Source organism: Peromyscus maniculatus, chromosome X, assembly GCF_049852395.1.
Source record: "Peromyscus maniculatus bairdii isolate BWxNUB_F1_BW_parent chromosome X, HU_Pman_BW_mat_3.1, whole genome shotgun sequence".
Classification (NCBI taxonomy): domain Eukaryota; kingdom Metazoa; phylum Chordata; class Mammalia; order Rodentia; family Cricetidae; genus Peromyscus; species Peromyscus maniculatus.
The window spans coordinates 65,813,289-65,885,377 of record NC_134875.1 but is presented as its reverse complement, the minus strand read 5'-3'; the positions used below and the strand labels follow the sequence as shown (position 1 = coordinate 65,885,377).

General features: G+C 35.4%; 1 pseudogene; it reads left to right on the top strand.

Annotated features, from left to right (window-relative positions):
* Positions 1 to 21,682: 21,682 nt before the first annotated feature.
* Positions 21,683 to 23,927, top strand: LOC102906121 (synaptobrevin homolog YKT6 pseudogene; annotated as a pseudogene).
* The last annotated feature ends 48,162 nt before the right edge of the window (positions 23,928 to 72,089 follow it).

The following is a 72,089-nucleotide window of genomic DNA, read 5'->3' as shown; positions in this document are numbered from 1 at the left end:
ATATCAATAAATAAGAAGGAAGGGAAGTATATATTCACAAACAGTAAACTATTGGTTTACAGTGTGTAGAGATAACAAACCATCTTATTAAATAAGAAACACAGAACCAATGCAATGAAGAAAGCCAAGCAGTCAGAGCTAAGAGGTAAAACCTTACCCTTCCTCCTGCGGTGGTCCTACCTCTCCGAAAGAGAGCTACTTCCTGTGTTGAAGTCTTTATATAGACTTTCTGTTCTGCCTTCTCATGACCGCCTTGTCACTGCCTGTCTGTACAGACCTCCAGGTCTTCTATGGTTGGTATTGAGATTAAAGGCCTGTGTCTCCAATGCTGGCTGTATCCCTGAACACACAGAAATATACCTAGCTCTGCCTACCAAGTGCTGGGATTAAAGGCATGTACCACTACTGCCCAGCTTTCCTCTGACTTGCTAATAGCTCTAACCCCCGGGCAACTTTATTTATTATATACAAATAACATTTTAGTACAAATAAAATATCACCATAACAGTATCTATGGAATAATATATAAATGACCCTGGATTGCAAAACTAAAAATTTTAATTAGGATGAAGGTTTTATACATACAAATATAGTCCATTGTTTGTCTTCTTCCTCTGGTCTAGTGCTATTTTTTGATTTTTTTTTTAATTTTTTGAGCTGTTTTCCTATCTATATATTACAGGATATAAATGAGTCATACAATTGTTATTGAAATGATAATTATTAGTTAGCAAAATTTTTAGGAGTTATAGAGTTGAACTAAATGCTATTTTACATTTCTTGCAGACTGAAAAATTGGCTGTTTTGCTAGAATATATTTCAGGCATTTCAGTGGAATGTTTTAGGCACTGAAAACTTGTAAAATGGATGACCATAACTGTTTTCCTTCTGTTTCAATTCTTTAGTGGAATTGATAACACCACAGAAATAATTAGTGCTGATAAATTTTCTACTTATTTATTGTTGACCTACAGAAATATCAGCTAATGAAATGTTTGGAAAACGAATATTTAACATATCTCTTTTGTTTTTCTCAGAATTTTTAGTATTCGTTTTTATCATTTGTATCATCACTATGACCCTAGAAGCATGAGAGAAAGCCATCTTTTTCAATTTGGTTCTCAGATGCAGTAAAGAAAATTAAATTAAAAATGTACTGTGACACTAAGGCAAAGGCAAAGCAAAGTAGGCAAATTCAGAGATCAAGTCCACTCCAAAGTTCACACACATAGTGAACCTTGAAAGTAAAAAAATACATGAAGGAAGTCAGAGGTTAATTATTATATGGCAAGCAATTGTTATAACAATGCAGTAAAATCACTTAACAATAATACAATATTATAAAGAAATAAAATATTGATGAACATATTCTTATTAGTACTTACCTCTTATAAAAGCTTAGAAAAATGTAAAACAATTCAGGCATGTTCAGTTTGTTCGTTTGTTAGAGTGAAGAGAGCTGTGTGTTGCTATATTCCTATATTCCATATTATATAAAAACCTTGAATACTTCTCTGGCCTTAAAGGTGATGGGGTGACTACTTTATTTTACCTTAATGGTACTGTATATATGTTGTAATATTTTGTGTGAAGAAATATGATGACTTACAAAGTATTAAATCTCTACTCTACTTTTATGTGTAGCTGAAGTTTCCCTGTATCCCACCTGGTCCATAGGTGCACAGACCCAAACAAACACACAGAGGCTTATATTAATTATGAACTGTATGGCCTAATGGCTCAGGCTTCCCACTACGTACCTCTTTTAATTAACCCATTTGTAGCTGGAGTTTTCTCTCTGCACCCCGCCAAGCCCTGGCAGTCTGACAGCCCACTTATAAAATAAACACACAGATGCTTATATTATTGAAACTGTTTGGCCTAATGGCTCAGGCTTCTTACTATTTTTATATCTTAAATCAACCCATTTTAATTAATCTATAAGTTACTACATGATTTGTGGCTTACTGGTATCTTTACATGTTACTCATCATGGCAGCAGCCAGCACTGTCTCTCTGCCTCAGCCTTCCACTTCCCAGAATTCTCCTCTCTCCTTGTTCTGCCTATACTTCCTGCCTGACTATTGGCCAATCAGTGTTTTATTTATTAACCAATAAGAGCAACACATTTAACATATAGAACATCCCACAGCACCCATTTCTATAAATCTATACTTGCCACGTGGCTTGTGGCTTACCGGTACTTTACGTCTTACTTTTTCTGGTGGCAGCTAGCAGTGTCTCTCTACTCTTTCTCCTTCCTCTCTCTCTAGTTAGAATGTCCTGACTAACCTTATTCTGCCTCACCATTGGCCAAACAGCTTTATTTATCAACCAATCAAAGCAACATATATTCACAACATAGAGAATGATATCACCCATCATTTATGTATCCTCAATTTTATTATCCAATACATTGTATAGTCAAACACATCTTATACTCATAGTCTAATACACAACATCATTTGGCAACTCTTGAATTATTATTTGAGTTACTAAGGTTTATGATTTACAAATATCATTGGTTGACTCGATCATGTTTCTTCCTGTTAAGCATTTATATTTTCATTGGAAATTATTAGTACTTTGCTATTAGGATCTGTATACCACCACAAGCAAGTATTTTTAGGTATTTAAAATCTTTACTTTAATAAGAGTATTTATTTTAATAAAATAAAGTATTTACTTCAATAAAAATTACTTAAATAAAGTAAATAAGGTATTTGCTGTAATTAAACCTGGACTCCTATTAGAACTTAGCAGTGCCATATGTCTTAGTTAGATTTCTGTTGGTGTGACAAACCACCTTGAAAAAACAAGTTGTGGAGCAAGGGGTTTATTTGTCTTATATGTCTTCTATATCACAGTGCATCATTGAAGGAAAACAACTCAAGGCAGGAACCTGGAGGCAGTAACTGAAGCAGAAGTCATAGAGAAATGCTGTTTAAGAGTTTGTTCCTTTTGGCTTTTTCAGTTTGCTTTCTTTTATACGCCAATACTATCTGCACAATGAGCTGACTCCTCCATCATTAATCACTAATCAAGAAAATACCACATAGACTTGCCTACAGACCAATCTGGTCTGGTGAAGGCATTTTTTTTCAACTGATATTTCCAGATAACCTGAGCTGTATCAATCCTATAAAAATCTAGCCAGCATAAATCACCCTTGGTCAAATTGACATACAAATGGGTCACTACTCACCTGTAACCAAAAATATCATGTTAATGTGTCATTGCAGTATAAAAAGTAAAGAAATTGAAAGTCCCACAATCTTTTAAAAAGATCTCAAATTTAAAATCTAAATCATCTATAATATTCAATCTATTAACTGTGGGTGCCTATAAAATTAAAAATAAAACAAATCAAGTTAAATACTTCCAACTACAAGAGGGAAGAATCAGAATACAAATACAATCAAAGCAAAGCAAAACCAAAATGCAACAGTATAAATATTAGTAACCCAGTGCTTGATGTCTTGAACCCATTAGTATTCTTCTGTTCTCCAAAACTCCAGGGCATCTCCACCTCACCAACTATGCAGGAGAAAACATGTAGGTTATCTCCTGGTTCAAGCTTGCTCTGCTCTACATTTGATGCTGTCCCTGGTGGTCATCCCATTGCACTCTTATCTCTATCTCCAAATATGCTAGGGTTTCCAATGCAACTGAAACTACTTCTTTTCCAATGGCTTTTTTGTTCTCCCTTCAGAGACTTCAGCTCTGCCACATAGTACCCAGCCTTAGCTGCTATGAATGACCTTTTAATGCCTTCAAGACCAGCAATACCCAAGTTACTCTTAGACATTACCAAATTAAGCTGCCAGAATGAGATACAGAGTCCAAGAAAATACTCCCAGGATATTCCACCTCTCTTCTTAGTCACTGCTAATTTCTTAGCTCCAGCTTTGTTCATCCCAGTAAAACAAAATTTCTGCTTAGTGGTTCTGGAATGTTGTAATCACAGCTAATTCTTCAGTTCCAGCTGACCAGAAACACTGAGTCTTAATACAAAATAGTACATGGAAGATTGACTCAGTCTTTTCTCCCCTCTGAAACATTACAAGGCAGGCTTCCAACAGTTGCACTGCCCTCAGAATTATCCTCTAAGTTACCACAATGGCTCATTAAGCTGTGTACACTCAATACCTCTTGTAGGTTAGAGGTGCAAAGTCCTTCCATAGTCCTCAAAACAACATGTTCAGTTCTGTTACAGGCATGAACTCAAAGGAACTGAAGCAGAAGTCATGGAAGAATGTTGCTTACTGGCTTTCCCCTCCAGACTTCTGATTAGTTTGCTTTCTTTTACATCCCAGGACCACTTGCCCAGTGAAGGACCACCTTCAGTGCCCTGAACCCTCCCATATCCACCATTAATCAAGAAAATACCCCCACACATTTAGCTACAGGCCAGTCTGATAGAAGCATTTTCTCAAATGAAGTTACCTCTTCCCAAATATACCTAGTTTATTTAATACCATCTCCATGAGAAAAATTGTTAAAGTAACATTGGTGAGATTCTGCCATTTTCTTACAGAACTTTATCTTTGAAGAAGGTTAAACACAGAACTTTGTGCCAATTTTTATCTAGTAATAAAAATTTAAAGTTGACATTTACATAAAATTAGCTATACACACTTATGAATTCTGAATTCCATTGACTTCTGGGCATCCTTAAATTCTTAAAGTTTTATTAACTGACTTTATAATTTCCTAATGTCTAGTTATTTGAAAATGTAATTTTTTCCACAAAATTTTCAAATGAGAAATGCTCATGGATATTTTCTTATGATATTTTTAGGAAAATAAGTGGAAGTTAAGATCAATATAGGAGTTATTTATAATAATATTTGTATTTACTTCATGAATCAGGCAACAATTTTGTTCATCTCTACCACTCTATACTCTAATTATGTGGCTGGATATGCCTAAATTGTTAGGTACTGTGGATGATGTTATACTAGTTCCTTCAGCTTAGTTAAAAGAAAATTTCTATCTTTATTCCACTAGATGGAACATAATTGTCCACCCAGGGTAGCTAGCTAAATTATCCACAGTCACTTTTACATTGTATATGTCCATCAAGCCTATACTCTGTTCATTCAGATATGAACTGTTAAACTGCCAATTGATAAATATGTGTGCATGTATTGATTAATAATCATTTGATGATTAAAATTATTTTCCCAATTATTTATACTATAGACAAAAGATGTATAATATTAGATTTTTTAGTATTATTATTTAATTGAAATTTAAAAAGCATAAGCAAATCTTTAAAATTGAGTGTCATCTTTGCTATACAAGAGCAACATTCTTGTTATTAAGAAATATGTAGCCAGGCGGTCGTAACACACACCTTTAATCCTGGAAGCAGAGCCAGATGGACATCTGTGAGTTCAAGGCCGGCCTGGTCTACAGAGCAAGATCCAGGGCAGGCACCAAAACTACATGGAGAAACTCTCTCTCGAAAAAACAAACAAAAAAAGATATATGTAGTTCTTAAAAGTATTGGAGTTCAGAAATATATATGCTGGAGGATAAGAGAATGAATAATGTATCAACTTTTTCACCATCTTAGGCACCAATTTTGCTGTTTTAAAAGATACTAAATATTTTCCTAGTCATAATAATCCTAAAATATGAATCACGTATATGAAATTTTAAAGTATACCCTTCTTGGAGATGTTATTTTCCAGAATACCTTACCTTGGTATATAATGAAGATCTAACATAGAATATGTGATTAATGATGAGATATTATTATCAGAGAATATAGGGAAGATACTAACAAATGTGGTCCATAAAATGTAGGTATAATTTTATACTTTTGTTCCACAATATGTAGCAGAGCCTATAGTTAATATTTGCTATAAAATGCTGAGGAAATATTTTCTCCATTGTAGTCCTGAACTGTAAATATTATGTCAAGAAGATTAGAATAAGTAGTTAGTTAGAAGGTTAAGAATTGATATAAAAAGTACAGTATCTAATGTCAAGCATATTTAATGTCATGTCCTCATGAATTTAAACCATGATTCAACACTTCATATACTTGTAGTAAAACCAGTGAATCTCACCTGATTATTGATCTGGCTGCTTGATGCCAAATTATATTTATCTATACTCCAGGTAATCGAAGGACTTTCATTTAGTGAAAGTGAACAGAATTGGTAAGAGCATAGGTTGAAATATAGTGGATATCAACAACTCTAGGAAAAGATGGAGCTTCATTTTTCTTCATATATAAAATCAAAAGTAGAATTAAAGTACTTTATTTGTCTGCTCAGTTGCTGTATATCAAATAGAAAATTTACTAACATTCGGACTTCTTTGTCATTCAGAAGGAAGACAACATAATTATTTTCTTTCTACTAACACATAGGTCTTAAAATATATAATCAATTTTGCAATGATGTCTCATTCTGTTTTCCTTATTTTTATTTCATCTTCTTCTAAGCTGTTCGATCTTCAATCCATTTGCCAGTGGCTATTTTTTTCCCTTCAAAAAGATTTTTTTTTACCTCTGTAATCTTACTGTATTTGAGAGAGAAGAAGGGAAAAGCTGTAGCAATTTAAATTGCTATTTCCTAGAATAAATAACACTCTTCTCAAATGTATTTGCCAGATATTAAAAAAACACATCAGACAATTGTAGGTTCATGTTCTAACCTTGGAAGATGGAGCCTTCTGATAAGTATATTGTTAACCCAAATTGTCTGTATCCAATGGAATTTAATTCACCCTAACAGTTTATTTGCCAGGGTTATCTCTAACTGTAACAATTTTCTTCTGAAAACTGATTTTCTGGCAATTTTATGCTCAGTTCATAAAATAGTTATGTTACTTCTTATCACACATGGTCATTATAAAGCTGCTTATGAACCATTTTAGGAGGAAATAAGTTATGAAATTATCAATAATAAGAAATGTTCTTCATAAATTCAGAATAGGACTACTTTTTGGTTAACAAGTAATACTGTTTTGAGCCCAGAAGTTCTAAAATATATTGGAGAATGGAACGGACAAAGGCTACTAATCAATTCTGAAGAAAAGTACTCTACAGTTCTCCTGGATAGAATTATCACTGCTAGAAGTATAACATTCTTATGGAGATGAAAGGGTAAGTCGTCCGATTGGATCTACACTTACTAAAAGAATACTTCAGCAAGAATATGCATATGGCATTAGCTTAACAGGGTTTTTTTTTTTATACACTAAATTGTTGTTCAAATCCTATGTGCTGTACCTGAATCTATCATAGTATTATATCAATAGACTGCATACAATACCAGGCTTATAGAGAATATACAAAACTACAAATCATTAAAAATATACACAAATTAGTCAGAAGACAGTATACTAAAGAAAACATGAAGAGTCAATATACACATCACAAATTTTAAGTCATTATCCACTGGAAAATGAAAATGGAAACTACTATGAGATACAACTGAACATGCACCAGAATGACTAAAATTAACGATTAATAAAGGTGTTACTAAATTGTAAATGATAATGAAGAACAGGACTCTCATACTAAAGATTGAAGTAAAACTGATACAAAGCTTGAAAACTAGGAATTTGAGATTGCTTAAGAAGTTAAATATATATGTTCCCTAAAACACAATTCTACATTTTATTTTTCCAAAGAAAGGTGATATCAATACACAATAAAATTTGATAGTTAAATAAGACTGTTCATTACAGCTAATACTAGAAAAAACTAATAAACAGGACAATGGTTAAACAAAATGTTTTTTATTACAAAGGAACTTCTGTTGAGTGTTAATCTCAGTGAAAAGGAGGTTGTGAAAGGAGACCATCTTGAGCTACATAGTGAGTCCTACTTTATCCAGGGAGACATAGTTAGATTATTTATCCAAAAATAATAATAACAATAACAATGAAGAAACATCTGACTAGATATACTTGTCTATGCTTGTAATCCCATTACTCAGATTCAGAGACAGGAGGACAAAGAGTTGAAGGCCAGTCTGAGGTACTTAATGAGGACTTCACCTCACTTGAAAAATGATACCCTCTAAAATAGTCTGCTAACACTACTGTGAGTGACTGAAAATATTTTATTCATATATAGATATTAGACACAAAGCGGGCATATAGTAAAGTTTTATTTATCTAATATTTAGAAATAATTGCACATTAATTTATAGTGACAGATTTGTACAAGAGGAATAGGGCTGGAGGAAAAATTTAGAGTGATGGAAATATTTACATCTTGGATCTGATGTTGGATATATGGTTATAAAATCATTAGTCATTAATCAGTATGGTGACTATTATTAACAACAATGACTTATGCTTAAAAAGCTTAATAGTTATTGTGAAGTTATATCCTAAAATAATGTTGTGCTATAATCCAATATTTTTTTGTTTTATTTTGTTTTGTTTTTGTTTTTAGAGACAGGGTTTCTCTGGGTATCCTTAGCTGGCCTAGAACTTGCTCTGTAGATCACACTGGCCTCAAACTCACAGAGACCTGCCTGTCTCTACCTCTTATTTCTAGAATTAAAGATTAAACGTTTGCACTATCACTGGCCAGTTACAATCCAATTCTTAATTAGCTTGCTCTAACATGATAACAGTATGCTGTAAATGATAAGCACCCAACAAATTTATGAAATAAAATATTTTAAAAATTTAAAAATAAAAGTAACCTGAGTTAAACAAACACTGAAGATTAGCTTTCATGGTAATGGAAGGCACCATGCAAGCTTCCCAAGGAGGAAGGTAACCAATAGTCCTACCTACCTATGATGCCTATGAACTAAAATGACTAAAAGCATTGCAGAATAACTCTATATATTCAGTAGTTGTGCACATATGTTGGCAGTAACCAATAGCTCTCTTATTGAACTAAAGACATGCATAGCAAGAGGAAAAGCCTGCCTGGTACTGGAAACCTACCTGATTACATGGTGCTAATAAAATCATGGTTATTAGAGGAGAATCTACAACCATTGATTTACTAAGCCAGCATAATTCCTATCAATTTGTAAACATTTGTCCTAATACCCACAGATAAGTATGGTCTTCACTCTTCATCAAGGAAACTTCTCGTTTCAACAGATAGAGACCACTACAGAAAAACCTCAACCAATCAAAATGCAGAGCTTTGTATTATGTGAAATCCATGAGAGTCTGTTTAAGGGATTAACAAGGATTTATTAAGGTAATAAAGGAGAAGATACACTCACAAATACAGAACCAAGTGAACAGCCACAGTCCATTCTGCCCAGGAGTGAATGGATCCAGCTGCTGTCTGCTAAAGGCTACTTGGCAAAGCCTGGACATAGTACAAATTATTCATTCATTCATCAGATGGTAGACATTAAAATAATTTCAACCTTTCTGCTATTGTGAATTCTGTTGACATGAATACTATACATGAACATTTATTTGAACACGAGCTTTCAAATATTTAGTATATATACTTACAAGTAATATTACTACAAGATAAATCTGTTTGACTTTTAACCTGTTAGACTGATGACTTAAGTAACTTCAACATTTTAATTTCCATCAGTGTCTGAAGGTTTAAATTCATTACATTATGAATAAAACTTGCTCTCTTTTTTATTATACTACTATAGGTTGGAGTGAAGTAGCATTTCCACCTGGTTTAGATCTATATTTCCTACACGCATAATGATGCTAGAAATCTTTTCATGTGCTTATTTGTATAACATATTTAATTATTTATTTAGAATCACTTAGTTCTATTTTTTTGCAATTTTAGCAAGCCACTTGTCTTTTGATGTTTGATTGTGAGCCTAGCCTTTACTGGCTAAGCCATTTTTCCAGCCTCCCCTCTCCTACTTGTCTTTTGGTGGTTGGCTTTAATTAGAGTTTGGATGACAGTGGTTAAGAACAAATAAGTTTAACCTGCTTCAAGTAGTATGCAAACAGCATCCTTAGAGTGAGTGAGTGGGTGGAGGAAGAGAGATTCTGATAAGAATTGAAGGCACTTCAATTTGAACTAGGAGAAAGCTAAGGAAATCTAATACAGTGCTTGTACTGTTGAAGTGTATTTTATGTACTTTCCAAGGCTGTTGTAACAGATTTGGACTTCTCCTGCCTTTTCATTTTATTTGGGCTCTCAATATGTTTAACAATGTTATCATGTCATTTTTCCTGGGTAAACTTGAACAAATGTCCATTCACACCAGCGGAGGCATCTATAGTAGACCCAAGAAACTATTCCACATTTTGTTAATGAATCTGTAATTTTACTGGGGCTTCTCATAAAATATAGGTTGGTGGTTATTTGCAATGAGTTAACTACTCAAAAGCAGCTGGGTCATTGAGGTGTCCAATCTCAACATGAGTAATGAATCATAAAATCTGCACTGTGAACCTCCAAGCGCTATTTGCAGACAGATCTACCAAAGAGGGTTCCTAACATTGTTTACTACTTCTGTAATATTGAGGAGGGGTCTTGTGAATCTTTCAATTTTTCTGAGCTTTGTAAGTCTTTATGTATGTAAGTGTTTTTCCTATATGTATGTCTGTGCACAGTGTGTGTGTCTGTTGCCCACAGAGGGCAGATATGATTGTCTAATAAAATTCAGTCTCATGTGATGTTTTTCTGTCTCTCACTGCTCTACTAACTGAGATAAAGAGCCTACTTGCTAGCTGTTATCACAGATCCAATGAAAGTTTTATAAAAATTTATAAAGACTGTGATTTGTCAATTTAAGAGCTCAAGAAAACTCAATATGGCCAGGCTGTGGTGGCGCACGCCTTTAATCCCAGCACTTGGGAGGCAGAGACAAGCAGATTTCTGTGAGTTCGAGGCCAGCCTTGGCTACCAAGTGAGTTCCAGGAAAAGGCACAAAGCTACACAGAGAAACCCTGTCTCGAAAAACCAAAAAAAAATAAAAAAAAATAAAAAATAAAAAGGAAAAGAATGACCATGTTGTACATCATATTAATTGGAATATATTTCCCAAAAGATACATACTGTATGATTCACCTTATAAAATGTATGTAGTAGTATAGTCATCTTCATGGAAACAAAAAGTAAAAAAGACTGAGCCTGAAGAGGAGGGAGAATGAAGTTACTTAATGGGTAAAAGTTGCCAGTTTTGCAAGAAAGAAAGTTTCTGAGATTTATGGATAAATAGTGAATATACTTATATTTGCTAAACAGCTAAAATTAAAGTGCTTAGTATTTTATGTTTTATCACGATTCAAAAAAGAGTTATGTTTCAGAATGACAAAATTTATTATACATAAAAATCTCAGAGGACTAGTAAGACCTCCAGAAACTAAGAAATGACTGTTAGCAAGTGTGAAAATTCCATGATTGCTGTTAAAAACAAGTCATTTGTTTCCTTAAATACCAGTAAGAAGCAATCTGTATTTGAAATTAAAAGCATGATAGTTCCTTATTAGCACAGAATTTGTTCTTACATTTTATCACTTTAAGCAGTTTCCTCTCTTCTTTAGTTTTGCTCTACTAAACGTGTTATTTACTCTAGCTTTTATTAATATTTTTTTCTTCTATATACTATGCAGTTTGTATATGACAAGCTTAAATATAGTTTTTCAGTCATTTATTCTGATTAATGTTCTCTAAGCCTCATGGTTTTTAGTTTTCTGATTCAGTTTCTTTTAATAGTCATCAATAGCAATCTCAGATATTACTGCTTTTGTTACTTGTTAGCTTTTTTTCCTTTTCTTTTTATGTCTATGTGATGTATGTTGTATATTTGCAATTGTTCCAAAGCTTTAGATATTTTATTCTGTCTTTTTCAATCTTTTCCACTTCTTATTTAAGTTTTAGAAGTTTCTATAGCCAGACCAGAAGTTCACAGATTCTTCAACTGTTTCATTTGATTGATGAGCTCATAAAAGGCTTTCTTCTTTACATGGCATTTATGCCTTTGATTTCCAGAAGCTCTATCCTGTCTTCCTTATAACTTCCACTATTGAAAATATTTGCCATAGTGGTCTTGAATTCCCATTCTAATAATTCTGACATCACTTCCATATTTGACTTTGGTCTCAATCATATTCTGTTTCTTAAGTCTGTGATATTTCTTTTTAAATACATTGTGTGTTCATGTGTGTGTGTATGTGTCGTTATAATTCAGACATGATGTGCTTGATTAGAAGAACTGATATATATGAGCTTTAAGTGTGAGATTTTATGTGTAACCATGCTGTGTTCATTATGCAGTGATCATGTCTGAAGGTATCACAGGCTAAATGTTCTTTGGTGTCCTTGTTTGTCATTGGTTTTTTGAGGTTTCTTTAAATAATATTTAATTATCATACAAAATGGATGGTCCTTCCAGTTCTTCCCTCAGCTTAAAATCATGGGAAAGAACTCTTGAAAAGAATTAAGACTTGCTTAAGGTCACTGTGTGAGTACAGCGTATCTGCCTTTTAGGGTTTCTCTCTCTCTCTGTTCTCTGTCTCTGTCTCTGTCTCTCTCTCTCTCTCTCTCTCTCTCTCTCTCCAGTTATATATTCCACTGTCAACCATTTATGTATGATGATTCTTCAGTTCCTTGATTGAGTCTCCAAGAATATCAAAACCCAAACAGTTATTGAAGACCCATTGTAACAAGCCAGTAACTTTTCATTTGGATTGCATTTTCTTCCTATAGTACTAGTTCCACAACCTACCTGTTGTTTCAGTTTTAGAGTGCTTTGTTGGCCCTGTGACCTAGTTCTACCATATGTCTAAGAACAGCCCCCGATTTTCAGTTTGTTCAGCTTTTTCTTGTTGTATACTCAAAAAAATGACATGCAAGTTCCCCTCATAGTGAATAATTAAAGAGATACAGGTGGAATTTTCAAAAATTTACAGCATAAATCTTGTCATATTGATATTTGGTTTAAAATTTGCTAAAGTAGAATAAGGTAGAAAAGACCAATTATTAGATACTGATTTATTCAGTGATTTTCTTAAAGTACTGCTTGTACTGCCTATTTGCCAAAATGACTTTACTTGCTACCTGGAACAGAATGACCTGCAAAATAGCTAAATTAATGCATTGTTGCCCTTAACAAACTGCTGACTGCTTCCCTAAAATCTTGCTTGCTCATTCAGCCCACCTTGTGGTTTTACAATATAAAATAAGACTACAAAGTAGACTCAATACTGAAGCTTTTCAGTAGCTATCATGGCTTTAGTCCTTCAGTGACATCTCCTCTCTCAGATTGCTTATTCCATAAAGATTCCCACGACAGTACAAGTAGCTCCTTGTTGCTCATGAGCTATTACTTGGCTTTTTTCTTTCTTTCTTTTTTTACAGACAATATATTTTGATCATATTTTTCCCTTACCCAAACTCCTCCTAGGTCATCCTCATCTCCCTACCTACTAATTTCATATTCTCTCTCTCTCTCTCTCTCTCTCTCTCTCTCTCTCTCTCTCTCTCTCTCTCTCTCTCTCTCTCTTTCTCTTAAACAAAACAAAAAGATAAAAAAATTCCAAAAGAAAATAACCACATGCACAAACAAACAAACATGGAGTTGTTCTTCCCTCGATGGGTTTGGTACACCTCATTAAACTCCATTGGGGAAAAAAAAAACGATTTTTTTTTTGAAAAAATAACCAAAAAATTCTTGGTCAGGTGGGACTTTGTGTCTACTTGCCCTTCTTAGTACTGGAATTTTTGTCTAGTTTGAAGCTGTGCAGGTCTTATTTGTGCTTTCACATTTTCTGTAAGTTCATGTTGGTATCAGTCCTGATGTATTGGGAAGACACCATTTCCTTGGAGTCATCTACAACTTCTGGGTTTTACACTTTCTCTAACTCTTCTTCCACTTAGATCCCTGAGTCTTGAGGAGAGGGGTTTGATAAAGACAATCCATCTGAAACCTGATAATTGCATTATTACTTTAAGGTCTTAGTTTTTCTTACTAGTGGCCTTTATTAAAAGACAAATCCCTAAATATGTTCTATTCTGGGAAAGAAATATTAAGGATTATCTGTATGGTTGAAATTTCCCACAGTTGCATATGTATAAATATAAAGAAAATCTCATAAATTATCTCAACAGAGTTGTTGACAACCTCAAACCTAATTTTAAGAGATTAGACTTAACCAAAGAAGGATTCATTTTATTTTTTAAATGAAGGGGAAGAAATTGAGCATATAGACAAAACCAATTTTTATTTTTAATAATAATATTATAATTATTATTATTCATAAAATGTTATGCTAAACTAGTTTATTTCAACATTAACAGATAAGTCACAAAAATTTAAATAGATGATAATCCTATCAAATTACAGTGGATGTCATTAATGAATTCATGCACATTAGAAATATGACAGAGTATTGAAATAATTATTTTTAAAAATTAACTAAAGTGAAGACTACTGAATTATTTTATAACATATAAATTCACCTGAGCAAAGAATTGTTTGAAAAAGGAATTTAGTGACCGTATTAAATAGAAGGCACTTTCTTTTTAATGTCACCTAATTTATTCATCTCTACTGATTCTACTGATATTTTTAATTAACTAAGATATGTATCACTTGTCAAGTGCCAAAATGTGTTAAAGCTAGAATTTTGAATAAATAAAATTCTAACATCTAAGTAACAAATTACACAAAACATAATTTGATTACTTATAGGATATATATTTGTTTTAAAAGAGACACAAATAAATACAAAAAAATCAATAACATCACTTGAAGATAGTCAGTTTTCTTCTGGTAGGTTTGCCATGATACTGTAGGTGGCTCTACATCCATATACATATGTTTGACTGATGCAGTGAGTCATACAATTAAAAAAGAAAATATAAGGTTGGAATAAAGATAGATTGTGGGTGTCTCAGAAGAGTGTATGGGGCAAAGTAGGTGGACACGATCAAAATACATTAAATACTGAAATAAAATTATTAAAATAAATAAAAACTGTTATATTATAGTTTTAGTTTATCATTTTCACATGTAGAACTAAACCAAAATTGAATTGTAAATATTGTACTTTGTTTTTTTAGTAAAAGTTGCTATTTGAAAGTCAATTTCCCAATTTCATAAGATTAGTTTACCTACCACATACATGCACTCCTGTCAATCACTCTGACGACAAAACAAACAAACAAAGAAACAAACAAAACCACAGATAGGCAAGATAATTTAATTCAACTCTGTGGTTATATCACTCCTATACTTGAAGGGATAATGTGTCTGAGAGTTCAAACAGTCCATTTTTTTCTGTCTTGATTTTTAACATATCTCATATAGTCATAGGTTATATAATTTTTTTTTATTGCTTGAGGGTAAAATTGAGATGACTACCTGAAATCTATGTAATTACATCTGCTAAACAAATCTTACAAGGTACAGGATAAAGTAATCCTAAACTTTGATTTTTTTTAAATGATAACACATCCTAGAAATTTCAAAAGTAAGTTAATAAATTAGGAGAAGTGCCTGATCCAGTAATAGATATATAATAAATTAAACCAGGTCAAGTGATATAACACAAAAAAGCAGTGCTATACATAATTATTCTACTGTAAGAGAAATATACTATAAATAATCTATAGAATTTGTAAACATTTTTATAAATGAAAATTGAAGTTAGCAGCATAGATTCACAAAGTCTGATATCCTATTGTACCTTAGTCTTATAAGTAAAATCTTTGTCACAATTTTCATTTCATTTTCATAAATAACCAAATTTTGATTATACTAAGTTAAATTTTTATGAATAGAAAACTTCAGTTTCTCTAATTACCTGGGTGGGTTAGTATAGTTCTGTAGTAACTATTCCACACTGGAGGCTGAGACAGTAGGAACTCAAATTCAAAGTCTGGTAATAAAAAACAGGTTAAAGCCCAGCCTGAATAACTTAGTGTGATTCTGTGTTAAAATGATAGTTAAAACAACATTTGGGGATATAGTGCAGTGGTAGATTGCTTGTGAGGCCCTAGTTTCAGTTTTCAGTACCCACAAGCCAAGTGTGTATTTCTCCAACATAAGTTTAAATTGTAAATCATCTCTTTTTCTGAGAACATTAATCAGTACAATAATCCTTCAAATCTAAGATGACTAACATAAAAATGGACCCTTGCAAGCATACTTTTTTTGGAATTTTGCTTTTATAACAGATTATTTATATAATAATCTAAACAATCATCTTCAAGTCAATGATTAAAAACACTTAGCTGTGGGATGTTCTGTATGCTGTGAATGTGTTGCTCTGATTGATTGATAAATAAAATGCTGATTGGCCAGTAGCCAGGCAGGAAATATAGTATAGGCAAGACAAGCAGAGAGAAGAATTCTGAGAACAAGAAGGCTGAGTCAGGAGATGCTGCTAGCCGCCACGGCCATGAGAAGTAAGATGTAAAGTACTGTCAAACCACAAGCCATGTGGCAACTTATAGATTAATAGAAATGGGTTAATTTAAGATATAAGAACTAGATAGCAAGAAGCCTGCCATGGCCATATAGTTTATAAGTAATATAAGTCTCTGTGTGTTTACTTATGGGATGCTAGTGGGAGAGATTTTTCCCAATTGCTTGCAGGCCAGGACACAGGAAAACTCCAGCTACAACACTCCTAAGAAAATGTTCATTATTAAATGAGGTAAACAGGAAAAAAAAGATAGTTAAAAATAGTATTTCCACTGAACTGGAAGTGCCCGGAATGTTTGTAAATACTCAGACTATAGCAAAAGTAAACTACTGTTTGAATTGATTTCATTTGAGAAAAATTAGTATTTGAATTTGTTATGGTTCAATTTTTAAAATTGTTTATTGTAAGTAAGGGGCAAGACTTTATACAACATTTATCAAATAAACAACTGACTGTAGAAAATTATAATGGTTCTAGTTTTTAATCCCACCCAATTTATGTTAAATGTAGGAGAAGAAATAAAATACATTAAAGATATGCATTTCATGCATGAATAGAGAAATAGAAGCATAAAAACTTGGTATTAGCATGGAAAGGAATCATATAAGACAAGAAAGCATATTCAACTGTAATTAAAATCACAACAGTGCAGCTTGTCTTTAGCATTCCTATGCTCTCTAAGTTTCTTTTGTGTAGTTTCCTCATTTATCTTGAGCACTTACAGGAAAAAAATAAATACACTCCACTGCATGACTATTCAATTCACTTACATATAAAAGCTCATATAAGCCGGGCGGTGGTGGCGCACGCCTTTAATCCCAGCACTCGGGAGGCAGAGCCAGGAGGATCTCTGTGAGTTCGAGGCCAGCCTGGGCTACCAAGTGAGCTCCAGGAAAGGCGCAAAGCTACGCAGAGAAACCCTGTCTTGAAAAACCAAAAAAAAAAAAAAAAAAGCTCATATAACAAACATTTTTTTAAAAAAATAAGTCATTAGTGACAGAATTTAAGACATAAATCTCATTTTGATGGAGCTATTCATCTACTAAGAGGTCACTAGAATATTATATATCATCTTGCCTATGTGACTACATACTTAAACTTTCTATAGCCATGAGTGTCCTTTAAAAATCATTTTTATGGCTTTTATTGTCAACAACACTCTTCATTCTTCTATACTGAAGGGGAATGAAGGTCAGGTTGTAGAAGGTTTTTCTCAACCTATTCAAAATGTGATGTTATTCAGAAATCTCTAAGACTAAAGTTGACAGGACAGAAAATGAGCAATGACAAATGATCACCACAATTCTCTTCCCAGGTATTACATGGCTAGATAAGGTCAGACACTGTCCTTAATACATTCATAACTCAAGGAAGTTATAACTTACAGTAAAGGCCAGCTTGGTTTTTCACTTATACATGAAGAAGTTGTACCACAGATTCACGTTCAAAAGCAAAAGCAATGCCAGCTTACTCTGAGTGGTTTCTAGGCTGACTGACCTTGTTAGTTAAGCTTTCCTATAGGAATTTGGCTCATATTTGATAGTGTCATAGAAGAATATATCTATTCCCCTTCATTCATTATGATTTAGCTATCAAGACTTTAGTGAACCCAGCTGGTTAATAAAACACCCCAATAGAGCAAATAAGAAAATGTTCATCAATAAGTTAAATATTGATGCTTAACACACTAAATCTTCGAAAGATTAAATGAAATAACATTTAAGAAAATTTTGGCATAGTGACTGGTACATTGGAACTGCACAATAAGTAACCAGTCTCAGCTGTGGTAGCTCATATAAAAATGTAATAATCATATATATATATATATATATATATATATATATATATATATATATAATCACTTACATATACACTGTAAAGGAAGATGTGATTTGATAATCCTGGTTTTCATCACTTCAATTAATTAATAATTAATCACAATATCCACCTCTCAAAAAGACAAAAAAATTCCAAATATAAGGCTACATTTCTCTGAAATCATAATCCACTTACCCTAGAATACTTAATTTGATGTTTTTCATCTCCCATATTCAGAGTGTTTGTCTGACAGCAGTGTATCTATTTAAATGATTATGAGGCCCAATAACATTGGTAGTATATGACATTATTTTGTGGGTTATATAAGCAAATTATATACAAATCATAATAATAATTTTATTGCACTTTATTTAAATAAATTAATTTGGGAGGTGCAAGTGCCATGGTATAAATGCAGTGATCAGAGAAGAGTTTGTGGAAGTTGTTTTTCTCCTACCACCTTTTTGACTCCTGGAATGAAACTCAGATCTTCAGACTTGGTGGTAAGTGCCTTTATAAGATAATTTAAAATATGAGGAAAGAAATAGGAAAGGAAGTAAAAGTAGCAGTAAATTTACATGGACTTGGAAATCTTGTTTTTGTCCATACCCATATTATAGTTCAGCTTATAAAAACAAAATATTGCAGTTAATAGTTTTTCAAAAACAAAAAATAGTCATAAATTCTAAACAAATTTTATGGAAAAAATGGCTATTGACTGTATAGCCACATTACTTGATTCCCACTAAGTCACATATTAATGCCCTTTCATCTTATGAGATGAGATTTTATCTTTTGTATGTTCAAAGTATTTGCTGAACTTCTCAAAAATGCAATTTACCTTTGCATTAGTAAATCCATTTAAATGGCATGAATAATTTTAATTAAGCTCATTAAGTTCACAAAATGTGAATGAAACTATAAACCCAGAATCTTCATAAAGTCTAATTTATTTAATATAATATTTTACTAATTCTTTGGGAATGTCACATAGGCAGGCAATATATTTTGATCATATTCACTCCTACTCTTTCCACTAACTCCTCCCAGACCTACCTACACTCATTACCCACTTGCCATCTTCATGTCCATTTTTGTTTTGTTTTTTTATTCTTTATAACCTACTGAGAGCACTATATGCTGCCCAAATACTTATGGGTGTGAGACTACCAACTGGAACAATGCTGAGCACCAGGTGCCATATTCTTAGGGGAAAAACAACTGACTATTCCTTCTCTATCAGCCGTCAAGTCTCAATAGGTCTTCAGTTGGAAGAGGAGTCCCCTGTCCATGCAAGAGTGTTGTGGGGTAATGCTCTTGTAAACAGGTTTAATAAGACACTGATTGGCCAGTAGTCAGACAGGAAGTATAGGTGGGGCAAGCAGACTAGGAGAATGCTGGGATAAGGAAGGTTGGAGAGAGGAGTCACCAGCCAGACACACAGGAAGCAAGATGACAAGGTAGAACTGAGAAAAGGTACCAAGCCACGTGGCTAAACATAGATAAAAATTACTCATTAATTTAAATGTAAGAGCTAGTCAGGAATAAGCCTGCCTGAGCTAATGTCTGAGCAGTTATAAATAATATTAAGCCTCTGCATGATTATTTTATAAGCAGCTGCAGAACCATTGGGGCAAGGCAGGACTGAAGAAAACTTATGGCTACAGACTGGCTTGATCTTGTGTCAGTCTTATGTAAACAACCAGGGACTGTCGGTTTATGAGTGCAGAGACCTGGCCATGTCATACCTAGCAGACACTGTTGTAATGCAGTACTCACAGCCTCTGTCAATTATAATCTTTCAATCCATTCTTCCACAGTTCTCCATATGGTTTAGGGGAATGTGTGTGAAATAGATGTCCCATTTATAGCTAAGCACTCCATAGTCACCTATTCTCCACACTTGAGCTACCTGTGAGTTTATGCATTAACCAATGTCCAATGCACAAGAATCTTCTCTAATGATGTCTAAGAACATTAATTAATGAGTAATGGTATAAGAATTTAGAGGACAGTTCAATACTGTGTCCATTTAGCAACATAATAGTTGCAAGGACACCCTTGGGACTGATAATCATGGGTTCTTGGCAAGATTTACAGGAACAGATGTGTGTTTCCTCCTGTAGATTTGTCTTTAAATGCAGTAAGAAAGTAATCCATTAACTCTAAAACCTTCATGTCTTATTGCACCAATAGCCATAACTTGCCAGGTTGATCATTAATGTAGCTCATAGGATTGACTCCTGGATAAGACTGTTGTGACTTTTCCCCAGCAGCCTGCAAAACACCATCTCATACTTTGAAAGTTAGCTATCAGGGAAGAAACTTTTCATTGATAATCAGCTTGAATTCTTCATGTCCCATGACTGAACTATGTGATATGTTTCTAAGGGTCTTACTAACATGTTATGATGGGTGATGAAGAACAATGGTAATATCTTATACTTTATAAGGGGGTCTTTAAGACATCCCTATAAAAGAACATTAGGGGAGGCATCTCAAACCTGGCACCAAGATTTTTTTTGATAACCTATGGTTACAGGGAGGAACATTATCTTCAATGTACAGTGTAAGTTAACTAAACTCATATATGTATGCACATTTATCTGTATGTTTATATGTATGTGTGTTGGTGTGTATGTGCATGTGTGTATGTATGAGTGAGTAAGTGTGTGTTTGTGTGTGTGTGTGTGTTTGTGTGTGTGTGTATGAAGGTTACAGAAGCAAAATTTCTTGGCTGCCACTGAATGCATAATCATAAGACATGTTAAAAGAAGAGAGCAATATTTCTGTTAATTTTTATCTTCCTGCAATGTCTTCACATAGTGGAAAGCTAAAGGAAGCAATTATGCCCATGAATCTTGTTATAAGGATACTAATCCTTGTATGAAGGTTTGTTGTTCTGAATGTTGCATCTCTCTTAAACCCTCATATTAGAACCTAAGCTGCAAGATATTCTTCTGAAAGGGTAGGACATAGAGACAGGGTGATGTCATGAGAGCTTTGTCCTCATAATTTCATAAAGAGTTGCCTTATTCTTTTTACCATGTAAGGATATAGAAAGAAGATTGGTATCTAGTAAGAGATTTGTCTTCACTAGAGATTTAACCTCACTCTAAGAAAATAATATTTGACTGTTTTAAAATATCCATGTCTATATTATTGTTTTAAATCAGCTTGAATAGAATAAAATGGAGCTCTATCAGTGTTTTCATAGAAAGCATTTACAGGGTACATGAAAATCACTGCAAACATATAAAAACAAAGTTTTATCAAAATAAAGCTGCTTATAGACATATTTCATAGAGAATAGTGGATTAGGGCTCAGTAAGCAAAAAAATCACAATACTAGCATTGCATTGGACAAGAAAATATAACCCCTAAATATGACTATGCCTTAATCTTCAGAAACTGTGAATATGTCTACTTGCACAGTAAAGTAACTTTGAAGATATGATTAGTGTTATGTGCCTTTGGACAGGGACATTATCCTGGATTAGCCATGTGGGGCCAGTCTAATAATATGAATGCTGAGTTTAAGAGCAAAAGATCTTTTATAGCTGTGATCCAAAAAGAGGATGAGATAACAGAAGAAGGTTCAAAGAGAACATTCAGTGCTGCTAGCTATGAAGATGAAGGAAGTAGGCCAAAAGTCAAGGAATGTAGGAGGCCTATCAATGCTGGGAAATACAAGAAAGTGGGTTTCTTTCCCTAGCATACAGAAAAGAATTAAGCTTTATCCCAGAACCACATTGGATTTCAGATCCCTTGATAATGTATGGTTTAAACTGATACATTTGTGAATATTTTTTTTCAGCAGCAGCAAAACAACAAAGTAAAATCAAGTGCAGGAGAATAAGAAAACTAGGATAAGACTGGCCAAAGTATGTGAGAATTGCCTTTTCCCAAAATCTATCTACAAAATATGGCAAAATTTTGTTTCTTATAATTTGCTTGTGCTTTTAAATATACACGTAGAAAAAGAGATCTCACAATTGAACTCATGGAATGGAAAGAGCAGTAAAAGTGCACATAAAAAAATTGCTTCAGAAAAATATATTAGAAAATTCTAACAGGAAAACATACAACTGCAGCCAAAGACAAGCAACAACTCAAAGGGAGAGGAAGAAACTGTTTTGTAGCATTCAGAAATGTTAATACTTGAAAGATAACATTTTTTGAAAACATTATGAGGCACTGAAAATGAAAGGAAAACAAAAGATTGGAAGAAACCATCACCAGTCAGGCTGACGTTGGGCTTAGTACACAAGATTTTATGTAAGGTGTCTTATGTTGAAAAGCTAAAGAAGCCATGGTCTAAGAGATAAAGGAAACATGGGTAATGATCTATGGAAAAATCAGAATGACTTAACAAATTGAGAACATCAATAATGTAATATATTAGAAATAAATTTAATCAGGATAGAAAAAGATTGAAATATATGATCTATATGAAAAGTTCAGGAGGACAAAAACATTGAAAGATTGTGTTCATTGACTGGAGAATATAATTAAAATGTCCATAATGTGCACAACACTATAAAAGCTTAATGCAATCTCAACCAACATTGAAATGCCTTTCAGAAAAGTCAGAAAGAATCCACAAAATTGAGCCAAAGCAATCTTGACCAAAAAGAATAAAGCTATCTAAATGTAAAATATAATGTTATATAAGCAGCATGGCACTTAAAAACGACACAAAAAATCAAAGGAATAGAACACAGAACAAATGACTACATCAAAATATCTGTGTTTAATTGAAATTAACATATATGGACACAAAACAAAGACGAACTTTTCAGTAAATAGTGTTGACTGTATCTGTATGTAGAAGAATGAAGTCAGACCCTTATGCTATACCAGGTACAGAAGTAAATGGAGAATATATTAAAAATTAAATGTAAGATCTGAAATGATAAAACTATTAGAAGCAGCAGCCAGCCACGGCTGTTCTTAGGGACACCAGATTCACTTCTGTGAGCAAATTCTGGAGCCAGCCTGTGACCTAAAGATGCAGCATCCTGAAGCTGTACAGCCTCAGTGCCATTCATAAAAATGAGCCCAAAGTGCTACTGTTTAAAGCTATGTATGACATGTCTTCCTCTAGCTTCTTCCAGGGGTTGAGTGTTCAGGAATTTATGACCTTTACAAATTAGCTGATTGTGGAAATCTCAGAAAATGGCAGCAGACTTTAAAGAGGAAAAGCATCTTGCCATTTCTCCATTGGAGTGATGGTCTTGCAAGTATGGCCACTGCTGACAGTGAATAGCCTTCCAGAGTTGCTTTTACCTTGCTGGAGAAGGTACTAGAGGAATTCTCCAAGCAAGCTGTTAGAATTGATGTACCAATAGAATCCCCTGCTACATACAATCCAATACATAACCCTGGATGGTCACCTTAGTAGTTATCAGAACCCCAGGGAAGCTAATACCACAAGTAAAGCACAGGCTTAGACAAAAAAATCATTCTTCATAACACATTGGAGTCCTTGTTAGAGTGAGGTGATTGGCTTGGTAACTTTGTATCTAAAATTGGAAGTACTGGGAATATAGTCAAGAGCCTTCCTTAAAACTGCAGAGAAACAGAACTCATGTTGTGGAATCATGTGGCACAGCCCACAGAGACAGGTGCTAGGTTGTCATGTCACATCAGAACTGCAGCACCCACAGAGGAAGCAATTCCATAGAAGGGAATCTGGAGTCAGGCTGACTGGAGGTTTTTATTTTGAAGTTCTCAAAAGGAATTGAGGGATGGCTTAAGGGTGGGAGCATTTCAATTCCTATGTTGGGTTGTGAATTGGGTGAGGAATCTGAGGTACTTAGAGAAGTAATGTTGTAAAAATGAAATCATAAACTCCAAGTGGCTCCTATAGGGGCAGAAGAGCATTTTTCAGCTCATATTGGAAGACTTCTGTGGGAGGGAAATCATGTTTTTGAGCCTTGATATGACTTAGGGCTTCATTTGTGCATTCACAGCATTAACTCTCCAATATATGGGTTAGGAGGACAGGTCTCAAGCGATAAGGCTAGGGTACGCAGAGCTTGAACACTCCAGAATTCCACTCCCTTGCACTTCAGGGCTTGTATGGAGCTCACTATGGTGGCTAGTCAAGCCCATTAAAGACAGTGGTCACTGGGTCTCACAGATGTCAAACCAGTTTAGCCTTCCTGTCTGCTAGGACAGGACCCATCCTAAGTACCCTCATCCAATACCACAAAGATGACTTGAGGGAGTTGTTATAGAATATAATTTTAACTGAGAAAGATGTGTGTTACATTTGTTTATGCTCTGGAATATTACTTTAACTGTGTAAAGGTATATTACATTTGTTTATGCTGCATTTGTATAATGATGTAAAGATGTGTATTTAATTATATGAAGATGTGTTGCATTTGATTCTCCTTGCCTGCCTAAGGCACATGATTGGTCCAATAAAGAGCTAAACGGCCAGTAGCTAGGCAGAGAAAGGATAGGTAGGGCTGTCAGGGAGAGAGAATACATAGGAGGAGAAACCTATGCTGAGGAGAGGAGAAGAGAAGGAGATGGGGATGCCATCTAGCCACCCAGCCGTGCAGCCATCCAGCTAGCCAGCCACAAAGGAAGTAGGAAAGTAAGACATACAGAAAGAAGGAAAGAAAGTAAAAATCCCCAAGGCAAAACACAGATAAAGAGAAACAGGATAATTTAAGTTAGAAAAGCTGTCTAGAAACAGGCCTAAGTTGAGGCCAGGCATTTGTAACAAAGAAAAAGAAATCTCCGTGTCTTTATTTGGGAGCTGGTAGTCTGCCCCTCCCCACCAATGAGAAAATGCCAGCTACATGGAGGTACTTAGAATGGGCTGAGATAGGCAAAATGTGTGGTTTGTGGTTTTACCAGCCAGCAGACTGTGTTTGGACTGGTGGTGTTCTGGTATTAGGGTGATCAGCTAGAAGCATCTGTCTTTGGGGGAAGAAGCAAACACAGATAGCCTCAAATGGCCAGTGTGGAAGCACACTCACTTTGACTTACAGTTGGACTTTGAACATGAAAATCAAAGAGATGGGTCCTGTCATTTCTTAACACTGGTTTTGTCTCTTTGTCTACAAGACTGACTTGGCAAATGCCTGGTTCTTGCAGGTTGGAACAAGTTATTTTTTTTGGATACGAAGATAGATGCTAGCATCTTCCAAATACCTATCTGTGGTCTATCTAGTTATAACCTGCCAGAATCTTTCTTGTCAGATACAGCTTCATGGTGAAGGATGCTGAGGGGTTGGTCAGACCTGCCACCCATTGGCAGGAGATTCCAGAACAGCCTCCATAGTGAACCCAGAATGTGCTGCGTCTTGCAATGCCTCTTCATGTCCTGCTGTAAGCAAAGTATATCTGTGAGATTATCTCTCCAGAAGCCACTGCTTCTGGAGTTTTGTACCAAAGGTGTCTCACTCTGATGATTCCTTCCCTGAACCTGCTTTACTGCCCACAGAGTGTCCACATGGTGTGGGTGGGTTACCATAGCTTCCAAGGTCCCCACCTGGTTGATACACCTGCCAAATGGATACTAGTGACCAACGAGCTCTAGTTTCCCAATGGAGTGGCCTGTCAATGTAAATTTTCTGCTGCCATACAACTCTCAAGCCCAGGGCTCCTGGACATCACAGATTGATATGGTTTATTGCTGGCACTGAAGGTGGAATAAAGATCCTTGAGTGCTGATTGTTTCTCTTATTCCTCTGAAGAGTACAGGGGGAGAGTAGAGGGGGATGGAGTTAGAAGTTTATGAGAAAAGAGTGATGCTCCCCAGCACCTGACTGTCCTTCAGGGTCTCTCTGATACCCAAAGGGGCAGTAGAGGAGTTGCTATGCATTTCTTTGTTTCCCTATTGTAGTCTGATGCTAAATCACTTGGCAAGAGTGTATTTTAATGGTGCCTAATTTTTCTATGTTCTGTTTGAATGTTTCTGTCTAGATAAAATTGCCTTTTGAAATTAAAAAAAAATACTATTAGAAGGAAACACTGCAAATACAAGTCCCTGGAACTGGTCAAGGCAATGACTGTTGTCTTGCTGTGTAAGATCCTGAAACAACAAGCAGTAAAAAATAAAAACAGAGTACTACAACAAATTACAAAGCTTCTAAATAGCAGAAAAAAACAATCCACAAAATAAAAAAGACAATTTTAAAAATCTATATAAGACTGAAGAGATGGCTCACTCAGTGGTTAGAGCATTGACTACTTTTCCAGAGGACCCGGGTTCAATTCAGAGTACCCACATGACTGCTCGCAACAATTTGCACCTCCAGTCCTAGGGAATTCAACACCCTCTTCTCACATCCAAGCTAATTGCACACATGTGCATAGACACACGTTCAAAAAAAATACTTATGCACATAATACATAAAATAAAGGAATTTTTAAAAAAATCAATATGAACTATACACATGAATCATGGTTAAATTAATGAAACTTAATTCAGTAACTAATGTATAATCTTCATTTTCAACTTGATTAATCTGGAATCAACTAAAACCTAAGCAGCTGGACATTATAATGAGAGATTTTCTTAATTGAATCACTTGATGTGGGAAGAACAATCCTAAATCTGTGTCATACCTTCTAGTGGCAGTGACATACGAGGATATGGAAGAAGAAATCTTTGCTTTTTGTCTGCCTGCTTATACTCTTTCTGGCAAGTTTATCTCTCCTGTTCCTGAGATATTCCTTCCCTGCTGTTAGAACCTACTTCTTCAGGATTCCAACATAGACAGAGGACTAGCAGTTCCCTTGGATTGCTCTGGGATTCTAGTACCAGACTGAGACTAATGAAACTTCCAGTTTTATGGACTGAACAACTATTGGATCCTTGCCCTTTCTAACAGAAGACTTCCATTATTGGACTGCTCAGAACACAGCCTGTAAGTCACACAAATACATACTACACACATATATATATATTGAAGCAACCCTTATTGAATTATTGTTATACCCATATATCATAGATTAGTGCATACCTCAGATATCATAAGAGAAGCTCTTTCTTGCAATATATGGCAGAGAGATACAAAACAGGTCATTGAGCACAAAATTAGAGACTACAGACTTTTCATTCTTAAATGGTATATATATAAAGTATACCCTCCACCTAGTCCTCAAGAATCATTGTGGAAGATAAGATAGAAAAAAATGTAAGAGCCAAAAGTGGTTGGTGACTACAAGGAAACAGTGTTTTCTGGACACAACAAGATGGAGGCAACATGAATTCACAGTGAAAATGTTGTGACAGCATGTACAAGATCTGAAACAGCTCAAGGCAGATAAAATCTGAGCATGTGGGGGAAGGTTGGAACAGAATCTCCCCCTCCCATATTGAAAAAATATTGGCATCTGCTTTCTACTGGGAAGGAGAGAGTCACCTTGATTTATGTGGGATACCTGGTAGGTCAACTATGCTCCCTGGTTGGCCATACAACCAAGAATATTGAGAAACTCAAATTGAAATCACTGGTTTAATAAAAGAAAAGAAAACACAAAGTTACCTATAAGGAACATTATAGTAGGCATGAAATGAGATGGAATGAGTTGGGGGAGAGAGGTGAGTACTCTAAAAGTACAATATACGAAATTCCCAATTCTCTGTCTCTGTGTCTCTCTCTGTCTGTCTCTGTCTCTGTCTCTGTGTGTATGTATGTATGTATTTGTATATGGGGGGGCTGTGCGTGCATGTGTGTTTAATAGAATTATGTGACATGGGATGATAATGCTTTCCAAGGATTCTAAGAAGTATCTAACAAAAATCCAAGAGTAAGGAAAGGGAAAACTCCATTCCCATTTTTGATCAGGGTGGAGGGGCATCCAAGAAATTCCAAAAACAATTTAAGCCATTGGCATTGCCTTTAGCTCCCTCCTAAGTAAAAGATACTACAAAATTTACACATAGGATTTAGTGGAATCAAGCTGGAAGTAACCTAGAAGCCTCTTTCCTAAGGATGATCTCAACATAATTTCAGAAGGTATGATGCAAGCTTCCGAGAAGAAGAAATCAGAAGTCCTACCCAGCTGTAAAGCCTATGAACCAAAAAATGGCCAGGGATGCAACCCTTTCCCAGTGATAAAATAGTGGCATTATTATCTTGGGGGCAACAGAACTTAACTGAACTTAAGGCCTACTCAACAAACGAGAATTTATTACTAGCACTGTAAATGTAGTCAACTACTCATGGCTAGAGAAAATTATAAACCTAGAAACAAACTCACTATTGTCATTTTCCTAAAAAAACTGATTCTAATTGTATTCTAAATATGCATCTATATTTCCATAGACAGCTATAGTCCTCAACCTTCATCCAAGAAGCTTTGTTCTGCCAGAGATAAAAGCAAATACAAAATCCAAAAATGGAGATGGGCATATTGGCTCAAGCCAGAGGCCATGTTGGTCTCTGTGGTCCTGCTGTAGCCAGGGCCTGTGTGGATGTTTATGGCCTGTGCTACAGCTAAAGGACAAGTAGATGTCTGTGGTCTGAACTGCTACTTAAAGTCACATTGATGTTCATGGGTTATTGCCACTGAGGGCCCTGTTGATGTCAGTAGGCCATGTTACCACCAAAGGCCATGGGAATGTCTGTGGTCTGTGATGCCACATGAAACTATCCAGAAACCATGGAGAAATCTGTGATCCCTGCTGTTAATGACTATAAAGGGTAAGCAAGCTTCATTTGCACTGGTATCGATGACTGCAAACTCACATTTGACAATGAGAGACAAAGAAGGCTCTGTGACAAGCTCTCTCCCCCACTACTCCCCCCCCCAAAAAAAAAGAAACAATATATATAGGAAGACATTGAAGAGAACTCTTAAAAATTGTTGTAGGACTGCCCAGGTGTAGCTCTTCATAGATGATAGCCCCTGGCAGGGTTCAGGGTGGGAAAGGGTTCAGCTTTCCTTAAGGGGCTAGCCACCATGCTCTGGTGAGCATATGGACAACACTAATTGTACTTGATATTTTTTCTCACTTTTTTATTCTTCTTTTGTTTTATGTGAGGTCACAAGGGTAGGAGGTGGACCTGGGAGAACTGGGAAGTGAATGTGATTGGGGTACATTATATGAAATTTCCAAATAATCAGTAAAAACTTTACATTGAAAAAAGAAGTGATCAATGTGCAGAGAAAACTGCCGATTGGGTGCCAAGCCCCAGTTGGCACACCTACATCTCCTATACCTAAGGCTCAGGGAATGTCCACAGAAGAAGAGATAAGAAAGCTCTAAGAGCCAGAGGATCAGGATATTTGCTGAGAAATAGTGTCTCCTAGATATGACAGGAATGCTGTACCCGTGAAATCTCAACAATATATTTCCACAAATAAGACCTGCATGATGACCACACTAGTCTAGCTGCCATTGTGAATGAAGGAAATGTATAAGAACTTAGCTCTAGATGAAGAACTAGTTGATGACTGTTTAGGGAGGAGAAAACATTTTTCCACAGACAAATCTTCTGATAGGGTTATCTAATCACATATGTTCAGCCCACTAAATGGACTCAGTATATGAGTGTGTGTGTATGTGTGTGTGTCTGTGTTTGTGTGTGTGTGTATGTGTGTGTGTGTGTGTGTGTGTGTGTGTGTGAGTGTGTGTATGTGTGTGTGTGTATAATGGTGCAAGTGAACCAAGGCTTGTATGCACATTATAGAAGTCATAAATTTGAGAGTGAATGGAGGCAACAGGAGGAATTGAAGGAGGGAGAAGAAGGAATAGAAATGATGTAAATATGGTGTAGGTACATATGAAGTTCAAAACACTCAAATTAAAAAAAAATTGCAGGCCAAAAAGATGCTTTAGAAGGTCAGCGTGCTTGCTACCAATCCTGTGTTCAATGCCTGGTACCCAGATGGTGGCAGGAGAGAATTGGCTCCTGCAAGTTTCCTCTGACATCTATCTGCAAGTGCACCAGTGCATATGCACACACACACACACACACACACACACACACACACACACACACACACACACCACACACAAAATGGGTATAAATGAAAGTTAAGAAAGAATAGTTCTGTATGACTAATCAATAGGAAAATGGATATCAAAACCACAATAAGTTATCAGCTTCTACTTGTTATAATGGCTTTGTTAAAAAGAATCCAGCTGGTATTAATGAATATTTACAAATATAGTCTGTGAAAATGTAATTAGAATAACCTTTATGGAAAATATTATAATGCTCACTTGAAATTTTAAGATCTTAGGTAGGGTACTATATCATGTTAGAATAATCATTTCTATTAATGCCAAAATATCTTTGTGTGATTTTTTTCTAACACACTTAAGTAAAACTCCTCTGTTAAGTCATACTTCTCTTCAAGATAGGACTGTTTCTTACATTGTCTTACCAAATAACAATCTTAGCATAAGCACACTGTGCCAAGTGAGAGTGCTCACTTGTTAGGAAAGTAAACTATCATATATTTATCCTCTTAATGTTAGATTTAAAAGAACATACATTTCCCCTTTCTTCACAATTCCAAGGTGTACAATTCTTTGTATTTTTGAAATGATTTTGTTATGAATAGAAGCAATGAAAAATAGTTTGAATAACAGAACATCACTCTCATCACTATTCAAGTTTTGTCTTTTTGCCTATTGATTTTTTTAGAGAATAGGGCAGATGCTATATGTCATGTTGAAGAAAGAACAAAGGCAATTTGATGGTTAATGAAAAACATTTTAATTACAGAGTGTAAGCCATAATGTGACATAGGTTTTTGGATACATGTTAATTGTAAAACATAGTATGGGAAAAAATAATAAAGCTATATATGAGTATGTCTTATAAAATTTTCATGGACATATAAACCAAAAAAATATAATTGGCATATGAAGATGAATGGCAATTCATTGGCTACAATAAATACATTGTATGGGATGAAATATAATACATAATCATACAAGACAGGATGGATTCAGAAACTGGAGAGTGGAGAAAGTCTACTCTAGCATGGACACTACTGATAATGATATCTCAAAATTCAGGCAATCCAGATGAATTAATGACAACAAAGCTGGATCTTTGAATCTGGATGCCATTTAATTAATTGACTAAGGGAGATTCTAGAGAAATAGTAGACTACAGAGGTCAGTGCAAAAGAACACTTGACTGACAGGACAAAATAATTGAAAGAAACCATTTGTTTCTCCTATGATTTATGCTATATCTGCAAATTAATAACCTTTCTACATGAGATCTAACGAAGAGATCTAATCACATCAAAATTTAGGATAAAAGCCTCTACTTTCCTTTCATCATTTTACTCATGCCCTGTGACATGAGCACTAGCTCCTTCATGTATATCAACCCATTAATCAACAAACCTGACAAGTCAGGTTATTTGTGATTGAATTATCAATTGATTGACTTTTTAAAAACGTAAATAAGAGATAATTTATTCTAGAGCCAAATTTAGGGAACTATGAATGAGAACTCCTGGAAAGAAGCTGTATCTGCAGAGACTCATTGACTGATTAGAACTGCAGTGATGTGGAAAGGTTGAAATGTTGCACATCCAATGGTTAACTACCATATTTCAGGCTGGTCTTGCTCCTCTAAAAAACTCATTACTTGCTCACCTCTGTGTTATAATAACACACTGTGATAAATAGATTTAACAACAACAACAACAAAACCCTTTGAACATTTATTAACTTAGCGGACCCTTAAGGTCCACAAACCCAAAAGCTAAAAATGTCATCAGATTTATTTTCATTTTTGTTAACATGAGCACTACTCATACATACATGTACCTGCCTCTCTGTCTCTGTCTTTGTCTGTCTTTCTGTCTCTCTCTCCTATGCATGCGTGTGTGTGTGTGTGTGTGTGTGTGTGTGTGTGTGTGTATGTGTGTGTACAGAGAAAAAGTGAACATCTGGTGTCTTTCTTAACCACTTTCTACCTCAAGCTTTCAGAATCCTTTACTGATAAAGGAACCCACTGACTATGTTTATTGGAGTTCCCCGTGGAACATTGCCTCCCTCAATGCTATAGTATAGATATGTCCCAATATTCTCAGAACTTACATAAGTGTTATTTTATATAAGTGCTGTGACTATTAATACAGTTCCTTATTATTGCACAGTATCTCTCTAGTACATCCTCAGGTTATTTTTGTTTTCGAGCAGAATCTCACAACTCTAATTTGTTTAGGATGACTATGTTTACATTTATGTTTAGAATGTTTATGACTAAATAAATGCATTTAGATATCTTCCATATTTAATTTAATAACCATCATTATGTACCATAGGTCTTAATCGTTATACCTTACAATGAATACAAAACATGTTATGGAGCATATAATTGTGACTATTTATCGAATGCACCATTACATATGCTTATGACTCTATCATTCTCTTTAGCTTACACTAATAACTAAATTTGCAATAATAAGTATCTGGAATATATAAAGGCATTTTAAAACTTCTCTTAATTATATTTTGTGCATTTGGTTATACTTCAAAAGAATCTTTGGTGGATCAGCAACTTGTGAAATATGTAAATAAAATGTTATTGTCATATTAAAATGTTTATGGAAGAAGCTGTTTGGATGTAATTCCCTAAATTTAAAGATTATGTACAACCATCATAAGAACTTGCTTCAATGTAATGTTTTGCAAAAAAAAGGTATTTTAGAAATAACAGCATTAAAATGCTGAATTTGCAAATGTTCTTGCCTTCTCTTTTAAATCTTAGTAATAAAACTTTTTTTGTGAGATTCTAGGAAATTTCTGTAATTATATATTGACTATGAATGCCCTTGAACAGAGATTGATACTTTCAAAATATTAATCATTGTATCTTAAATGAAAGGTGTGCAAATAATTCTCCATGATTTGGACATGTAAAATGCCAGATCATAATAATCTCAGAATTTTTTAATATTCTTAATAACTGATCTAAGCTAAATACATGATGTAACAAATACATGGAATCAGAGGTAAATTATTATTCATGCCCTACACTGCTTCATTCCAAACTTATGACCCATTATCCTTTAGAGCAACCCCCCCCCCAAAAAAAACAACTGTTGTTCATCAGATGCACCCCTGGGCTTTAAATTTTGTTTTAATTTTCTTCTACATATATATTACCATTGTAAGTATCATATAAAATAGAGAAGTTCTTCAATTAGGCCAAATTTCTGTATCTAAAAGTTTCTATACAGTAATCACTGGATACAACTTTATTTTAGCATTTGATATGAAGCTACATTAACTGAAGAAGTAGGTTTTTAATTTATTTTAAATTTGCATGATTTAAGTAACAATATGTGACTGGTAATCATGTCACAATGAAGAAATGAATCTAGACCATGATATATAATATTAAAACATAATTCATTTATTACAGGTTAATGGTCAATCTCTTATGCCCACTCAAAAAGACTGAATTTTTAACAAGGTAATGTTTTACTTATGATACTATATGATATATTTGAAATGATAAAAGTAGGTTGTCTGATAAACTGATACAACCAGATCCTTGTGGGATGAAAGATTTATACAGTAGTGAAGAAATTCTACTACCAAAGCTGCAGTCCCTTGTGTTTGGTTGCATGGAAAACTGACAAGTTGCATAGATTGCTTGAAAAAGTTTCAGTTTATTGTGATGTAAGAGGGCTTTTTTTTATCTACTTTAGATATAAAATTAAAGTACATATGTTATGATCTGTTTCACAAGCCAGACCTCTGTTGCTTGCAATGGTATATGTACTGAGATCTCCAGTCTTTGCATGTTAGTAATCTTAAAAGAACTCTGACCTTGAGGGGAAATAGCCTCAATACTACAACTGGTCATTTACATCAATTTTCCTTTTGATGTATCACCTTTATTCTTTTCCCTCCTTTCCTTTACTACCATTCCCCCAGAAGTATTGCTTTTTTGCTAAAATTGAATTTGGCAATGAGCAAGGGTACAATATTCTGTGCATTATTTGTCCCAGATGCAGCAAAAGGTGTTCATAAAGCTTATATTTAAATTAATTGCTTCCAATATTTTAAGAATGACAGCTTGGAATTTCAGCTTACTACAGTGGATTTCAGATTTGTTCTCCTTCTTCTCCAATTTGAACTCCAACCAGTTACATGGTTTAAAGCTGTGCCTGACAAATACCTGGTGTACATTTTTTTTTTCCTTTCTTCTCTGTAGCACAAATCTTAGAAGGGCATATTAATAAAATCAAACCTGGATCCAGGTATTGGAGTGAATTCTGGAAGATCAGAGAAGCAGAACAAGTCACAGCTTCCTCACCTCGCCAGTCCCTCAGCTGATCCTGTTTCCTCAGACTGGATGCCTCTGAGTCCTCATCCAAATAAATCTCAACCGAACTGCTGTTCAAAAGCCTAAAAGCTTAACCAGCACTAGTCCCTTGTCCTCATTCCTTAAATACCTTTCTGCTTCTTGCCATCCCTTTCTGCTCGTGTTACCACACCTGGCTGTTTCCAGTGTGGCCTTGAACTCACAGAGATCCAGGCAGATCTCTGCCTCTGGAATGCTAGGATTAAAGGTGTGTGCTACCACTGCCTAACCTCTATGTTTAATATTATAGCTGTTCTGTTCTCTGACCCCCAGATAAGTATATTGGTGTGCACAATATGTCAACCACACTTCTCCCAGTCTCACTCTGTTCAGCATCCTTTTTGAGGAGCTTCTATTACTAAGGAATTATAAGAGTTTACACTGTTTATGGATAAACAGTCAAAACGATACGTGGCACATGATAAATATACAAATGTAAAAAGAGGCCATAAATTTGAAAATGAGCAAGGAGAGGTATATGAAGGAAGAAAGAGATTGGAGAAATAATGTAACTATAGTAATATCTAAAAAAAAATGGGGGAAAAAAGACCCACTGAAGGGCTTTCAGATATTTATGAGCAGATACAGAGAGGACACAGATAACAGAGCTATACAGAATTCCTACCTAGAAGAATCTTTTACATAGTTTTTAGTTCTATTCCAACCAGTAATTGGTATCAAATGGACTTAATGATTTGCAGCTTACCAAGTTTATATACCTACCTTGTGGTTTCAGGAAGAGAACTCCATACTTTTAGTCCAATATCCTTACTACTCTACCTTTCTAAAGAACCTATGATTTCTATGACATTAAGAAAAACAGGTACAGTGATACAGATCAGCAGGTAAAGACACTTGCTGTCCAGCCTGATGATATGAGTTCTATTTCCAGGACTGATATGCTGAAATGAGAGAAAAGACTACTGCCAGTTATCCTCTGACCACCACAAACATGCCTTGGTACAATCATGCACAAACACACACACACACACACACACACACACACACACACACACACACACACAAATAAAATAAAATCATAAAAATGAAAAGATAATAATTAGTAGTAATATATTTAACTCAGTTTTTTAATTAAGAAAATTTTTTCATTCATTTTACACACCAATCAAAAGTCCTCCTCTTCCCTCCTTTTGCCCCCACCAGCTTCTCCCTCCCATCTCACCTCCCACTCCTTCCCACAAGAAGGCAAGGCCTCCCATAGGGAGGCACATCCAATAGAGGCAAGTCCAAGCCCCTCCCCCTGGATAAGAGGGACACATGGATCACCCTGGGAAGGGAAAATAAATGAGATCTCCATGAGCAAACTATGGTTGAGTTGTGGGCAATAGAGGGTAGGGGGGAAGGGATGAGAACATAAGGAATGGGATGGTTGAGCTTAACTCAGTTTTTTTTTTTTAAATAAAGCAGCCTACACTATACTCTTTTTGGGTTTCACAAATATCTGTATTGTTCTTTATTTTGAATAAATATTTTAAATATAACTTTGAATTCCTCACAAGCAATAGTTTTTTTCCATTTTAATTGTCTTAGATGCACATTGCTCTATTTGATAATGAACTTTTGTTGGTTATAGTTTAAGATAGTATTGTTTTTGCCTGTTGATCATCTGGGATTTTCTATAACCTAATCATTGTATACTCACTTTCCATATTAAAAATAATTTATATAGGAAAAACAAAAATGTTCTGGCTTATACTACATCCATTCTTGTGTATGTTCAGTTTAGAGATATTTTTGAGAAACCTGAGTCTATCTAGAAGACAGAAGAGTTGCCAAAATATGAAGAATTTTTTGAAGACAAAACATTGTGGTTAACTGCAGAATTCAATAATGAACCATATGAGCAACAGCCTTTGAAAAAGGAAACATTTCATTTTGTTTTACATCAAATAGTATGAGACTATTGGGAAAGTTATAAAAATAGCTCCAAGTCATTTATTATTGTTTTTTTTTCTGTATAATGTAGTAGAAATAATATGAAAACACAGGAAATTAAGCATATTGTAATTCCAGCTTTGCAAATGAGGTTGGTCTCAAAGAAGCATTTTGTGAGCCTTAATCTCAAAAGTGGTATACAAGTTTATTGTGCTTAACCAAAAATTGCCAAAGGTGCAAACATGAACATGAAATTAAACTTCCTTTAAATGTCTAGCTTGATTGATTGATGTTTTCTAGTGATACAATTTATAGGGGCTATTATTATAATCGTGGCCTAAATGAGTTTATAGTAAGTTTTAACTCAAAAATAATTCCTGATTTATTTTTCTCTAATAAATATTTGATGTAGAATTTAATGATTCATAGAAAGTATCCTATCTAGTGTTTTGATTCCTGAATAATGTATTAAATAATGGCTGAGCCAAAGGCCTGGGAAATACTGAAAGTATATGGAACCCTATCTTTTGAAACTCATATTCTTTAGTAGAGATCTTTGTGCAACTCTTAGGGAAAAAAGAACTAAGGTGTTTTTTATTTTCCTGAGTAAGATGGCAGAAATAGAAAACTATTTCAGAAAAGTTTAGTTACATAGAAAAATGATTAAAATGTGTGTGGCTTATTACAAGTCTAATATAGTAGATTTGAATTACTACATGTTGTGAAAAGGAAAAAGTAGTTTCAAATTTCATCACTTTCTTAATGGACATAAGTGTAGTTCCTAGAATCTCAATAGCCCCAAGCTACCAAACAATTGCACGAGGTATGAAATTTTCATGATACAGTTTCTTTAGCAGTAGTTTCACTTGGCAACCTATCATTCAAGAAAATAGGAAACCAAGCTTTCAAGAAGTATTTACAAGACCTTAAATAGTTGAGTCTAATTTTCAAACCGTGTAAGAGGTCAAAGTAATTCACGGTGCCCTCATCTTTCAAGAAAATCTCATTCAAAGCAAAATACAAATAGAAGAATATCATTAAAATAAATGTGGCAATATATAATTTTCTACTTCCAAATTAGCTTACCTCATGGTAGTTTTACCTCTGCATAGATATATGTTCTATCTTAAAAGAGTTTTCTCTACATAATTCTTTATTAAAGGGAAAATTATCATTAGAGTGCTAATTCCAAGGTCACATAATTCAATGAATAAATATTGAAAACGTAGAGTGGAAGATTCAAAGTCATTACAAGATAAAGTCCTTGTCTTTAAGAAACTTAAAATCTGATTAGTGATGAAAATTTGACACAGTTAAAATAAAATTAATGATACAAGATCATATGGGATTGAAGACTTACATCATATAATAATGTCTGGATGCTGTAAGATTTTGAGAAGGAACTATGAATTAAGTGAAAGTGCCACAGACAAGAGGCATACTGCTATACTTTATATGCAATGTTACCCCAAATTCATGTTAAAACTTAATGTTCCATATGCTACATAGTGTTAAGAGATTGGATTTTGGAAAAGTGATGATGTCACAACACCTCTACCCTTATAAAATGCCATTTAAAAAACAAGTTTAAGTGTTCACCAGACACAAATCTTCTTGTGTCTTGATTTTGAAATTTCAATTCCCATTCTCTAAAATAGGGAGATATGCTCCTTTGAACATCCAGTCTAAACTATTACTAATGAGCCAATATGGGTATTAATGTGTGCTTGTAAAGGTGGGTGATTGAAAAGAAAATGTGTGACAAATCTTGGATGAGGCCAATGGAAAAGATAATAAAATATGAGTTATATAAAAGGAATGTAGTGACTGGATTTTTCTTCTCTCCAGACAAATTACCCATCTCAAAATGTTGAGTTACCTTGCCTCAATTAAGGGCCTTTCCTCTTACTCTTTGTAGATTCTTGCGCACACTTTGAATTATGGTGCCATAAAGTATTTCAGACATCAAATTGAAATCCTATTGGAAAAGGAAATATAAATAAATAGTTAGAATCAACAAATGTATTATGAAAATGGTGAAAAGATGTTGTCTGCTAACACCTACCCTTGTATAAACAGATAGGAAACAAAAAAAAAAAAGAAATAACAAATGTATTTGTACAAGGGTAGTTAAACATAGTTAACATCAATGGAACTCTTACATTGTACTGAGTCCTTTATTAGTGGTGTATTAGTCCTTTAATAGTGGTATAGCTAGATTATTTCATTTCATACATTCCACAAGGAATAACGTTTTTCAGTATATTGTACAAGAGTTGAAACCATTTGAGGTTTTTCTTTAGTTATAGGAAAATTTTCCTAGTTATAATTTATACTTGTTTTGATATAATATTTTTCCACATAATATTTAACATTTTCATGTAAGACCATTAGACAAATGCAAAGGAGGCATTTATTCTTTTGCTTTTACCTGCAAAAGTGATAACACTTGTAAGTATGCATATGGTTTTTTGAATTTATTTTGCATACCAACCATGATTCCTCTGTCTTCCCTCCTTCTGCCCTCCCTCACCCCCATCCCCACCTCCAAAAGGGTAATTTCCCATGGGGGGAAAGCTAAGCCTGGTACATTCAGTTGAGGCAGGTCAAAGCCCCTCCCGGCTTTTATCGGGGGTGAGCAAGGTGTCTGAGCATAGGTAATGGGATCCAGAAAGCCGGCTCATGAACCAGGAATAGATCTTGATCACATTGCTGGGGCCCCTCAAACAGACCTAGCTACATACCTGTCGCCCATATGCAGAGGGCCATGCAGGCTCCACAGCTGTCAGTCTAAAGTTCGTGAGTTCCTTTGAACTTGGTTCAGTTGTCTCTATAGATTTCCCCATCATGATCTTGACCTCCCTTGCTCATGCAATTCCTCTTTGCTTTCTTCCACTGGACTCCCGGAGCTTGGCCTGGTACATGGATGTGGATATCTGCATCTGCTTCCATCAGTTACTGAATGAAGGTTCTTTGATGACAGTTAGGGCATTCACCAATCTGATTACCAGGGTAGTACCAGTTCAGGTACCCTCACCACTGTTGCTAGTAGTCTAATCTGAGGTCGTTCTTATGGATTCCTGGGAATTTCCCCTAGCACCAGGTTTCTCCCTTACCCCATAATGCCTCCCTCTATCATGACCTCTTTCTTCGCTGTCCCACTCCATTTCTCCCCCAGCTCGACAACCCCATTCACTCATGTTTTTGTCCCCCATCTCCAACCCTCTATTACCTCATCATCCCCAGTTTACTCATCGGGATCTCCTCTGTTTCCCCTTCCCAAGGTGATCTGAACATCCCTCTTAGGTTCCTCCTTATTTCCTAGCTTCTCTGGAGCTTTAGAGCTGTGGGTTGTAGTCTGATTATCCTTTGCTTTACATCTAGTATTCACTTTTGAGTGAATACATACCATGTTTGTCTTTCTGAGTGTGGGTTATCTCATTCAGAATGATATTTTGCAGTTACATCCATTTGCCTGCAAATTTCAGGATGTCATTGACTTTTACAGCTGAGTAATACTCCATTGTGTATATGTACCACATTTTCTTTATCCATTCTTCAGTTGAGGGGCATCGAGGTTGCTTCCAGGTCCTGGATATTATTAATAATGCTGCTATGAACATAGATGAGCAAGTGTCCTTGTGGGATGCTTCAGAATCCATTCGGTATATATGCAAGAGTGGGTCTTGGGTTAGATTGATTCCCAATTTTCTGAGAAACTGCCACACTGATTTCCAAAGTGGCTGTACATGTTTGCACTCCCACTGAATCCTCTCCAACTTAAGCTATCATCAGTGTTTTTTATCTTAGTCATCCTGACAGGTGTAAGATGGTATCTCAGAGTCATTTTGATTTGCATTTCCCTGATAACAGGATAGTGAGTAATTCCTTAAATGTCTTTCGGCCATTTGGGATTCTTCTGTTGAGAATTCTCTGTTAGATCTTTACCCCATTTTTAATTGGATTGTTTGATATTTTGATGTCTAGTTTCTTGAGTTCTTTATGTATTTTGGAGATTAGCCCTCAGTTAGATGTGGGGTTGGAAAAGATCTTTTCCCATTCTGTAGACTGTCATTTTGTCTTACTTACCATGTACTTTGCCTTACAGAAGCTTCTCAGTTTCATGAGGTCCCATTTGTTAATTGTTGCTTTCAGTGTCTGTGCTACTGGTGTATTTAGGAAGTGGTCTCCTGTGCCAATGCTTTCTAGGATACTTCCTACTTTCTCCTTTATCAGGTTCAGTGTAGCTGGATTTATGTTGATGTCTTTGACCCACTTAGATTTGAGTTTTATACATGGTGATAGATATGGATCTATTTGCAGTCTTCTACATGTTGACATCTAGTTATGCCAGCACTATTTGTTGAAGATGCTTTCTTTTTTTCCATTGTACAGTTTTGGCTTCTTTGTCAAAAAGCAGGTGTTCACAGATGTGAGGTTTAATGTCAGGATCTTCAATTTAATTCCATTGGTCCACATGTTGCTTTTATGTCAATACCAAGCTGTTTTTATTACTATAGCTCTATAGTAGAGCTTGAAGTCAGGGATGGTGATGCCTCCAGAAATTACTTTATTGTAAAGGATTGTTTGAGATATTCTAGATTTTCTGTTTTTCCATATGAAGTTAAGTGTTGTTCTTTCAAGGTCTGTGAAGAATGCGCTGGGATTTTGATGGGGATTATACTGAATCTGTAGATTGCTTTTGGTAAAATTACCATTTTTATTATGTCAGACCTACCTATCCATGATCATGGGAGATATTTCCATTTTCTGATATCTTCTTCAACTTCTTTCTTCAAGGACTTCATGTTCTTGTCATACATGTCTTTCACTTGTTTGGTTAGAGTTACCCCAAGGTATGTTATATTATTTGTGGCTGTTTTAAAGGGTGATGTTTCTTTGATTTCTTTTTTAGCCTGTTTATCTTTCTGTATAGGAGGGCTACTGGTTTTTTTGAGTTAATCTTGTATCCTGCCACATTACTGAAGGTGTTTATCAGCTGTAGGAGTACCCTGGTAGAATTTTCAGGGTCACTTATGTAGACTATCTTATCTGCAAATAAAAAAAAGTTTGACTTCTTCCTTTCCAAGTTGTATAACCTTGATCTCATTTGTTGTCTTATTGCTCTAGCTAGAACTTCAAGTACTATATTGAATAGATATGGGGACAGTAGAGACCCTTGTGTTGTTCCTGATTTTAGGGGAATCTCTTTGAGTTTATCTCTATTTAATTTGATATTGGCTTCCAGCTTGCGTAAATTACCTTTAATATGTTTAGGTATGTTCCTTGTATTCCTGATCTCTCCAGAATGTATATCATGAAGAGGAGTTGGATTTTGTGAAAGACTTCTTCAGTATCTATTGGGATGATCATGTTTTTTTTTTTTCTTTCAGTTTGTTTATATGATGGTTTACATTGACAGATTCTCATATGTTGAACCATTCCTGCATCTCTGGGATGAAGCCTACTTGATCATAATGAATGATTTTTTTGATGTGTTCTTAGATTTGGTTTGCCAACATTTCATTGAGTATCTTTGCATCAATGTTCATGAGGGAGATTGCTGTCTAGTTCTTTTTCTTTGCTGCATCTTTGTGTGGTTTGGTTATCAGGGTAACCTCTTATAAAGAGTCCTTCTGTTTCTATTGTGTGGGACAATTTGAGGAATATTGGTATTAGCTTTTCTTTGAAATTCTGGTAGAATTCTGCACTGAAACCATGTGGCCCTGGACTCTTTTTGGTTGGGAGACTTTTAATGATTGCTTCTATTTCCATAGGAGTTAAAGGTCTATTTAAATATTTATCTGGTCTTAAGTTAATTCAATTTCCATGTCTTGAACTGTTTCCTTCACCTGTTTGATTGCTTTGTCTTGATTTTTCTTTAAGGGATTTATTGATTTCTTCCATTTTTTTGTTTGCCTTTTCCTCAATTTCTTTAAGGAGATATTTCTTTCTTTTTTTTTTTTGGCTTATCATATTTTTTTAGTTACTTTACAGTACTATTCAGTTCTACATAATAGCCACAAATTCCCTTGTTCTCTCCCTTCATGCCCCCCTCCCCTTCCACCCAGCCCACCCCCCATTCCCACCTCCGCCAGATCAAGGTCTCCCCCGAGGACAGGATCGACCTGATAGACTCAGTCCAGGCAGGTCCAGTCCCCTCCTCCCAGACTGAGCCAAGTATCCCTGCATAAGCCCCAGGTTTCAAACAGCCAACTCACGCAATGAGCACAGGACCTGGTACCACTGCCTAGATGCCTCCCAAACAGATCAAGCCAATCAACTGTCTCAGCTATTCAGAGGGCCTGATCCAGTTGGGGGGCCCTCAGCCTTTGGTTCATAGTTCATGTGTTTCCATTCATTTGGTTATTTGTCCCTGTGCTTTATCCAACCTTGGTTTCAACTATTCTCGCTCATATACACCCTCCTCTGCTGTGGATATTGCTCTCTATATATAAAACACTGATGGCCAGTGACCAGGCAGGAAGTAGGTTGCCAGGCAGGAAGTAGGTGGGACAAGGAGAGAGGAGAATTCTGGGAAGCTGAAGGCTGAGGGGAGAGACACTGCAGCCACCGCCAGGACAATCAGCATGTAAAGACTCCAGCCACGTGGTAAGGTATAGATTAATAAAAATGGGTTAATTTAAGATAAAAGAACAGTTAGCAAGAAGCCTGCCACGGCCATACAGTTTATAAGTGATATAAGCGTCTGAGTGATTATTTTATACGTGGATTGTGGGACTGTGGGTTTTGATGGAAGCTGGAGAGAAGTCCTCCAGCAACACTCCTCTTTCTCACTAATTAGACTCCCAGTGCTCCACCAGGGGCCCAGCCGTGGATCTCTGCATCCAGATTCCTCATTCCTTGGATGGGGTTTATGGCACAACTATTAGGGTGTTTGGCCATCCCATCACCAGAGTAGGTCCGTCACGGCTGTCTCTCGACCATTGCCAGCAGTCTTTTGTGGGGGTATCTTTGTGGATTTCTGTGGGCCTCTTTAGCTCTTCGTTTCTTCCTTTTCTCATGTGGTCTTCATTTACCATGATCTCCTATTCCTTGTTCTCCCTCTCTTTTCTTGATCCAGATAGGATCTCCCGCTCTCTTTCCCTCGACCCTCGCCCTTCATTGCTCCCACTCATGTCCAGGCTGTTCATGTAGATCTCATCCATTTCTCCGTGTCTTTCTTGGGGTCCCGTTTTCCAGGTAGCCTCACTGGTGATGTGAGTAGCAGTCCAGTCATCCTTGTTCCACATCTAGCATCTTGCTATCAGTGAGTACATACCATGTTTGTCTTTCTGAGTCTGGGTTACCTCACTCAGGATGATTTTTTCTAGATCCATCCATTTGTCTCCAAACCTCATGATGTCATTGTTTTTCTCTGCTGAGTAGTATTTCCATTGTGTATATGTACCACAATTTATTTATCCATTCTTCAGTTGAAGGGCATCTAGGTTGTTTCCCGGTTTTGGCTATTACAAACAATGCTGATATGAACATAGCTGAGCAAGTGCTCTTGTGGCATGATTGAGCATTTCTTGGGTATATGCCCAGGAGTGGTATAGATGGATCTTGGGGGAGATTGATTCCCAACTTTCTAAGATTCATTTACTCTTTAAATACTTCTTCCATTTTCTTTTAAGGTCATTTTCTTCGGCTTCTTCTATGTTGGGATTTTCAAGTCTTCCTGATGTAGAACCACTAGGTTCTGGTGGTGCCATATTGCTCTTATGTTGTTGAATGTATTCTTTCACTATCAGCTATCCATCTCTTCCTCTAATTAGTATAAATGGTGTCTGTGTCTCAGCGAGCCTCTCTTGGTCCAATCAGAGCTCTTGGTCCAATTGGAACTGGCAGTCTGTGTCTCAGGGAGCAGCTGCAGTCTCTGGGTAGGTTTGGGGGTTGGATTGGGGCTTGTAGGTTTCAGGGTCTAGTGAGGATTGGTCAGGCCTGCCTGTAGGAGTCCTGCCTGCTAGCCTGCAAGTGGGACTGCAATTGGTTGGGTAAGGGGGCACTAAAGGCTAGGGTGATCAGCTAGAACAACGACTCACCTCTTGGTGCAATCGGAGCTGGCAGAGTCTGTGTCTCAGGGAGCAGCTGTGGTTTCAGAGGATGGGTTGATTTGGGGGGTGGATTGGGACATGTAGGTTACAGGGTCCACTACCTTATGATAGTTGGGAATGCCTGCAGGAGTCCTGCCTGCTCACCTGCAACTGGTTGTGCCAGTACACATATTCTTTACCAAACAAACCAGGAATTCTAGAGGTGATCTGAGCTTTTGCTTCCTATGAGACTTCATATGCTGTAAGACTTCACATATTGCCTGAAAGTTTGAGAGGAGTATTTGAAGAGTTTTACTTTATCATTACTCCATATTTCCCCTAAGAGTGATATCACTATTAGGTATGTACATACTTAAAACCTGAATTACACTATTCATAATTATTTCTCATGTTCTCCTAAGTGAGAACAATATAAACAATTATTTTCCTAAAAATTCATCTGATTCATAGAGTTAATTTTATTTGAAATAAAAAATTTCCTCCATGAAAAATGTTATATACATTTGTAAATCAATGATGCATAGAATGCAGAAAAATTAAATTTTTCAGGGGTATTTTCTTATTGAAAGTCAAATTATCCATTTTATATATATTTTAAATTAAATTTTAAAAGCAGAAAAATTAAATTTTATAGTAGTATTTGTAGCTGGTGTATTTTGGTGAGAGCATCCATTAATACAGCCATTATATATGGAAGTTCTTCACAAAAATAAAAATAAAATTATCATATGATCCAGTGTAACACTTTTAACATACATACAAAACCTTTTAAATCAATGAGACAAAGAGATATATTCCCTTCAGTGTTTGATGCAGTATTATTCACAGTAGCTAAAATACAGAAGCAACCTAAGTGTCCAACAACCTGTGTACGATAAAGAACATATGGCATGTATTAATGATAGAATGCCATTCAATTTTTTAATGGGAATAATCCTGTCATTATGATACAAAAAGGCCAGGCTCAGATACTGTATGATTTCATATAATTTGCAGAATATAAGAGTTTAATTTATAGAACCAGAGAGAAGTGTGGTTAATAAAGCCTAGGAGAGGCTCTGTGACAAGGAATAAAGCCAAAATCTCTTAGTTGAACACTAAAATAGAATGAAGTTTTAGTTCCTAGCTTTCATTAAATGTTTAATGGTAGTTGAGAAAAAGAGAAACGTTAAAGGCATACAAAGCATATTTAGAGGAATAAGAATAGACTAGTGATAGTGCTAAATAATATTGTGATATATATTCCACATTGTCAAGGGAATAGATTTCAAGTGTACTTACCATAGAAATGTAAGTGTATGAAGTGATGAAATTTTAATTAGCCTTATTTAATCATTCTACACTGTCAAAATATGTCAAACATTATGCTGTACCAAACAAATATACAAGTTTACTATATGTCAAATAAACCATTGTTTCAATAATGAATAAATATCAAAAGAAAATTCTAGCAGCCTGAAAACCATTCCACATCATCAAACTGACAACTTTTTCATGGATACATAGAAGATGGAAGACTTAAATGAAGAAGAAGGACCCTAACATACAGAGCATGCAATAAAGTTAAAATTAAATATCAGTCTGTAATTGAATAGCAAGTATGTTCTATATGTAAGGCATAAGACTATTACATTTTTACCTCAGTTTCAATTTTAATTTTAATGAAGACTGAGTGAAACCATGTGAGACATAGTTTGTAAATTTATATCCCTGAGTGTCTTTCACTTGTTTAGATACCATTATGCCCATTTTTGTTCACAACTTCAAATCCTTTTTTAATAACTGGAGAATAGGAGTGAAAAAATGAAGTTCAGCCTAGTTTACCATATGACACTACAGCAACAAGGTTTTAAAATGCTATGGCCAATTTAAAAAGAATCACAGAGCTGCATGGTGTATGATAACTTTAAAAGGAGAAAATGGTTAGAACTTGAGGTGCACAAAGAAAAGAATGAAACTGGATTACTTCCTACTGCTTTGCTCAAAAACTGATGAAAGAAGAATGACAGATTTATGTGGGAGAGTTAAAAATATAAATCTGTTAGAAGAATCAGTATCTGGAATTCTCTGGGATATGAGATAAGCAAAAGTCTCTTTGTAAAACACAAAAATAAGAGGACGTTTTAGTCCTACCTTCCATTAAATGTTGAATTGTGGATTTATTGCCAACAATAGCAAAAAATTAAAATATGTAAGTGCTTCTTCATCAAAATAACAAATCGCTGTGCTTTAAAAGAGATTATTTTAAAAGTACAATGTGAGACACCACCATACTGATTTCCAAAGTGGCTGTACAAGTTTGCATTCCCATCAACAGTGGAGGAGTTTTCTCAGAAAACTGGGAATCAATCTACCTCAAGACCCAGTGATACCGCTCTTGGGCATATACCAAAGGAATTCTCAATCATATCACAAGTACACATGCTCAATTATGGTCATAGCAGCATTATTCGTAATAGCTAGAACCTGGAAACAACCTAGATGCCCCTCAACTAAATAATGACTAAAGAAAATATGGTACAAATATGCAATGGAGTACTACTCAGCAATTAAAAAAATAACATCATGAAATTTGCAGGCAAATGGATACAAGTAGAAAATATCATCCTCAGTGAGGTAACCCAGACTCAGAAGGACAAATATGGTATGTACTCACTCATAAGTAGTTATTAGATGTAAAGCAAAGGATAATCAGACTACAACACACAGCTCCAGAGAAGCTAGCTAACAAGGAAGACCCAAAGAGGGATGCATGGATCGCCCTGGGAAGAGGAAATAGAAGAAATCTCCATGAGTAATCTGGGGATATGGGGTGGGCAATGGTGGGTAGGAGATAGAAAATGAGAAGATAAGGGAATGGGATGGTTGAGCTGGAACAGGGACAGAGTGGAAAAACAATGAAAGAGATACCATGACAGAGGGAGACATCATGGGGATAGAGGGTAACCCTGTGCTAGGGAAATTCCAAGGAATCCACAAGGATGACCCCACCTTAGACTACTAGCAATAGTGGAGAGGGGATATGAACTGGCCTACTCCAGTAATCAGATTGGTGGATACCCTGTCATCATAGAGCCTTCATCCAATATTTGATGGAAGCAGATGCAGAGATCCATAGCCAAGCACCAGGTCAATCTCCAAGATTCCAGGCAAGGAGCGGAAAAAGGGATTCTATGAGCAAGTGGCATCGAGATCATGATGGCGAAACCTACAGAGACAACTGAATCATGATAGTAGAAACTCATGGACTTTACACCAACAACTATGGAGCTTCCATGGGACTGGACTAGGCTCTCTGCATGGCAAGACAGTTGTGTTGTTTGGTCTACTTAAGGGTCCCCCTTGCAGTAGGATCAGGATATATCCCTGGTGCATGAGCTGCCTTTTTGGATCCCACCTATGGTGGGATACCTTGCACAGCCTTGATGCAGGGTGAGGGGCTTTGAAGTGCCTTAACTGAATGTCCCAGGCTTTTTTGACTCCCCATGGGAGGCCTTACCTTTTCAGAGGAGAGAATGGAGGATGTGTTGGGTGGGGAAGTCTGGGTGGAAGAAAGGGGGATCTGTGGTTGGTATGTAAAATGAATAAAAAAATTCTTAATAAAGAAAAAATTTCTCACGAACTGGACTCCCGGAGCTCCACCCGGGGCCTGGACGTGGATCTCTGCATCAAGTTTCCTTAGTCATTGGATGGTTTACATGAGCGAGAATTGTTGAGACCAAGGTTGGATAAAGCACAGGGACAAATAGCCAAACGAATGGAAATACATGAACTATTAACCAATGGCTGAGGGGCCCCCAACTGGATCAGGCCCTCTGAATAGGTGAGACAGTTGATTGGCTTGATCTGTTTGGGAGGCATCCAGGCAGTGGGACCAGGTCCTGGGCTCAGTGCATGAGTTGGCTGTTTGAAACCTGGGACTTATGCAGGGAAGCTTGGCTCGGCCTGGGAGGAGGGGACTGGACCTGCCTGGACTGAGTCTACCAGGTTGATCTCAATCCTTGGGGGAGTCTTTGACCTGGAGGAGGTGAGAATGGGGGGTGGGCTGGGGGGAAGGGGGAAGGGGTGTGAGGGGTGGACAAGGGAATCCGTGGCTTATATGTAGGATTAAATTATATTGTAAAATAAAATAAAATTAAATTAAAAAAGAAAAAAAATTAAAAATGAAAGTGAAATATCATATATCGACAAGGGAGTTGTATCTCAGATATATAAGCAACTATTAATATCAATATTTAAAAGACATACAAATTAAAGGAAGCAACCCATTTACATAAACATTTATCCAAAGACAACTCCAATAGGCTTAATAAGCATACAGACAATTGTTAACCTTGAGCTTTTCCTATTTCAGAGAGACTCCTTTTCATGCCACTGTGAAGATAGTAGATAACAGTTAGCATTGATAAGGAAGTGAAAATACAAGAACTCTTCTTCATAGCTGCTGAAACCAAAAAATGACACAGCCTTTGAAAAGTATTTCATGTCAGAAGACCCCATACAAAGACATGAGTTTACTTTCTATTTTTGAACAAGGCTTTTGATATTATTATTATTTTCTACTGGGTACTGAAACTTACATAATTAACCCTGAATATGGATCCTGGAGTGTAAGAACAATGAATGAAATGTAGTGTGAATAAATGCACTTACAGTAAATAAGGAAGAATTTTAAAAGAGAGGCTAAAAGGCAATAAATATCACAATACAATCATAATATCAATATAATTATGCCCAGTTATTTTCTCAATTTTTGAAGGTATCTTATATTGCTTTATTCTGATGTGAATAAAACTGTTTATTAATTTGTTCAAATCAGCTTAAGAAAATATTGCCCTAAACTGAATATTTTTATGTATAGGCTTTCCAAGAGTCAAAGGGCTGACTCAATTCATACTATGATAGCAAAATATTATGATGTTTAAAAAAACCAAAGCAGATTAGTTACTTGACACTTGTTTGGACTCCTGATGAACCAGAGTTTTGAAAATATGATAGTTAAAAGGAGATTTATATTTTAACAATTCCAAATGCTTTTCAGCATGAAGAGGTTGAGAAATAAACAAGTCCTGTTCATTTTGTAGAGCTGTTCTTGAAAGTGATAATGTAACCAATCCTCAAATATAACTCCAAAGATCATTTCTGGAGATCAAAGTGAGGAAAATGAATTTGTGATTTTTAGTCTGTCTTTCACACTTATCCATAGATGAGAATGAAATAAAATCAAAAGAGAAATTACACTGAGGGCATAATTCCATGCCTCCACAATTCCTTTGCTTTAGAGCTAATGTGTATATTTTAAATGTATTTTTTTCCCAAGGGCAAACTTGAATATAGTTATCTTCCCCAAATCCATCAGATTGTCTCCCAGGATTCAATTTGTAGCAAATTTGTAAAACAAACAAACAAACAATGATACTTATAATAGTAATGTGCATGATATTTGGAGGCACACAAATCACACTTGCAAAAATTAGATTAAATAATGAAATGAAATAGATTTGGTAATAATGTGACTGTCTTGTCATTAATATTTATGACAGAATAGGTGTTATCTATAACATTAAATACAGCTGTAGCTATATAACAAAGGGTTCTTAAAGACAAATTGCTGCCTGCTTGGGCTATAATGAGACACTTCCTCAAAAAGAGAAAACAAAAAAAGAGGGCAACCTAATGCAGGGAGCTATTGTTTTACTATTTTATATACTTTAATTTTTCATTTTTAAAAAAAAGAATTGCTGAGACTTTCTCTTTCTTTTTCACATATATTCACTAAAATTTATATGTAGAATTTTCATTCTTATTCAAAACTACTCAGAGTATAGAAACTAAAATTTTCTCAGTAATCACAGTATGTTTGCCAATGTATTCTGTACATTTTATAACAAAAAAGTACAATTTATTCTGTATTCTGGGATTTAAAATTTTATACATTGCCTACACAAGAATTTTATTTTATGAGACTAAATTATGACTTACTACTTGTTGCACAGTAGTTCCTTCAAAAAATTTATTTTAAACAAACAGCATACCTTATAATCTCATTAGTGCTAGTTTATAGTTTAATATATTATCCTTTAAATACATTGAAATCTACTTAAGGAATCACAGCAATTTCTAAATAGAACATTAATGTATCTCCAATTGTGGTGATATTTTGTTTATGAGTTAACAAGTAAAGCTTGCCTGAAGATCAGAGGGCAAAGCCACCAATTAGTTCAGCGTAAAGGCCAGGCAGTGGTGGCACACACCATTAGTCCCAGCACTTGGGGTCTTGTGCCTTTGCTCCCAGTGCTTGGGGGGCATACATGCCTCTAATCTCAGCACTGGGGGGGTTAAGGCAGGAAGTGATATGGCTGAGCAGTTAAGGGATATAAGGCAGGAGGAGGCAGGAGCTTAGTCCTTTCAGCTGAGGAGTAGGTGAGGTGAGAGGTAGCTGTGAATTGTTCCTTTGTCTCTCTGATCTTTCAGCATTTACCTCAATATCTGGCTCCGGGTTTTTATTAAGATCAATTAGGATTTGTGCTACATGTGGTGTCCAACTTGTAGGGCACAAATTCATAAAAAGCCACTTGTTTGTGGAAATAACTCTTGTTATATATAATTTTACTATGTTACAATTAAAACCTTTCTTTTTGATTAGATAGAAAAGGAGAAATAATATGGAATATCTTTCTGTATGCTATGAATATGTCTTGCTCCCATTGGTTAATAAATAAAGTTGCTTTGGCCTATGGCAAAGCAAGATTAGAGCCAGGTGGGAAATTCAAGCAGAAATACAGGGAGAAAAAAAGGGTGGAGTGGAGTCAGGGGCAAACACCATCCAGCTGCACAAGGAGCAAGATAACAGCAGACCAGTAACGTCATGGCCACGTAGCAATATATAAAAAGAAAATTGATTAATTTAAGTAATAAGTGCTAGTTAATTATAAGCCTCTGAGTAATTATTTTAAAAGTGGCTACTGGACCACAGGACAGAGAAAAAGCTCTAGCTACAGTTGGTGCCAATGCAGGGCATGTTCATACACATAAAGCTTTAAAGAAAAGCTTTAAAAAAGAGGACTTCTAGACCCACAAAAACAGGAGTCAAGCATAGCTCTGATTGCTGTGGCTAACTGTAGATGAATTTCTAAACATTCTTATATGTTTGAACCACTTTGTAAAAGAGGTTCTGCTTTTGTTTCAACTGAGAATGAGGAGCTGTGGATTCTTTCCATGCTAACATGGTCTCTAATGGGAACGATGGCCCTAGTGATTTAACATCCACAAGAGTTTCAAGGCTACTGGCTGAGATGGATAAACCACATAAAATACCCCAGTCACGACTTGACCATAATTCTAATTTTTTTCAGGATCCCCATAAGAGTACCAGTACCCCCAATCAGCAGGAAGTAGTATAGAAAACTACACTCAAATTACCAAAATACTGTTTATGAATGTTTGTTTTCAATTAAAGGGGGCTGGGTACAAATGGTTAATGGTTATAGTCAATCTCTTTCTAAAGAAAAACGAGGGATATGATATAGAAATGATGAGAAAAGGTAGATTGATTATTGAATCTCACTTTAATCCAAAAACTGTTAATCTCAAAATACTTTACATTGATATGGATTTTGGTTTACTGATATAAATATAAGGTCATTGAAGAACATATGGGCATTGAAAAAGCTATGCAATGTGTTTTCAATGTTGCAAGGCTAGCCATTTGGGCAAGAAACTGCTCTTGCCTGGACTACTTTACAATATGATGTATAAACAGAACATGCAGGACCCAAAGAAAAATGACTGCCTAACTTGTCAAAACCAGGTGGGACAGTCCTTCGGGGTTTCTGCTACATAAAAGAGACTGGCAGACATTCTGCAGGGGACAGAAGGAATCAAATGATGAATTTTGCCAAAATAGGAAGGACAGTCCTAAATTTCCTGCTTCACTGAAAATCTGCTGCATACTCTAGAACTGTAAGCTGAAGATGGACACCCCAATGTTACAGAAGAAATGTCTCTGTCATTTCTAGAATTTTGGAAGTTGCTTATAATGCACTTCCTGTTTACTCAGGTAATATTACATACTTCTGGAGTTTTTGAAGGAACTGAAGACTAGATAGTTATAGTTTCCCTTAGTTATAATAGAAAGTAAATTAGACACAAAACTTTAGACTCACCAAGATAAGATAAAGTGTTTTCTCTAATTTTTGTTAAATGCAAATGGTTTGGATATTGATACTGTAATTCTTACTTAATAGCAGTTTTTGCTTTACTATCTTAAGGTTAAAACTTTTCTTTTTCATTAGACATAAAACAGGAAATGCTGTGCAATAATGCTCTTGTACACTGTAAAGATTTGTCAATTGGTTTAATAAAATGCCGATTGGCCAGTATCCAGACAGGAAGTATAAGTGGGGCAGTCAGACTAGGAATTTTAGGAAGAGGAAGTGCAGATTCAGGAGTTGCCAGCCAGATGCAGAGGAAGCAAGACGAGAATGCCGAATTGAGTTAAGGTACCAAGCTACTGGGCTAAACATAGATAATATGTTATCTATGGGTTAATTCAAGTGTAAGATCTAGTTAGTAATAATCCTGAGCTACCAGTTGAGAATTTATAACTAATATTAAGCCTCTGAGTCAATTATTTGGGATGTGGCTACTGGGTATTTGAGAATAGGCAGTTGGGAGAGAAACTTCTACCTACATCTAACCTTATAAGTGGTAAAAATATCAACATAGCAAAACATTTCTCTAAAAAGAAATGGATATTACCTTAATTTAGGCTTCTCTGTTGTTATAAAACACTATTGACCAAAACAACTTGGGGTGCAAAGGGTTTATTTCATCTTATAGCTTGTATTCCATCATCCAGGGAATCAGGATAAAAACACAAGGTAGGAAATGATGCAGAAGTCATGGGGTAATGCTTGTTCCTGATTTTCTTTCCATGACTTGTTCATCCTGATTTCTTATAGCACCTAGGACGACCAGACCTGCAGTGGCACTGCCTACAGTGATACCTTCCCACATCAATCATTAATCAATAAAATACGTCCAACATGCTTGCCCACAGGCTGATCTGGTGGGGCCATTTTCTCAGGTGAGGTTCATTAATCAAGAAAATGACACCCACAGGTTTGCCCACTGGCCAATCTGGTGGGGACAGTTTTTCAGGTAAGGCCCTCTCTCTCTTTCTTTCTTTCTTTCTTTCTTTCTTTCTTTCTTTCTTTCTTTCTTTCTTTCTTTCTTTCTTTCTTTCTTTCTTTCTTTCTTTTTGTTTTGTTTTGTTTTTCAAGACAGGATTTCTCTGTGTAGTTTTGGTGCCTGTCCTGGATCTCACTCTGCAGACCAGGCTGACCTTGAATTCATAGAGATCAGTGTGGCTCTGCCTCATGAGTGCTGGGATTAAAGGTGTGTGCCACCACCGCCTGGTGAGGCTCCCTCTTCTAAAATAACTCTATATTTTATTAAGTTGATTAAATAGTAGCCATGACAGATGTTATCTTTTCTTTTCTAAATGCAGAAACTGAACTAGACATTTACAGTGGAATGTTATATTCACAGGAACTATTACCTTATTTTGTCTCTCTTGTCTAACATTTTTAGAATTTTTATATATACTAATGGTTTGTGTGTATGATTATGTTTTTCCCATACTAAAATAAAATAAGCTTGATGCACTTATATAAAAACTAGATTCAAAGTTATGGACCATTGTTAAATCAGTGTAAGATCCCAAGTATGGCAGGAAAAGTATTATAAACAAGTAAGTGCCAGCTGTACAAAATGTGGATTTCCCACTAGCCATTATTTCCTCTCTAGGGATGTAATTTTTTGTTGTTGTTGTTTTTGTTGTTTTTTCCATTTCACATACCAAACACAGCACCCCCTCCCTCCCCTCCTGCCACTCTCCAACTTACCTCTTCCAACCCCATCCCCCATGTATGACCCCATCTAAGACTTCTAGCAATATTGGAGAGGGTGCCTGAACTGGCCTTCCCCTGTAATCAGATTGGTGAATACCCTAATTGTCATTATAGACCCTTCATCCAGTAACTGATGGAAGCAGATACAGAGATCCTGGGCAGAGCTACAAGAGTCTAGTTGAAGAGAGGGATGAGGGATTATATGAGCAACAGGGTCAAAAGCATGATAAGGAAAACCACAGAGACAGTTGACCAGAGCTAGCGGGTACTCAAGAACTCTGGACTGACAGCTAGGGAACCTGCATAGGACCAAACTAGGACCTTTGAACATGGGTGACAGTTGTGTGGCTTGGGCAGCTTGTGGGGCCACTGGCAGTGGGACCAGGATTTATCCCTAGCATGAAATGGCTTTTTGGAGTCCATGCCATATGTAGGGATGTAAATTCTAAGCATTAAAATCACATCTGAGTTCTAGGCCCTAAAATTCAAGAACAGAAGAAGTTGTTTTGTTTGTTTGTTTGGATTTTTGTTGATGTTTTAAGTTCCTGTTAACAGCAAATAATCACCACCAAGACAAAAACAGAAAAACTCTTTTCATCATAAGAAGAGATGAAAAATTCCAAACTTTCTTACATATGCCTTATGTGTAGAGTGGATTGCCAAATATACCCATTGGTAAACACTGAAAGAAGCATATTCTTAGGGCTGGAATACTGGCTTGAAAGATAATATTAAGTACTGAACTATGCCTTTTGTAGATATGATCTGAAAAAAAAATATTGATTAATATATTTTCTATAGCTGCTTTAATAATGAGTTTCAGTTTCAAAAAGGGTTTATATGAATTAATAACTGCTCTTAAATATTTGGAGACTTAATTGCACTGTCAAACTAGTACATTCACAGTACTCTATTAGACTTCCATAATAAGCACTAAAGATAAATTTATTATTCCCAATATTTTTGTTTGTTTGCTTCAGTAGATAAACTTTTTTCCCTTGTTTCTTGCCTGAATAACTAAAGGACACAGACTGTATATAAAACATAAAGTCCATGGTAAAGAATGGATTTTGACAGAGGGAAAAAAGAAGAGGGTGCAATTATCTTAGAAAGTTTTCTCAAACTTCATGCATATTTGCAGGTTTTGAATACATTGTAGAGACACAGCCAGAAATCTCCTTAACCACTAAAGAGTTTTAGCATAATATAATCTTGACAGTCATTTGCCCTGTCTTTTGATAGAAGAGAAAAATATCCTTTGCCTGACTTACATATTGAAAAATATTCTTAGACTGTTATTTGTTTAAACTCTGCTTATTGTATAGTTTACCTGTGAGAAAAGGAAATACTTATTTTTCTAACTGGAAATATATTTTTCCATCCAATATATTGATTATGGTTACTCCTTAAATACTCCCAGATCTTCCCTATGTCCCTATCCACCCAAATCTAAATCCTTTCTTTCTCTGTCTCGTTAGAAACAATAATCTAAATAAAATGATGATATAACATAAAAAAATTGAGTAGAGCAAAACAAACATACAGAATAAAATAAACCAAAGGAAATTTTTAGAAAACCCATATAGACTTAGAGACACACATGTTCTCACACATAGAAATCCCATAAGAAAACAAAACTAAAAACCATAATATATAGGCAAAGAACCTCTAAGTTTGAAAAAGAAAAAAGCTCTGACAAAGTAGTATGAAACAAAGAACCTCCAAAAACATCACTGAGTTTGTTATTTTATATTGCCAAATATTTCCTCTTCCCTCTTAAATTTATGAGTTTTACATCATACTTATGTACACCTTCTTGGGTCTAATAATAAAATATTTCCTTACATTTTCTATGTGTAGTTTTTGTTTATATTAAACTATATGCTGAAATTTATTTTTATTTCTGAGTGAAGTATAATTCTGGCTAATTTATTCTAAGCAATTAGTAATATTTATAGTGTATATTCATCAACCTATACCTTTGTTATTAATTTGATTTTGTTGTGGTGATGATCATGGTATTGAGACAATGTTTTATGTAGCTCAGGCTACTATTACGTTTTGATAACTGCTAGGACAAGCCTTACATTCTGTCTATTCTAACTTTTCTAAAATTAACAATCCACCACATTTTTCTTTCAAGAAAAAAATTGGATTTTTTGCCACATTCTAAAAACATCCAATAAATTCATAACTGACTTTGCATATAAACTTATTAATTAAATTTGGAGGTAGTTTGATATCTTACAATATTGAATTCTCCCATTTGGAATGCATTTTCAGTTTTGTGTTTTGATTTCTTTCCTTTTAATTTTTATTTTTAAATATTTTTCATAAAATAAATTTCATTATATTCTGTTCCATCTCTAAGCTCCTCATAGCTCTCCCCACCTCTATATCCACCCAGCTTTGTATCTGTTTCCATCTCTCTCCCTCTCAAAAAAAACTGTAAAAATATAAATACACAAAAAAATCAAATATGCAATCTCAATATAAAAAAAAATGAAAGCTTTTTTTTTTTTTTGGTCCTCTGAGACAGAGTGGTGGTGTGCATCTCAGGATGTCCTTGAAGTCATTGTTAGCCAAATGTAGCTTCAAACTTGTGTTCTTCCTGCCTCAGGCTCATAAGTGATGTGCTATGGATGTCTTTCTGTATGCTGTGAAATGTGTTGCTCTCATTATTAAATAAAATGCTGATTGGCCAGTAGCCAGGCAGGAAGTATAGTACAGGCAGGATAAGGAGAGCAAAGAATTCGGGGAAGTGGAAGGTTGAGTCAGGAGACATCACCATGAGAAGCAAGATGTGAAGGCAGAACTGGGAAAAGGTACTAAGCCATTTGGCTAAACATAAATAAGAATTATGGTTAATTTAAGTGTAAGAGCTAGTCAACAGTTAGCCTGAGCTAAAGGTCAAGCAGTTGTTATTAATATTAACCCACAGTGTGATTATTTTATAGGCAAGCCATGGGACTGCAGGTACCTGGAGGGACCTGAAAACTTCAGCTACAAATGGCACCAAAACATGGGTCAAGATTTTCTACCTAAAATCTGAAAAAGCTTTAAAAAAAGAAAAAGAAAAGATTATAAAATGGAACTAAAAACAGCTTCCTACTTTTATCTCTCAGGCAAGTTTTGAGCTACAATATGGTGGGTTCACATGTGGGCTTGAATGCAGCATGGTGAATGGATTTTCACTAAGGTACAAAGTGGCATCTCCAAGCTGCATAATGTACTATGTGGCAGATTTAGCTTTTAATAATTAAAAAAAAAGTTTCTGGTGCTACACACTGCTTTGATAAAAGCATAGACCCACTGTTTACCAGAGTTGGTGGGAGCCTGGTTCCCAGAGCTGGTGGTAAACATAGTTCTGCCATGTTGGGAAGCTGATGTGGGCAGAAATGCTGCAATTTAAAGCAATAGATTCACAATAAGACAGATTCAGATGGGATAAACCTCTACATGGTTTACAATGTGTGAAAAAAATGTACATAGGCTTGAAAGAGAGGGGAAAAATAATTTATGCAGTTATATAAAGAAATAATTTTAAAAAATAACGTCTTTAAAGAGACAGTAAAGGTAATATAAGAAAGTAAGCCACGTAAAGATGGATATTACACAGAGAATCTGGATTGTGTTTTCTTTGGGATTTTTAACTACAGAAAGACATTTGATTGTAAAAGCTGCTGAGTTCAATCAATATGTATATTTTAAAGATATCTTGATTTCAAAATCTATATCTATGCCTAATGAGACATTGCTTTGGAAAATAGGTTCTGCTTTTGTTTCCACAGGAGATGAGAACCTGTGGATTGCTACTAGACTAATATGGTTTGACCAGCCAAGGCACCTTGAAAGGTCTCCAATGACACTATGGCCCAGATGATCCAACATCCAAACAGCTTCAAAGCAACTGTTTCAAAAAATACAAAATCACAGGCTATTCCAATCAGGACTTGACCATTATCTTGAATTTTCTCAGGATCCCCATAAAAATACAATGCCCTTTATCAACAGGAAGTAGCCTAGAAAACTACATTCACATTCCCAAAAAATGGATTATGGATGTTTGTCTTTATTTGGGTTATTCTTGCCTGGACTGCTTGATCAACTGGACATGAAGTACCCACGGAAGGTGACCACTGAACTTTGCTTGGCAAAATGGTCCTTCAGGTACCTGCTTTGCATAGGAAACTCCCATACATTCTATAGGACACAGAGAAGTGAATGAGAGACTCTAGGCCTTTGGGCTCAAGACAGATGCCCCAACTTTACACAGGAACTTTGGATGACAGTCCAGGATGCCAGTTATCTCTGTCTACACTCAGAAGACTCCCAAAAGTTGATTATGTCCTTCTCCCATTTCTCAGGTAATAGTATATCCTTCTGAGGTTTTTGATGCAGTTGAAAACTAGATAGTTATAATTTCCTTAGTTATGACAAAAGATAAGTTAGATATGAAACCTTAGACTCACAAATATAAGATAGATAGGATATCTTATTTAATTTTGCCAAATACAAATAGACTAGATATTATAAATAGAGTAAATACTGTAACTGTAATTTTGCTTGATAATTGTTTTGTTATATGTAATTTTACTATGTTAAAGTTAAAACCTTCCATTTTTTGAAAAAAGAAAAGGGGATGTGCTAAGGATGTCTTTCTGTGTGCTGTGAAATGTGTTGCTCTGATTGATTGATAAATAAAATGCTGATTGGCCAGTAGCCAGGCAGGAAGTATAGTGTGGGTGGGAAAAGCAGAGAGGAGAATTCTGGAAAGTAGAAGGCTGAGTCAGGAGATGCTGCCAGCCACCGCCGCCATGAGAAATAAGATGTGAAGCCAGACCACAACTGCAAAAAGGTACCAAGCCACGTGGCTAAACATAAATAAGAATTGTGGGTTAATTTAAGTGTAAGAGCTAGTCAATATTTAGCCTGAGGTAATGGCCAACAGTTGCAATTAATATTAAGCCTCAGTGTGATTATTTTATATTTATATTATTATTTATTATTATTATTTATTTTTATTATTATTTTTATTATTTTATATATATTATTTAAGCCACAGGACTGCAGGTGCCTGGTGGGACCCAAAAACTTCAGCTACAGTGATGATACTATAGGCATGTACCACCACAGTGCTTATTAATTTTTATGTTAATTAGTCCTTATTAACTTATGTGTTAACTAAGGAACATGAGTTTTGGCCTGTCTCTATGAAATAATTTAAAATCATAGTTCAACTAATCTGATAGCATGAGTTGGAAATTTTTGCACTTTGTTCATGCTTTGTAATAATTAAAATAAGAATTCTTCATGCTTTCACCATTTGATAACAAACTGATTATACACCCATAATATTGATGCCACAATTACACTAGAGATTGTGGATGACTACAACAAAGCAATCTTTTCCAGAAACAACTTGGAAGATGCACATATAAATTTACAGCACTTGTAACAGCATACACATAATCTATGTAAAATTAAGAGACACAATTTCACAGCATGTGGGAGAGTGGCATTTCTTACCAGGCTGATGGCTATCATTCATCACAAAGCTCACAGTTGGGTAAGACTGATAGTTACTTTTCTCCTCCAGTAGCATACATAACACCTTCTAGTAATTGAGAAAGCTAGACAGTATGGATGAAACTGTCAGGTCTGAACTGATTTGATTTCTCCATGTTCTATAATTTACATAAATGATGACTTCAATAATAGGATTTTACCTTCCATTTCTGGAGAGCAACAAAGAGCAAATGCCAAATTATAATATCTCAGTGTCTGGAAACTCACTGACCAACAACTCAAAATGAGTTAACACATTCCTGACACTATGCTTTTTATTTGTTAATTGGTGGTGTCTAGTAAGGGTGCTGTTACCTAGTTATAGTAAAACTTCATTTAAATTCTTTTCATATATGTGTATGTATATATTTTATAAAGCTTCTGCATTAGTAGTCTTTCATATGACTACTTGTTCACAATTTCCTTAGTGTTAGGTATAACCCTAGTAGTAGTCCATTCTCTACCCTGCCATCCCAATCTCTGCCCATTTAATCCTATCTATATCTTTATCCCTCTGCCCCATTTATATTAAAGAATTCTATCCCCCTACCTTGAAAGAAGTTTCCTCCCCCATGGCACTTTACTCATTTCCTAAATTCTGTGGCTATTTCAAATGAAATGCATATATAAATACTCAAGGTTAACATTCACAAATGACAAATAAAAGTATAAAACATTTGTCTTTCTTGGTCTAGGTTACCTCACTCAGAGCAATTGTTTCCAGCTCCATTCATTTATGGCAAATTTCATAATTTTTTTTCTTTATAACTTAATAGTATTCCACTGTTGAAATTATGGAGTAGCATGAAGGCAAAGAAAATATACCACATTCTGCTTATTTTTAAGGCTCCCTTAACCTTACCTGGCACTGTAATCAAGTCCAAGAGGCTTTAGGGCACAACCTACTAATATTACTCTTCTAAAGGGACACTATGTTATATGTAGTCCTAATTACTTTTCATTATATCCATATACTAGTGCATCTGTCAATCATCATCATAGAAGCTCTATTTTCATTAGATATAAGTCAACACAGAGACCCACAACAAAACAAGGTGCAGGGATTAAGTGACTGTAGAATGCTTAGCCATATTTAAAATATCTATAGCAAACATCTGTATGCCAATGTTTCTATATCATTTCAAAAGAGAGTGTTGTGGTTTTGGTGAGAATGTCCCACATAGACTAATATATTTGAGTGTTTGGTTCCCAGTTGACAGACTACTTAAGAAAGATTAGGAGGTGCAACCTTGTTGGAAGAGATGTGGAACTGAGGTTGGACCTTGAGGTTTCAAAAGCCCATCCTAGACCCAGTCTTTCTCTCGGTCTGCTTCCTTTACACGAATCAGGATATATGCTCTTAGCTAATGCTCCAGCTCCCTGCCTGTCAATATGCTCCCCATCATGATGATCATGAACTAGCGCTCTAAAACTGTAAACAAATCCCAAAGAAAATGCTTTTCTTTTATAAGCTGTCTTCCTCATAGTGTCTTCACACAATAGAACAGTAAGTAAAATAGGGAGTGAAAAGATTATAAGAGCCAGAGATTGTGCATGACTACAACAAAGCAATCTTTTCCAGAAACAACATGGAAGATGCACATATAAATTTACAGCACTTGTAACAGCATACACATAACCTATGTAAAATTAAGAGAGACAATTTTACAGCATGTGGGAGGGTGGTCACAAAGCCCTAACCCTAGCTGAGGAGCTATTGGTAACTGACAGTGGCTGGGAGAGGGACAGTTCCTTTACTCTAAATGTATGGCTGTTGCACCAGCTTCTCCAGTGAATAGCCAAACACACAACCATGATAGATTGCTCCAAAAATCAAAAAGACACAAAGTTAGGTAGATGTGGAATGGAGGGATCAGAATTCAGGGAGATGGGAAAATATGATCAAATTCACCTATGAAATTCTCAAAGAATTTTTAAGTATATATTTTAAAACTCACTATACAATCATTAGTTTTAATATCTAAGGGATCTTTTATTATATCCATTATCTGTGATTTTAATATATTTACATTTTATTTTATACCACTTAAGAGACCATCATAGAATAATTTAAAAAATGTTCTCTATTACCTCTTTTTAATTTTGCACAAGTAGGAGTTTTTTTTCTTTTTCTTGGTTAATTCTTTCAAAAGGCAATAATTTTATAGAAGCATTTGTTGATTTTAGATATTTATATCATTTTTTCAAAAATCTTCTCTACATACTTAATTATTGCAAAATAAGCATATTAAGGGATTGCTTTACTTATGTTTAAGACATGTTTTTTATTAATATAAAATAATCATATGAGATTTAATGTCTATAGAGGTTTAGATATTTTTACAAGCAAAACTATTTTTTTCTACTCAGTAAATTGCACTAATCCTGACAGATACATACCGTCTCATTACAATGAAGAAGGTTTATTTTAAATTAATATGGTTATTATTAGTAATAAAGCAGTAACATTTTAATATTAATTACATATTAATATAAACATTTTTCTTAATTTATCACAACAATCAGTGATATAATTTAAATTTGTCACTGCTGAATTATACATGTACAAAGAATGTAATAACCATGAAAGTAAAGAAATTTGCTAACAAATCAAAGTGGTAGAAGTGGGAACCCAAATCTGTCTCTAGAGATTAGCTATCATGATAACTTTTATCTGTTGCCAAGTTTATTCAATTGAAATACTAATCCCAGTATCCATAAGGAATAATAATAACATCTTGGGAGCTCTGCAGTGGGATGTTCTACATGCTCTGAATGTGTTGCTCTGATTGGCTAATAAATAAAGTGCTGATTGTCCAGTAGCCAGGCAGGAAGTTTGGGTAGTAGAAAGAGAGAAGAGAAGGTGGGAAGTGGAAGGCTAAGAGAGGAGAGGCTGCCAGCTGCCAGCTGCCAGCTGCAACCTCCATGAGAAACAAGATGTAAGGTACCAGTAAGCAATGAGCCACTTGGCAATTTATAGATTTATAGAAATGGGTTAATTTAAGATATAAAAACTAGATAACAAGAAGCCTAAGTCATTAGGCCAAGCAGTTTAAGTAATATAAGCGTCTATATGTTTATTTGAGTCTGAATGGCTGCTGGCCCAGGTAGGACTGGAGATAACTCCAGCTACAGAGCCCATAGGGGATAAATGTATTTTAGGAAGTTATTTAAAAAATAGAATATGTTGTTTTCTTAATCTGTTCTTTTCTAAATACTACCTCATAATATGTTTTATCTACTTCATTTTAATGTCAACGAGGTTTTCATATATTTCCTGCTAAATATCTCAAATTAACTTTACACAAATATACTTTTGGAAATACATATTTTAAAAAAAGAGGATATTGTATCTGTTACTTTATCAATTTAGTTAGTAATTAACTGCCGGGGACAAAGGTGGCCTTTCCATTCTTCTGTCACCTTATTATTATTCTTTATTGATAATGATATTTAAGTTGAATAAACTCTGCAGCTTCATATAGATAAAACAATGACTGGTGGATTTCTGAAATGTTTTCCATATTAAATAATAAATAAAATGTAGCTATTGGCATTAATAAAATAATACCATAAAAATTTTAGGAAAGGTGATATTTATTTAATACAAATTACTTTAAAAGTCAAATTAAAAGGACAGGGAATATGATGGAAGAAATAGAGTAATCACAAAGGTGTTCATTGGAATTCAGCCCAATAAATTCTAAATAAATAAAAGAGAAGAACAACAAGGTAGCAAATTTAACATTTCTACAGAAAGACAAGGTAGATGGAATTAAGCTTTATTAAAGCACATGCTAAAAGTAAACTTAGGGAGACTGGATTATTAAAATCAGTAGTTATAAAGCTTTTCAATACAGTTACAATTCTATATCTTTGAGATATCTTGCATTAATGTGGTCCTAGTTTGCTTTCCATTGGCATGATGGACATCAACCAAAGTAACTGAGTGAAAAAAATTCCTTATTTGTCTTAAAGCAGCCACTTTACAAAAACAATCTCTAGATTCAATTCAATTAAAATGAAAATTCTAGAGTTACTCATCACATATTAAAAAAAAATCTTAAAGTTTACATGGAACCATCAGAAACACAAAGACTAACTAAAGCAGGTATTACTGGGCTGCTGTGGATATCGTTCTATATAAATAAAACACTGATGGCCAGTGACCAGGCAGGAAGTATAGGCGGGACAAAGAGAGAGGAGAATTAGGGAAACAGGAAGAAGGAGGGAGAGACACTGCAGCCACCGACAGGATGTAAAGACTCTGGTAAGCCACCAGCCACGTGGCAAGGTATAGATTTATAAAAGTGGGTTAATTTAAGATAAAAGAACAGTTAGCAAGAAGCCTGCCACGGCCATACAGTTTATAAGTGATATAAGCGTCTGAGTGATTATTTTATAAGTGGATTGTGGGACTGCGGGGCTTGGGGAACCTGGAGAGAAGCCCTCCAGCAACAAATGGTGCCCAAGGGCTCGAGTTTCCACCTTAAACCTGAGAATATTTAATAACCAATTCTAAACAGAGCCAAAACCAGGTTCCTGCTTCTTGTCTCATACGGGCAGCTAGACGCCGCAAAATGCAGGTTTGAACACTGGCGGGTTCCTGGCGTGTACATTTGACTGGCAGTATGGTGGGAATGAGGCGTCTGCCAGGGGCACATTGCGCTGTGTGATAGATCTAGTCTTTACTAGTATTTTTTTTTTTTTTAAAAGAGGTTTCTGGGCTACATGCTGCTTTGATAAAAGCTTAGACCCACTATTTCTGAGACTTGATGACTCACAGAACTGGCGGAAAACGCCATGTTGGGAAGCTGAAGTGAGCAGAGCCAGCAGCCACAGTGCTATTTCAGTCTTAGAATGGTGCAGTTTAAAGCAATAGGCCCTAGGTAATATAAAAAATAAGCCACATAAAGATGGCTACCACACAGAGAATCTGGATTATGTTTTCTTTGATATTCCTAACTAAAATTTAGAACAGGTTGATTATGAATATGATCTCCTTCTAAAAATGAAAAGGGGATATGATATAGATATATAGGAGGATAAAGAGATGATAAGATAAAAGGGTAGATTAATGAACCTACTTTTAAAGAACAACTTGTTTAAAATGTTTTACATTGCTATAGATTTTAGTTTATGTTTAAAATGTTTTACATTGGTATAAATTTTAGTTTATGGATACAAACTTGAAGTGAATTTTGTTATAATATATATATATATATATATATATATATATATATATATATATATTCTTGTTTGAGGTATTATGTTTATGTAACTCATTTCAAATTGTAATGGATAATTAAGAAATAGATTAATAATTAGTCATCTATGATAATCATATTGGTAGCCATGTTAGTTAAGTCTTCTAGGTATACATAGATATATTTCAGATAGATAGGTAATCTTCAAACACTTCATAGACCTAGAGAATATGGCATTTAAATAACTTAGAATTCTGTTGACGTGAGACACAATTGCTCCTGGCTACACCAATTGATCCTGAGAGAATGTTGGGCTTCTAAGACATTTCCATTTGGAAGTTTGTCCTTTTGGCACAAAATGGCCTACTGGGCAAATAACTGCCCTTGCCTTGATCGCTGACAGTACAAATATAATGCTGTCCTTTCTGGACAAGTGGAACACAAGGAAAGCGACCACTGTACTCTGCCAAGACAGGGTAAGATGGTCTTTCAGAATTCCTGCTTCTAAAAATAGTCTGTCATATAATCTAGGCCTGTAGCCACTTTCAATGCACCAACAATGCTGAGAAACATTAGGTGACTGTCCAGGCTGCCAGCTGTCTTGGTCTACTCTTGCAAGATTCCCGAAAGTTGCTTGCATTCATCTACCATTTCACAGGTACCATTATGTTCCTTCTCAGGTCTTTGATATGGTTGAAGACTAGATAGTTGTAATTTCCTCAGTTATGATAAAAGATAAGTTAGATATAAAACCTTAAACTCACAAATATAAGATAGATAGGACATCTTCTTTAATATTGTAACTGTAATTCTTGCTCGATAATTGTTTTGTTATATGTAATTTTACCATGTGAAAGTTAAAACCTTCCTTTTTAAAAAAAGAAGAAAAGGGGAAGTGCTGTGGATATCGTTCTATATAAATAAAACACTGATGGCCAGTGACCAGGCAGGAAATATAGGCGGGACAAAGAGAGAGGAGAATTGGGGAAACAGGAAGAAGGAGGGGGAGACACTGCAGCCACCGCCAGGACAAGCAGCATGTAAAGACTCTGGTAAGCCACCAGCCACGTGGCAAGGTATAGATTTATAAAAATGGGTTAATTTAAGATAAAAGAACAGTTAGCAAGAAGCCTGCCACGGCCATACAGTTTATAAGTGATATAAGCGTCTGAGTGATTGTTTTACAAGTGGATTGTGGGACTGCGGGGCTTGGGGAACCTGGAGAGAAGCCCTCCAGCAACACTGGGCCTGATTTCAAACTGTAGTATAGATCCAAACTAAGAAAATAACATTGTACAGGCACAAAACCACACATAGATGTCAGTATACAAAAATTGAGAACTCAGATATTACCCCACACAACACAGATACCTAAATTTTGACAAAGATTCCAAAAATATACACTGGCAAACCTGGATATCAGCATACAGCAGAATGAAAATAAATTGCCTTACACAAAGTATAAGTCCTAATAATACTCTGAAAGCACTAGGTAAAAAAAAGTCAGAAATATGCTTCACTATACAGACACAAGTACAGACTTTCTAAAAAAGACACCTGGAGATCGAAAATAAGTCCTATAATACACACACACACATGCACACACACACATGCACACACATACTCACACACATACACAAACACACACAAAATAAAAAATAAAAAACACAGAAAAGCTATTGTATGGAAAAAGACACTGCCAATAGAGTGAAATGCAGACCACAGGATGGAAGAAAATCTTTGCCAACCATACATATGAAAGATGACTCAAAGAAATATGACAGATGATAGAGTATTTTCTTTAACTTTGTCAAATACAAATAGACTAGCTATTGTACCTCTAATTCCTGCTTGATATGTAATTTTACTATGTTAAAGTTAAAACATTCCTTTTTGATTAGACAGAAAAGGGGAAGTGCTGTGGGATATCTTTCTGCATGCTGTATGTGTTGCTCCCATTGGCTAATAAATAAAGCTCTTTTGGCCTATAGCATCTCAAAGGCAGGTGGGAAACTGAAAGAGAGAGGCAGGAAAGAAAAAGGCAAAGTCTGCAGAGATGCCAGCCACCACTGAAGGAGAAGCCAGAAAACTAGCAAGCCACAAAACATAGATTAATAGAAATGGGTTAATTTAAGATGTAGCTCTTATAACTTAAATATAATTTAAGATTATATTTTAATTAATTTAAGATATAAGAGCTACTGCTGACTCCCCTTGGAAGACCTCAATTTGGGGGGATGTAGGGATGTGGAGTGGTTTGGAAAAGAGGGCTGAGAGGTGGGAGGAGGGAGGAGGGAGCTCTATGGATAGCATGAGGAGTGAGTAGAAAATTTCTTAATAAAGAAAAATAAAATAAAAAGGATATAAGAGCTAGCTAGCAAGAGGCCTACCATAGACTATCCAGTTCTTAATTAATATAAGCCATGTGTTTACTTGGGTTTGAAAGGCTACAGGACCAGGAGGGACACAGGAAAACTTCTGACTACATTCGGTCAGAATATATAACACCTAGAAAGCTAACAGCTCAATTAAAAATGACCTGCAAAACTTCTCAAAAGAAGAAGAAACATAAATGGCTAATAAATGTTTAAAATCCATTCAATATTTGTAGTATCAGGTAGAATTCAGATTAAATCAAAGTATTCATCTCATCCCAGTCAAAATAGCCATCATCAAGAATACTAATGACAAAGGTGAATTCTTACACATCATTTGTTGGATTGTTGACTAATGCACCACTTTGTCAATCTGTCTGGATGTTTAAAAATAACTACAAATAAAACAATCATGATGCAGCTCTACCAATTCTGATAGATACACAAAAGACTCTATATAACAATACAGAAATATCTGTAGATCCCTGTTCATTGTTGTTCTATTCATAATATCTAGGAAATGGAAACATCCTAGATATCTATCAACAGATAAATCAATAATGAAAGACTGGTACATATACAAAAATGTACTTTATAAAGTTATAAATTAAATTAAATTGTGAAATTCAAAGTTGAACACATGAAACTAAAAACAGTACACTGAGTAAAACAACTCAGACCCCAAAAGAGAAATGTCACATATTCACCCTCATATTTTGATCCTACCTTCGAATATTTGTATTTGTGTATTTAACTTGTAATGTCTGTAGAAACCAGGAAATTAAAAAGAGGATACTGAGATAAATATCTTAAGGGAAGGGGAACAGTAAACCATAGGTAAAATGAAAGTACATTCAAAGGGGTATTACGTGAAAATAGTGTAAGTATGAATGGAGATGGAGATATTGGAGAAATGAGGATACTTGAAGATGAAGGTACATAGGGAAGAGTTAACCAAAGTGAATGGGGTAGGAAAACCATATGTTCAGAAATTTACTTATTGACGTAACCAACCGTCTTATTAAATAAGAAACACAGAAACAATGCAAAAGAGAAAGCCGAGAGGTCAGAGCTCAGAGCTAAAATCTCACCCTTCCGCCTGCGGTGTCCCAGCTTACCGAATGAGGGTTCTATTTCCTGTCTGGTCATCTATTTAAAGTATTTTGTTCTGCCTTCTCATTGGTTGTAAACCCAAACACGTGACTGCCTCGTCACTGTCTGAATGTACAGCCCCCGAGGTCTTAAAGGCATATGTCTCCAATGCTGGCTATATCCCTGAACACACAGATATCTATGGGATTAAAGGTGTGTACCACCACCGCCACACTCTTGCTATGGCTCTAATAGCTCTGACCCCCGGGCAACTTTATTTATTAACATATAATCAAAATCACATTTCAGTACAATTAGATTACCACCACATTTCCCCTTTTCTATTTTAATAAAAAAAAGCAAAAGGTTATAACTAACAAAAGAAAAACTATATACAAAAGTACAATAACTATATACAATATATACAAATAATAAATACCTAAACAGGTATTGGACAAATCAGAGAAAATAATTCCATTATCTATCCTATTTTGGTAATTCCAAGATGTATCTAATGTACTTTCTATCCTAATTAATTTTCAACTATGAGTAACTAATCTTCAACCATAACTAACTAATCTTCAACTCCCTCAGAGACCCAAGAAGGAAATAATATTAGCTAACAAAAATAAAAAACAGGAAGTGCATGCAAGCAACTTCCAAAAATTTGTGAGTTGACAGAAACAGCCAGCTGCCTGGGCAGTCACCTGAGGTTTCTCCGCAGTGTTGGGGCATCATCTTCAGCCTATAGGCTTAGTGTATCTGACAGACTCATTTGTGAAGTAGGATGTACACAAGGTCAACAGTTCAATCTCACATTGGGTGAGAGCAGTCCATGTACCAGAAACACCTGAATTCCACTAGTGTCCTGTCATGATTCAGGATTTTAAATTCTGGAAATTGTTGACAGTTTTTTAATTCAGCTGTCCATTCTTCTTGGCTGTGTATATATGGCTTCATCTCAGCATCCCCTTCTTCTCCACATCCCTCTATTAAATGCCAGTCTACTTTCGAGAGGCATGAACTTTCAGCTGCTGTTCCATTGCACAACAGAAGCCATCGGCCCTCTGCCCGTTAAGCTGCCTTCGAAGAAAAGGGCACCGTACCTTTTCCGGATGCGAAGGCCACTTCAGGGATGGGGCCATATTGTCCTGGCCTCAGAAGATGCCTTTTGATAAAGCCATAACCACACTTGTTTTGGCAAGAATCAGTAGTCCCTTGTTTCGTGTTCTGTCTGTCCATTTTGTCCTGTTGATTTGAGGATACTTTGTTGTCCAGTGGCTAACTTTTGCCACAATGAAAGTTGACTCCATATGCAGTTTCTTCAATGCCCATATTTTCTCTGAAGTAGATTAGTACTGCCAGGAGCTGACATGTCTCAAAAAAGAAAAATTTTCTAAGTTATTAAAACATTTTAAATGCCATATTCTGTAGATCTCTGAAGGGTTTGAAGATGACCTGTCTAAAACATCTCTGCTCAATTTTTAAAACATATCTAATATGACTACAAGTTTTATTGTAATGTCTAACTACTAACTTTCATTTCTTTATATCCTAGTAGTTGGTAATAATAACATTCAAGGATCAGAAATTTGTATTACATTGTTAAATGAATGGTATAAATACAATTAGAAATATACATATAGCATTTTCTAACAATATCAGTTTCAAATTTGTATACAATATAAAACAATTCAATCCAATGTAAAGTATTAGTAATTGTCTTTTTCTTTTCTTTCTTTTTTTTTATAAACAAGAACCTTAAATCTAATCTCCTTTGCTTAGCCTTTTTCTTAACCCTTGACAATAACTTGTAACCAACCCCCCTAAATACTGAAAATTATTCCAGACCCAAAACCCATTAAAAAGACCAAAAAACCACCCGCCCCACATTTACTCTTATAATGTCCCTCTCCAATGAAATCTCAATTCTAGGAATAGGATACATCTCTATGAGTTATTGTCTAGAGGAGCCCCTGAAGCCCCTCAAATAATATAGACTATTAGTACTTCCCTTGCTTGCCCAAAATAAGCAGGTAGTAAATATTTATGCTGGTTATCTTTTTCAACTTAATACACACAGGAGATATCTCTGTAGAAGGAACCTCAACTGAGAAATTATCTCTACTCAATTGAACTGTATATAAGTCAGTGGGGCATTTTCTTGATTAATGATTGATGTGGGATAGCCCACCCCACTGTGGATAATTTCATGCCTTGCCTATTGGTCCTGGGCTGTATACAAAAGCAAGCTGAACAAGACATGCAAAGAAAACCAGAAACACCTTTACTCCATGGTGTTCGCATATATTCCAGATTGAGTTCCTTTCCTGAAGGCCACAAATGATTGAATATGATCAGAATGTATAAGCTAAATACAATGCTATTGGTGAAGACACCACACATGTTTGTTTCAGTAATACAGAAATCAATCATGAACTAACAAGGAAATTTCCTCTCAGATAGTTAGATTTCATGGTGCTGAAATGTTATGCTGACCATTAGAAGAACAAAGGCATAATTGGTTTTACACAGTGCAAACTCTACATGTTGCAATGTAGAGTTGTCGTTTTGTTAAGTGATCACATTGTCAAGGTTCTATTTAAATGTTGATGTCTATATACATAGATGTAGGCTGTTCACAGCTTTGCTCAGAGAATTTGTTTATGCAATAGGTAGCTGTTCATACATAGTCTGATAACACATTGACATTCTCAGAATACATGACTGTGAGAGCTCAAACATAAGTAGAAGAGCAATATCAACCCCCTGCTTGCAAAGCTAAAAAAAAATATCAAGGAAGAGTGTGCAGAAGAATTACAGAATAGGGACAATTTCTGTGAAAGTAAAACGCTGTCATCTAGACATGACATGGACATTGCACTAATAAACTCATAGCAACTATAGTTACCTGAATAACACCATAAAAGATCAGTCCAGTCAAAGTTCCAGGATAGATATAATACTGACTCACAAAGCCTACCCACAGCTAAGGAGCTTTGACATTGAGTAGCTGCTAGGGAAGGAAGAATCATTTTCCCTTGGGGGTGTGGCCACTGGTAGGTTTCCTATATCCCCATGGATAATCTTATATCAGTGAGTTTATGAGCAGCACTTATAGTGGTACTCATAAACTCACCAATAAGCACTAATATGATTCAGTAGTTTATAAATGACAATTAATAACAATAATAAATGGATTTTAATTTGCATTGCCCTACAAAGAAGGACAATGTTACAGCTAGATATCATATGTTACCAAAAAAAAAAAAACTCCAGTTCCAGCAATTAGTTACTACCTTTTGAGTTGTTGACCAAGAGTCCCACCGTCTTCCATCCAAGCATTACAGAACATTGCCAATGTTCTTGGTTACCCTCCAGCACTTAATGGTAAAATGTAATTACTAAATACACAACATACTTGAGTCATAGAACATACAGAAATTTACCTGCAAATCTCCTTGAAGTTTCA